This window comes from Acanthopagrus latus, chromosome 3, assembly GCF_904848185.1.
Source record: "Acanthopagrus latus isolate v.2019 chromosome 3, fAcaLat1.1, whole genome shotgun sequence".
NCBI lineage: Eukaryota > Metazoa > Chordata > Actinopteri > Spariformes > Sparidae > Acanthopagrus > Acanthopagrus latus.
The window spans coordinates 21102776-21174864 of NC_051041.1; the positions used below are offsets into that span (position 1 = coordinate 21102776).

The 72089-nt window shown below is 43.4% G+C and overlaps 2 protein-coding genes and 2 long non-coding RNA genes across 5 annotated transcripts; 2 read left to right on the plus strand and 2 right to left on the minus strand.

Moving 5' to 3' along the window:
• Positions 1-918: 918 nt before the first annotated feature.
• ube2ql1 (ubiquitin-conjugating enzyme E2Q family-like 1) lies at positions 919-15645 on the minus strand. Of its 2 annotated transcripts, none has more exons than XM_037093562.1 (3): positions 15406-15645; positions 13828-14752; positions 919-4557 (listed from the first exon to the last, which is right to left on the minus strand). In XM_037093562.1, the coding sequence occupies exons 2-3, from the start codon at positions 14533-14535 to the stop codon at positions 4426-4428; spliced, it is 840 nt and encodes a 279-aa protein (XP_036949457.1). In that variant the 5' UTR covers positions 14536-14752; positions 15406-15645; the 3' UTR covers positions 919-4425. The 2 variants fall into 2 exon arrangements, with proteins under 2 accessions (XP_036949457.1, XP_036949458.1); XM_037093563.1 differs by having other exon boundaries at positions 15330-15639.
• Positions 15646-17211: 1566 nt separating this feature from the next.
• On the plus strand, positions 17212-19482 carry med10 (mediator complex subunit 10). Its single transcript, XM_037093564.1, has 4 exons — positions 17212-17452; positions 17541-17624; positions 18147-18249; positions 18675-19482. Exons 1-4 carry the CDS (start codon positions 17331-17333, stop codon positions 18768-18770), a joined length of 405 nt encoding a protein of 134 aa, XP_036949459.1. The 5' UTR covers positions 17212-17330; the 3' UTR covers positions 18771-19482.
• Positions 19483-38917: 19435 nt separating this feature from the next.
• On the minus strand, positions 38918-42330 carry LOC119016908. Its single transcript, XR_005074283.1, has 3 exons — positions 42048-42330; positions 40694-40795; positions 38918-39142 (listed from the first exon to the last, which is right to left on the minus strand). It is a non-coding gene; the product is annotated as an uncharacterized LOC119016908 (long non-coding RNA).
• An 11903-nt stretch (positions 42331-54233) lies between these two features.
• On the plus strand, positions 54234-58660 carry LOC119016909. Its single transcript, XR_005074284.1, has 2 exons — positions 54234-54611; positions 57322-58660. It is a non-coding gene; the product is annotated as an uncharacterized LOC119016909 (long non-coding RNA).
• The last annotated feature ends 13429 nt before the right edge of the window (positions 58661-72089 follow it).

Here is a 72089-nt window from a genome sequence, read left to right on the forward strand (position 1 = left end):
GTCGGGGTGAGTTACAAGTTTTTCTGGAATCCGGCGTTATGTTGAGCAGAATAAAATGCCACTTGAAGTCTGCTTGCAAATTCGGGACACATTCATCTATTCCGACATCTAGAGGGAGCGGCGGTCTGACGTCATGTCAACAATGGCAGCACCCATAGGGCAAGTGAATGGAAAAATGTAGATATGTTTCCAAGTATATGTGCTGTAACTTTGCCGTTAAATGAAATGAATAATGGTGTCTGTCTCCTTATGTGTCTTTTCTTTGTATATGCAGGGAGGCTGCACTGCTGAGGGTTTGATTGTGTACAGTCGCCACAGAGACACCTTTTTGTAATGGTCAGAAAAGAACTTTGTTAATTTTTGGTGTTGTTCACCTGGACCGCTTTGAGGTCTTAAGTTGGAAATTCTGAGTCATCTGAGTTTGACTCAAACGCAGCATTCTGTGGGCCGTTTCAGCATCTTTGCTGCCGGCTGGGGACGTGACTTTGCTTGTCAAAGTTCACCAGAGTCCACAAGAAACACAGATGTACTTTTGGTTTGCCACCTTTGTTCACCCCTTTGCTTACATAAAATGAGAGTGCATGGGAGGTGAATATTCACCAAAGTTAGTTTCACACTAGTGACTGGGCTCTGATGAAAGTGGAAATGGTCCCGCCTGCGTCCACTCCACACCCAAAGAGGGAACACTGTGTTACCATCAAGCCAGAGGCAGCCTGATGAAAAAGCCAAAGAGTGGGGGACAGTAGAAACAGTGTCTTATTGACTGCGGTAACTGAAAGTAGGACAATGCAGGGGCCATGCAGAGGACACAGCAGCCTGAAGTGGGTCATTAAAATGTAAGTGTGATGGCAAACGAAGCTCCCAGGTGTGACATTAGCTCATAATGCAGATATGAAACAAAACCACAGTCCAATCAGCAGAGTTTGAATAAGCTGTAACTTTTATTGCACATTCCTGTTTGGTCTTGCAATGACCTTTCACCTTTTAGACTTTTAAGACCTCGGTCTGGACCAAACACTCAAGTCGGGAGTTGGGTTGAAGTTACCCAGAGTAACTGATCACAGGTCAGATGTGCACATTCCCTTTACGCGTGAGATTTGAAGAACAGGGAGGTCATACTGATCCCAGATCTGTGACTGGGGGGAACCTCCAGTCCAGATCTTTGTGTTGACTGCGTTGCCCATAAGCCAAATCTAGAGCAGGACCAATGGGGAAGGGACAGTAGTGACATCATGGAGGGGACTAGGAAGTATTCAAGGGAGCGTAGGAATTTTCTTGATTCCTCTTTGATGCACTCCCAATGAAGGAAATACTCCCTATATAATCTTGAGGCTTTGCAACCTTCTTGTCCTTCTTTACTCCCTGAAATCCCCCCAAATAAACACACCTTCCCCCATCACACAAATACATAGGCTATCATTCTTAGTAAGTTTTTTTTTTTTTCTTCTCGTTTTCTTGTGACAATACCTGCAACATGCTTCAAATCTTCATTTTGGCAAACCACAAATAAATTAAAACACAAACATTCATATAACACAATGTGACAGTTTTAGGACGCTTAGAAAGAAAAGAAAAAAAAAAGAAATATACATACAATACAGAACCCAAAAAAGAGAAAACAAAAAGAACAAGTAAAGAGAAGCATTTGCATTTTTGTTTTTCCCCCAGGTTTTTTTTTTCTTGCTTTTCTTGAAAAAAGATATACAGTAGCTAGCTACCAATCACATATCACATGCAGATATAATACAACATAATCAGTTCACCCAGTTAGTGTCTGCAAACTACCAATCTAAACTATATCACAAAATTATTCTCTTGAAACCAGCAAACACTCAGCTTTTGAGCTATTTTGTCTTAATAATAATTCAGGTTACAGTTCTCTCCGCTGAAGAGATCAGTATACGATCGACCCTGAACTGACTAGCCAAATTCAAAGAGGACTAACACGCTCTCGTACATGATCACATACCAGATGGTGTGTTTTTTTTTCCACTCTTTTGCCTATTTTTTTTTTTTTTTTTTTTTTTTTTAATAATGGGAGTGTAACACACATAATGGCTCACACATGCACTCGCGCACGGACGGACATGTTATCGACCACAAACGCAACGCGGCGGGGCTTTGGAACGCAGCCCGGTCCCGTCTCGGCATGCTGGCAGCGTGGCTTCATCTCAGAGGTTTATGCCCTGCCCCGGGATTACGCCCGAGCCCGCTGAGAGCTGACTGGCGTCGAGGTGCTCCCACACCCCTGGCCTCTCCTCACCTAACCCACTTTCCGCCTCCCGCCTCCCCGCGAAAACAACAGGCCAGGAGCGGAAAATGACAAAATGTCAGCGCGGAGCGGGAGGTTTGACGTCCTCCATCCTTCTGCTCTCAGCTGCTCCTCTCTAATGAAGCTCGGCTGAAATGTCAGACCAATTAGCAGCTTCTCCTCTGACATTTAACTGGCAGATAGCAAAACAAACACATGAGGAGCGCGCTGGACTGCTCGGACAGATAGTCTGTAGCTAGCCGGTGCCCGATTGATTGAGACTGACGAAGAGTTAATATAAGATATTTATAAAGTCTTTTTAAAGGTTGGAACCGTGTGTCTCTTAGGTAATCACGACAGGTAGAGCAAATAATATCTGTCTTCGTCTATTTCGCGATCCACCTGACATTTCCAGGGAGCAGCCGCTACTGATCAAAGCTCCCACAATCCCCTCCTCTCCCGATCTCATTCAGCAGACATCACTCTCCGAGACGCAGGCTCATTTAAAGCACCTCTCCGTATACGGCGGTGCCCGGGCCCCTGTCGGTCTTCATTCCTGGCTTCTATCGCCGACGTCAAGGCCGCAGGTGTACGCACGAGTGTGTGTGCCGCGTGGACGAGCTCTTGTGTATGTGTGTGTGTGTGTGTGTGTGGAGCACAGCTTAACGTCCGAAGCGTAAATTCTACTGACTTTTCTTTTCACGGGTCGAAGAGAGACAGACGAGGCTATGTGCACGTAGATATTCAGTCACAACCACACACGTGTTTACAGTAGTAACAATCAGGAGCTGACACAGAAAGTGGAACAAGACGAGTCATTTAACGAAAAAAAAAAAAATAGCACTCCCTTTAGGCCTTAGTGTCATTCACAGTAAATCATATTCTCTGTTTAAAGGGTCGTCTCCCTTGCTCACACACACAAATACACACACACACACACACACACACACACACACACACGTGCTGAGGCCTGGCCTTCAGCTGTACCATCTGGTATCTAAATCATGGGAATTACAGTCTTCTTTTTCTCCTACACACACACACACACACACACACACACACACACACACACACGCGATAACATGAGAGTAGAGAAAGAGAAAGAAAGAAAGAGAGGTGACTGACTGTCATTCTATTTATCATACATAGTCTCTGCATAAAGCAACATGTGACTTCTTATCTCTCCATTAGAAATTGATATCCATCTACGCAACGGTGAGCTCTAAATTTAGCCACAAGAGACGCAGAGAAACAAAGAGAAACAAAGTGAGCGAGCGTGCGAGCGAGCTAAAGAAGGAGATGGATAGATAAAGAGAAACCGAGAGAAAGAGAGAGAGAGAGCACAGCTCCATGTAAATTACAATCTTCATGTTGCATTGAACTGTGAGCAACGGCACAGTCGAAAAAAAAAAAGAACGAAAGGGGAAATGAAGGAGTGAGCGAGCGAGTAGAAACGCCAGTGCGCTGCCCGTCTATTAAACATTAACAGCTTCATTTATATGTAAATGACCCGACAGCTACAGAGAGAGACGGTGGGAAGTGACGCCAGTCCGGTGCTGAGGAGAGGGAGGGAGCGAGGGGGCTGGAGATAGAAGAGAGGGGGGGTGGCGATGACAGGAGAGAGGGATGAGTCTCCTTCATTCAGTAGTCTTTCACGTGGGTGGAAAAGTCCACACTGTCCGATTTATCTCACTGCACGTGCATGGGTGTGCGTCAGGAAAAGAAAAGAAAAAAATCCACCGACAGTAACGCACACTCCGATGCACCCGCACACACTCCCAGGCGATGTCCGATGGAGTGACAAATATACACACACGTAGTAATACACACACACACACACACACACCTCCCTCTCAGGTCTTTCCGAAATAGGGGAAAGAACCTCCCTGGGCGAGAGGGAGGGGATCGAAAGACGCTTCTTGTCGGAGGAGTGACGATGAAGCCGGCGTGTCTGCTCTCTGAGAGTTTCGGTGGTGATGAGGAAAAAAATGAATTACACGGACACACAAAACCAACAAAAAAACAAACAAAAAAACAAAAAAAACCCTCAAGTGAATCAGCAAAAGGTGAAGGTGAGAGATTGTTGAGTTAGCGTGGTGTGTCGTTTTGCGTGTCAGTGCTAGCTGGGTTTTTGTCCGGCTAGCGCAGGGGTCGGAGGGTCGGCGGCTGGGCGCTCAGCCGTCGGACACGGGCGGAGACACCCAGCCGTACTTCTCGTGAGTCTTCACCAGGGACTTGAAGGTGGCCTCGGCCTCCTTGCGGCTGAAAGCTTTCTTGGACTTCCCTGATTTCCTACATATACGCCCCTGTGAGGAAAAGACAGAGAGAGGAAGGGAGATGAGGTTAGGATTGTGTTGAAAATACAGAAGCCATCAAACTGGAACCATCACGCACTGAGTCATTCCTTCATTTCTTCATTTCATTTCTTTCTTCCTTCCAAGTCATATGGCTGTGTTTGCATGGCCGGAAAATCATTATCACTTTAAATTGAAATGTTTTATTTATTTCTAGACAGTTTGGCTGCAGTAAGCAATGATACTCATTATTGATCAAGATGCCGATTTTCCCGATAGATCAATCAGTCGTTTGGCCTGGAAAGTGTCAGAAACGTGAATCCATCACAGTAACACAGTGAAGTCATAACCAGTTTACAATTACATAAAAAGACACAAGTAGCTTTTGCTAGATGTTGCCAGTTGAGTTGACTTGATTCATCGACCAAACATTTCAGCTCTACATCTTTCAAAAAAATTCTAAAAGCACATTTTGTCTTTGTGGGAAAATGATGCAGTCTTTGTGCTTCTTTCAGCTCGAGACGCAGCGACTATTCAGTTGGTCGTTTGAAAGAAAATTAATTACCATTCTGTTTATAAATTCTGATAATGAATTCATTGTTGTAGTCATGTTTTCAAAACACAAATGTCAGCTATTTGCTGGTTCCGGCTTTTTAAATGTGAGTCACGAGGTGCAGTGTGAGGATTTTCTTTGTACTTCATGACAGTAATGATAAAAGTCTGTGTGTTTTGGGCTGTTGGTTGGGCAAAAGAAGCCATATAAACGCCTCACTTTGGGCTCTGGGAAATCAAATCAGTCATGGAAATAATCATTATTTGCAGCCCTACTTTCAGCCCGTGCCACCCCAGTGTGAATAGATGCCATTCCTGATACTACAACTGAATGATGGCTAAGTAAGATGTCATGAAATCAGACACACGAGAAGGAAAGAAATTCTTGATTTTTCCCGCGGTGACAGTCTACTCAAAAGAAAAATACCATACGTCAAAACATTATTTCTCTGATCTGTATGTGCATCATCAGATCAAAAGAAAAGATGGTTCTCTTGTTCGCTGTATTGTAAGTATTCTTGTCATCTCCATCTGGAAAAACTGTTTCAAGTTTCTCAGGTAAAATACAGAGAGACAGGCACAGAGCACACGGTGCACATGGATGAACTGGACGGTGAATACATCGCTGCAGGGGAGATGTTGAGAGGACAAGTGGTCTGAATGCAGTTTGACCAACATTAGATCAATGTTTAAAGGCAGGGAAAGGGCTTTTAAGGTGTCACATTCAATCAGAGGTGAAAATATACCCTCCGCTACATGAGGCAATGGGGAGATAAGTGAAGACCAGGAGTGGTCGCTACACTAAATGATGAAAAGGTTGTAAATATGACAGAGCGTAAGTACACAAACATGTCGGCCTCCTGCGCGTGAAAAGCATCTCACTCAGAGCTCTGTGACATCTGACGGAGACATTTTCATCAGCGCACCACCTTTTTGTAGCTTTCCCTGCTTCACACACTGGAGCTAATAATAAGCGTGGGCCTTAAAAAGAGGGAAAAAAAATTGAGAAAAAAGGTGTGGGCGTCGCCTGCGCTGACAAAGCTGCTTATTCTGTCTTCCCTGAAGAGGAGTGCGTAGGCACATGAATAGAAAAAGAAACAACTGTCTTCACACTGAATCCTCTGATGGATACAAAGCTGTAACAAAGGTGTGATTCACATGAATGTCAGTAGCATTTGCAGTGCATCATTTTATAAAAAAAAATAAAAAATCAGCTCCGAAACACAGAAACACCACAAATCGCGACAGCACAGCACATCTGTGTCCACTGGTCATCCTGCAGCTATACCGAACTTCTGCTGCAGTTGACTCACTATACATGAACATCTTTGTAATAATCAGTCATGTACTTTACTGTACTTGTTTGTACAAAGTCTGTAACACTGCACCACTTCCCTCCACTCAGGATGGTTCCTGGCAGGGAGAAAACGGCACTGAGGCCACTCCGCCAACCAACACTAATGAAATTCTTCTCGGAGGTGAGCTTCTCTGCATGCTGCACTGCAGTACAGAAAATACATCCCTGTATTGTTTGGAATCCATGTTCTGCAGCTACGAGCTCCTATCCAGTTTTTCAGAAAGGAAAACACTGTATAAATAGAGCTAGCTAAAGCTACTGTTTTGTAGCAACAACGTCTGATACTCACAGCAGCATTAATCAACACTGCATGTTTCAGCAGGTGGTTAATGGCATAGCACATGCCGAGAGTTAAATGAGTTAAATACAAAGCTAAAGCCAGCAGCTGGTTACCTTAGTTTAGCTTGGCACAAAGACCGGAAACAGGGCAGGGGAACAGCCGAACTGACTTTGCATGAAGCTAACAAAATCTAGTAGTATCAAATAATAAACAGACCCGACATGTCAGACACGGATATCTAAAAGCCTGGGGGTGATTTCACTGGTTAAAGTTGCAATATGTAAGAACTGGTCACCTGTTGAATTTGCACTCAAAGCAAATATCACCAGAGTAACTGCTAACTGTTGCCAACTGTAGCTGCTGTTAGCAAGTTAGCTCGGTCAGCCATGCAGCTAGCAGTACAGACTGGGAGTTCAGCGCACCGTGGGACTGTTGGTGTTTACCGTAAGTGGGAGCTAGATGGTTAGCATGCTAACTTCAGTAAATATTTTAAAACACAATATATATAGATTTCATAGAGTCAAAACCGTTTTAGTATTACTTCAGTTTTTCAAGAAAAAATCCCACATGTTGCAGGAATATCTCTGATATAATCCTTTAAAGCAATTATCTTAAAGCAAGAAAACTACAAAATGGCTGCTTGGAGTAACATGCTAGTTTGCTTATTGAGCTTTTTGTTTTTATAACCCCATGATTTTACTACAGGTAAGCCAAGTGAATCCCAACATTGTCAAGTGGATCTAGTGACAGCCAGAGTTTTATCTGAGTCCTGTTTAAATTTTCATTAGTTTATTACAATACAATTAGCCAGTAGCTTGTCTAGGGATTGGAAGTATTTCTGTTTTTTCTTTCCCTTGGTTCTTTTTAGTTCCCCTCTGGTTAACAGTGGCTATCGTATCACTCGGCCCGACCATTACATGTATTCCTGGCTAGCGCGGCTTACATTTGAGTTTTAACGTTTTGTACACGTGAGCTTATGTCTACCAGTAGTTTGCATTTGAATTGAGTGTTTAGTTCTTGTGGCCGACTGGGTGTTGTTTCAGTTGCGTTTAAGGAACGCGCAATAAAAGTAGCTGACTTTTTTTGTGTCACTGTAATTCATTGACTCACCACTGCGTCCAAACCATTACAGCTCAAGGTATTTTTAACAACCTCTGTCTCAATGACTGGAAAGAAGAGCCCAAATACAAGATAAAGACGAGCGTTTGAGATTTAGAAAGATAACAGTTTATCTTATATTATCTTAGGGGAAGGATCTGTGCTGCAGCTTTTAAAGTCCTCTGTTCCTCTACCAAAAAGTGGATTTTAGGACCACAGTTCTGAACTGAATGCCTCTTTGTGCAATGAGATACATCAGACAGTCCAAACTTAATTCCCTGCTCCCATGACATCTGATGGATGATCAGTATGTCCTATCGTGTACTTGCTGGGCTATTTTGGGTCAAAAGTGATGCAGGGGATTAAAGGGAGATGAGGTGATAACATTGAACGATCTGGAGATTAGGGTTACAGTTTCCATTCCTGTAGCAACACTGGCCTAATTTCACAGCGGGGCTTAGCCGCTCCCTCCCAATTTGTCCCTCTGTCTCTGCCGAGCGCGCACACACTTTGAACAGCTTGTCCAATTATTTCAACTTTCGATTTCAATCAATATTGAAATCAATCCCGGCTATAAATATCCAGCACGACAACTCACTTGCTGTCAGTTTTGTACTGATGCGTGGCGCACAACTGAAACAAGGCAGAACGTGGCTGATGCACTGATGACGTTGGTCTGAGCTGGAAACCTTAAAACTTTCCTGTTTCGTTGGCAGGGTTTTCCACTTGTTATGAGAAACTCACTGCATGACTCAATCTTCTTGGGGACTTTCTGTTCCTCTCCTTTGCTAAACCACATGAAAAGACAACCTCCTCTTTATAACAGCTGATCCAAAATAGCAAACAAACCAACTGGGTGACACCTAAGCAGCGCTGCATGCAACGTGCTCTGCCAGAGGCCTGTAATGCAGATTACCCCGGCTGACAAACAGGTAATGCTCCGGTTGGCTTCTGTCAGAGAGCGTCGGAGGAGAGCTCTGATATGTTGTTCTCTCATAACCAATCACATCCTCACATAGCACCATATGGTTGCTGTCACCACCTCAAAATGGCGGCTGCTGCCTTGGATGGATATCGTTATGGCAATTGGCCATTGTTAAAGAGGTGTGATTACCATGGTGATCAATGGTGCGGGGGGTGGGGGGGTACCCTAGGCTGAACATATCGTCATTAAAGCAGTCATGTACTCGTTTGTATACACAATAACTGGCAATTTCTCATTTGTTTGCTCCCTATAAGGAGAAAATCACACGGCAATGTGTGTGGGCACACTTGATGGACTGTTTGCGTATGCCTACGCTGAAAGAAGCGGTCCTGTGTGTGTGCTTGACCGAGAGATAGGAGAAAGAAAGGCAGACATACCTAACATAAGAGCGGAAGAGAGTGTGTAAGAAGTGGCTCGTGAATGTGTGTATCGATGCGCAAGCCGGCACAAAAGTCTATGAGTTCAGCATGAAAAGGGGAAATTGAGCATTAATTGGTGCCATTGTGCTGGCAGTCATCCACAAGAATGGCTCAGTATGATGCATCCAAAGATGGCCGGAGAGAGGAAGTAAAAATATCTGCTCATGAGAGAAAGAATGGGCAAACAAAAGAGTGTGTGCATATGTGTGTGCGTGTGTGTGTGTGTGTGTGTGTGTTGCGCTTCAGATGAGCAGGCGCCCCGGGCCTATACAGTGCCATGTCAGTGTTTATCTATTCCAGCTAAGCGCCTGCTCGTTGAGAGGTACACACTCGTGTAAAGTGGCTGCTGGGTAATCGTGTGAATGGAGATCAGTCAATGGGCAAAGCAGGGAAGGCCCCAGTGCATGTTGGGAAGCAGCTCCGTGGGGAGGGGGGGGGGATTGCATAACAGAGATGTGATTAAAGGGGTCAGGATAAACAAACATGGATCAATGTCATCATCATCCTCATCAGATCATTAAGGAGAGCCCCGTGGGACTGATGGCAGGGTCGTTAAAGGGTAAAACCGCTGTGTGCTTTTTTAAAGCTGATGTGCGATTGGTCAGGATTCTTCTGCCTGCACTCTGTCTGGGGGGGGATTTTGAAGTCAATCAAATAAAACAGGAAACTGTAAAGGGAAATTCCACCGATTTCAAATATTCAGTTCAGTTTACTATCATGTACTCAACAGTACTACTCAGTCAGGGAAAACAGTGATCCAGATAAACAGTACACTGTCCTCTGTGGCTCTGGAGGAACTTTCCATAGTTTGAAAAAATAACCCAGATGATGTCATCAGGGGTTATCTGGCCCGGGCACGTTTTTAACACAAAGTCAACACTGGAAGAGAACTGGGAGAAATTTGGCATTTAAAGGTGAACTGTGTAGTTTTTGGGGAGGAAAGTGTAATCAGAAGAGAATTTTTTTATACATAAACAAACTCTTGTCGTTTTCATGACTGAATAAACAAACCGACCTTAAAGGACAACACGTGTGTTACAATGCTGTTTTACTAATAGTTTACATCTGGTGGAAAAAAAAAAAAAAAAGTTTCTGAGTTTGTATCATTACCTCACTAATATTGTAAATATCAACGTTAAAATATTAAAAGTTTTAATTTCTCCGTCGAAACCTACATAGTGCCCCTCTATGCGTCTAATTAAAGACTGCCCAGCTGCATTATGGAAAATGCTCATTACATCTTCTCAAGATCAATAGAATACTATTCAATATACTAACCCAAGGCCATTCCATTGCCAGTTATATAAAAGCAGGAGGCTGAACCTGGGAGTGTGTTTTTGCTTACAGATATGATATGTGACATTTAATCATTAAAAGGTCTAAAAAACACTGAGACTTTTGGTAAATCTTTTGTTGACTTGTGTACTAAGATCATCCTGAATGTTTCCAACAATGTTCAAACCCAGAGAAATCCTACCATACAGTAGCATGATTACATTTTAACACATTACTTTCACATAGGTGGATTGTCATCAGCAATGGTTGTTGTTTAACAACGAAGACAAAAAATACCCATGATCCCACACTACCAGTGTCCTTTGTTTGTTTTGATTGAGAGTCCCTGAGTGGTAGAAATGATATACTATATGTTTAATCAAGAACACAGACATATGACATAGAGTAATCAATTATTAAATCCATTGTCATCTTGCAAAACATAACTTTGGGTGTCATTTGTAACACTTCATTTCAATCCACCTTTAAAGATGCAATATGTAGTTTGGCAAAAGAAGTTCAGACTCATGGAGTTAATATTTATAATATTATTAAGACAATAATACAAACTTGGAAATACTGTTTGTTACTTCACATATTTCCGTAACTGAATAAACGAGCCGTCCTTGAGGGAGATAAGGTCTCATGAACACTGTTTGGTGCTGGAGATGGAGCTATTTAAAAGTAAATTGGTATGAAATTGTTTTGTCCTTTGAGGACAGTTTGTTTATTCAGTCTTGAAATTCCATCGGTGAAGGTTTTTCTCTTTACATAAAACACGTCTTCCTCAAAATTACTTAGTGCACCTTTAACAAGTCTGCATTTCGAAATGACTAATGATCATTTAACAACTCAGATGAAGCTGAATTCTTGCATGATGAAGGTCTGACGACTGAAAAAGTTGAGTGACAACGTGTGGGATCAACAGAATCAATTACTGAAGAATTGTTTGCAAGGAAGCCTAATTGGAGGATCCTGCAGTGCAAGCAGACAAGAAGACAATATGCTACGGCCAGTGGTGGATGGACTATAAATCTAAATGACACGAGTGCACTTTCTAACCACTGGCCTGCAGACAACAACACAACGGTACAGATCAATAACCGACAACTGTCTCACACTGCAAAGACACCTGTATTGAACGTGATGCTGACTTTCCCTACAACTGATTTCTCCCACCTGCACAGCACTGTGGGGCTTAACTCACTGTCATACACGCCAGACTACACTGAGACAGAGATTGTCTTCAAATTGGAAGTTAAGTGCATGAAAGCCAGACTGGTGAACTGATGATTGCCTTTAGTTCAGTCAAACCTCTTAAAATGTCACCTCATCTCAGCTTGTGTGATTCCGAGTGTGTGTGTGTGTGTGTGTGTGTGTGTGTGTGTGTGTGTGTGTGTGTGATTGAGCGCGTTTCCTCTTGTCTGCAGGTGAAGACACGTGTGTCTCTGTTGACTCTTCCCTCACCACTTTGTTGCCGCCTGCATCCTCTCGCACTAAAAATAAGGAGGGACCTCCTAAATAAGCCACATCACTATTGTCGTAGTGAACCGCCGCCCAAGGACGAATAAATATACCGAGTGTGTTTAGGTTTATATATAGCCCCGCGTCGCTCTGCTCGGCGTGATGGTGAGAGGCTGAGCGCATCTCCCAGAAAATTAGGACATGAAACACATGTGAGGGCCTGTGTGGGCACACATCCGCAAGAGATTGGAAACAAAGAGATAAAGGGATGCGCGCGGGCACACACACACACACACACACACACACACACACACACACACACACACACACACACACACACACACACACACACACAGGAATAATTAATCAATATTGTTTCCATTAGTAAACTGGAGAAGGAAGACACTGCACCATAATTAGGGAGCACTGCAGAGCTGCTAGCTCATCTCCTCCAGCAGCAAATCAAGATCAACACACACACACACACACACACACACACACACACATCTCTCTCTCTCTCTCTCTCTCTCTGCTGTGGGTACAGTTTTTTTTTTTTTTTACATGACCTCTCTTGGTAACAGATGCTTAATGACTTCAGATGACTAGGGAATAAGGTTCTGTTATATCATCAAAAACAAAAAAAGCACTTAGGGTCAGGAGGGGGGCTGGGCAGGAGAATCTGGTGACAGTTTACATAAGGTCTCCTGCCACAGCGCTGTCATGCTGGTGACGTCAAAACGGCGAGAGTCGGCGGGCAGAGAGAGGCAGACTCCACAGATGAGACGACAGCAGCCTGACACAGAAGTGACAGTTTCTGGTCACCAGAAATCTGTGATTCGGCACTAGGTGGAAAACAACAAATCTATTCAGGGGCTGAATGATTACAGCCTGGAGTGCACTGGGAGATGCAGCCATTTCCATCGGAATTGCAGAGCTGCTGCTGCTGCTGCTGCTGCTGCTGCAGTGCACAGAGGATGTGAAAAACAGATTTGACAGGATTACATAATCCAGCCAGTCTAAGTCACTGAGGACGGCTGGTAGGTAGGTGACCTGCTATATCTTTTTATCCATCTGCCCTTCTATCCATCACCACATGTGTCCTCGTCCTCCTTCAGAATAACCTGACACATACAGTGAGGCTGCATCCGAGCCTGTATGGGGGTCTTGTTCGATTGCATGGCAGCCGGTCTTTGTTGTCAAAGGATGCTGATTTATGGAGGCAATAAAAAAGCGGAGAACAAACCGAGACTGTACCAAGGAGCCGGAATCAAGGAGATACAGAGGGCTGCATGAAATGGCCGCCGTAAAGTCACATAAAGATTCATAATATTCACAATTATGGGTTTGCTCATAGCAGAGAGATGGAGATGAGGACACGAGAGGCCTGCCATATCACAGCCCACCTACAGCTCACACTGCTAATAATAAGCAAGACATACAGCAAAAACATCGGATGGGTGAATTATTTAGTCTTGTATTGATAATTCTTTTAAAAACAAAGAGTAAACCATCTCCTGTTGGGCATTTATCATTATTTGGATACACCGGCTTCATGGATTTTCCTATAAACATGATGTCCTCAGAGATCATTCCACTGGTGTCCAAAAATGACACAAACAACTGGTTTAAACATCCACAAAAGACGAAAAACCTCTCCATTATGGACGTGTTGTATATGCGTAAAAACTATTTTACGCGTTAATTACGCATGACGCACGAATGCCTAATGGAATTGCTGACATCCAGTGCGTGCCACGTCTGTACCTAAATGTGCTAGGGATGATTAACATGCCGTGTGATTCATGATGTCCCATGCAAAGCACCCTCACCCACCAGCCCCCTCTCCTCTCACCTGTCCTTTCACGAGGCTGGCCGCAAACTGCCTCATGACCGCCTCCACCGTGTAGGCGCTGGACCATCCGCGGGGGGTCAACAGCTCCATGCATATGGCCCCGCCGTCCAGCACGTAGCCGTTCTCCAACCGGGGCGTCAGGACGCGCATGAACGGCGGCGAGAAGGGGAAATTGTCGGGAAAGGTGACGTTGAGCAGTATGAACTCGGTACTCGTCTCCTTCATGTCCTGCCACAGCGCCGAGTCCTTGTCCACCTGGTGCAGCTTGACGTTCCAGTCATACAGGTTGTCCTCCACCAGCTCCACCGTGATGAAGTTGTCCCCTAACCTCCTGATCTCCTGTAGCTCCTTCATCAGCCGCCGCGTCCGGACCTGGGTGCAGTGTTGCCGGTGAGGCGCCAGCGGTGGTATGGAGGAGGCACTGGTCGCTTTACTCCCGCCTCCTCCTCCCGTCTGCTGCTTCTCCTTCGCATCCTTGCCCTGCTTATCCTTGCCGGACGGCTTGTCCTTGCCCAACTGGTCCAGCTTCCTCGCCTTAATCTCCGGGGTGCTCAGGATGTTGGTTTCGTTGGCGGTCTGACAGTGTTTGTTGGTGTTGTTCTTCTGGTTCCCTTTGGTGCCCTTTAACGAGCCCTGGTGGTGCTTTGGGTCCTCGGTGTCTCGGTCGTGCAGGCGGATGAGACCGATCTTCCGCAGTAAGGTGGCCATAATTTTTCACTCTATTTCTCCGCCGATCCCCCCGCACAGGGGCAAGGTTCACCCTTTTTCCGAGTCGGCACCCGCTCACAGAGAAGACCTTCAGTGATGCCGATTATTAACCTTGCTGTAGCGCAATCCCCCCTCCGTTCACTGCAGCCTCAGGATGAACACAACCGGGGGAGCCTGAGCTGTTTTCTCCTCAGTGCAGCATCTCCACACGGCTCGACTGGGGACGAAACAGCGAAAAAAACAGCACATGAATGCGAGTTTAGACGAACGATGAGAGCAAAATGAAACACATCACACGTCGAAAGAAAAAAAAAAAAACATCAATAGAATTCAGTAGCTTTCTCTTTTTTTCCCTCCCAACAAGTGAACCGACATCATGACTGCGGTTGCTCGATGATAGGACGGTGCGTTACGCAGAAGCACTGAGGTGATAATACATTTTTATCAGAAGGCTGCGTACCGAAATAACACAGGCTACAGGATTATACTGCAGTAATATCATGGCAGGAACACAGGCTGCCAGAGGGGACACCTGAACGCATCACAAATGATTAGACACATTACAGGAAAAAGGTATTGAGATATAATATAGAAACACAAGCTGTAAAAGATTAAAACACGTGAATGTGAATATCGCTGAGGTCACTGTTAACTGGCTTTATGGGTATGTGAACGACAAGACTAAAAAATATATCATTACACAGGATTAAATTACAATTAAAGCCCGATGAAGTCACTACAACATCTCTACGCGTCCATAACACACAACAGTCCTCATCGTGACACCACCATACATTTTCCTTTATATGTCCTCCTCCGGCCGACAGACACAGTACCAGAGCAGCAGTCCGCCAGCAGCCCGTTCCTTACCGTGGACGGCTGGAATGATGTCCGCTCTATGTCCCGCTATGTAGCCCCGGACACCGATCCCGCTGTGCGTAAAACGAAGAAATGGCTCCACCATCCAGAGGACCTGCCGTCGGTGGGAGCTGCAGTGAGGAGGAGGCGGTGGTGGAGGAGGAGGAGGAGGTGGAGGTGGAGGAGGAGGAGAGCCTTTGATGTGTGTGCAGCTGCAGCAGCTCCAGCTTTAATGCAGCCGAGGACGAGCCAGCCCCCGGTAATCCTGCTCAGCCCGTCTGCTCACCGGCGAGGCGCTGCGACGGCGACGGCGTTTCAAAATAAAAGCCCCCACATAACATTTACAGAGGAAACTGTTGTAAGTGAAACTACAGAAATGACATATACCTGTTGGCAGTTACAGTAAGAATCATAACAACATAGCCCTTTACAATATAACACTATTATACTCATATATGAAATGCTACACACACTTAATGACCACAGCACTGGTTGTGTAATGATGGAAATGAAAAGGAACAGGCAACACAATACAAATTGATGTCAGACTCAGACAAAATGATGAAAGGTTTCAGACTGTGCACACAGCAAACTGAATGATTCTAATACATCAAGACTGAATTTCACATAAAAAAAAAACAATAGACGTGTGAAACAATTTAAGTTTCAGCATTAAGAGCAGTTCCACAGCACTTGATTGAATAGACTGAATACTTACTACTGCCGTGTTGCTATAACATTACTTTTATTTTGTAGGGCCATGCCGTATTTCCTGGTGCACTGTGTGCAGCTTGGTGTTGCTGTTTTTACCTGAAAGAAGAAGGATGTCAGAGGACTTCTCAACGTCACTGCACTTCAGTTTCACTTCTACTTTTCTTTTTTTTTTTTTTGTATCCCAATGCCGTCAGCACATGCATATTTTTACAGTGGGTGGAAGTTTCCCTTCACTGTCAGCAGAGCTCGTCATCATTTTAGAGCTTAATTGGAAAACACAAGATATGTGGAACCCTTTTCATTCATGACTTATTGTGCTGGAGGATTTAAATAGCAGGGTTAACACAAATCTTCAACTCCTAATGTAAAAATAATAATCATATTTTACATTATTGTGGATTTTTAGAGGGGTAAACTTCATTTCATAGAACATATAAGAGCATAAACTGAATATAGCTCGTCCCTCACTACCCTGCAATATGATTTAATCAGCAGACCATGTGATGAGAATTAATATGAATATCAGTAACATAAGTAACAAAATCACATAATTTCTGTCGCTGAAATTGTGACTTTAATATATTATTTGTATTTTCATGTACACTGAGCTGTGAAGACTGAAAACACAATTCAAACACTAACACTATCTGAGAATATCTACAGAAAAATGACAAATATAGGCAATATTTACCATATTTTTGAATTGTCTTTGGAATTGATTTCTAACATAGAACCTATATATATCATCAGTATGTTAATACAGTCTATCTATGCATATTTAGGCTATTTACAAGTGTGACAACACAAAAGCTAGCTTTAAAACAACAGTTGAGCGCCATTTTTATTTTTGTATTTTTGTGATAGACCACTATAGTTTTATATGGCACACAATGAACATATATCCTCCGTATTTATTTGGAAATTTAGTAATACTATTTTAGACGCAGTCAGTCACCCTTCACTTTCTGGTACTCACAAAGAATTTCCTCCCAGATTGACAGCACGACACTTCGCGCCAGTTGACGACACACCGTCATTGGCTGTTACCTAGGTAGCAGAACAGAACCCGTAGCCATTGGCTATTTTATTGCCGGAAAGCACTTTCTTGCTGTGGATGTCGTAGAGTCGGCGGCTGACAGTAAACAGGGATTGTTTGACAAAAGGAGTCTTCTAAGTGGAGTCGTTTCTATTTATTTTTCGTAGTTTACTGACAGTTAGGCAAAATGGCCGAAAAATTCGATAACCTGGAGGAGCATCTGGAGAAATTTATCGAGAATATTCGACAGTTGGGAATCATCGTCAGCGACTTCCAGCCCAGCAGCCAAACAGGACTCAACCAGAAACTGTGAGTCATGTTTTACCGAGAGCGTTTTTAACGACACAAATCTGCAAATAATAATATCTAATACCTGTTTTGTCGGTTCTCTTGTCAGAAATTTCATGATATCTGGGCTACAAGACATCGAGAAGTGCCGTCAGCAGCTTCACGAAATCAACGTACCGCTGGAGGTCTTTGAGTGAGTCCAGTGGCTGTTATATTGTTGTTTCTGTCATGCTTCACTACAAAACGTTATTACATTGTCTTTTCTTTACGCCTCTGCTGCTGTGTTGCTTTGCCACATGTAAAAACACGTGTTTGCTTTGTTAGGAGAATACATATTCCTTCACGCCGAACCCCATTCGAAAATATGATAATTTTACAAGTGTCACTCTTTGACTCGAATCTGGTAAAGTCATATGATTAATTTACTGATAATCTGTATAATTGGCTGCCATTTTACAATTCGGCACAATGGCCTCATTCCTTTTTGTTTCCACTATTCACAGGGTTCTGTATTTAGGTGAGGGATTTCTGGGATATTGAAAATGAGCAATCAAAAAATGATCTGGAATCTTTGGGGACTAATTGATAATAAACTTTGCATATTATCAATTAAGATTGTCAAGTTTGAACATGGAGTATATAATTCCTTTATTTGGACTTAATAACTTCACCCACAATCCCCTCGTCTTGATATTATTATGCCTTGTGTTCGTAGATACATTGACCAAGGTCGCAATCCTCAGCTGTATACCAAGGAATGTCTGGAGAGAGCCTTGGCGAGGAACGAGCAGGTCAAAGGGAAGATCGACACCATGACGGTGAGAGATAACTACAGGGGCACTGAGATTCCCCTCCAACAACTGCAGGGAGAACTGGAGCCAACAAACTATTTCACTGATTAAATGCTTACACGAATATTTTGGAATTCTTCAAAGATAAAAGTGTCCTTTTTCAAGGATCATCTTCTTTGTGCAAAGTGACATGTTCTTGAGATAGCCCTGTCTGTTTATGTAGCCGTGTGTGTGTGTGTGTGCACAAACTATTCATAACATATTTGGTTGTTCATAACATTTATTTGTAATTGAGATTGAACATTACCACAAGGCAGATTGTACTGATCAAGTCTTGAGTTATATGTGTCCTTGGCATAAACATGCATAAGTTTAGTCTTTTACGTGAAATGAGAAGTAGTCATAAATCAACAATAATCTGACCTCTACTGTCTGTTTTTTATTTATTCCAGAAATTCAAAAGCCTTCTAATCTCCGAGCTCAGCAAAGTCTTCCCAGAGGAGATGTCCAAGTATAAGGCCATACATGGAGAAGATGCCCCCTCCTAGTGACTGCTGCACCGTGACCCCCGACCTACCGCCTGTGAGCCTTGAAGTAAAATCCTGAATGGAGTTTAACCAAACAGGATCCTCTTCGGTTGCCAGCAGAATATGATAATAACCTGTTATTATTTTTCCCAAATATTGTGATGCTGTTGCTGACTCGTACCTTGAGGGAGGAGGTTTAATTTCTGCGCAGTACCCTGACTCAGCCAAGTCCTCTCCTTTATCAACATTCAAACTTAATTTTAAGAAGTACTATTACAGCAGCAGGGGAGAAGCAGAGGAGAGAAGAAACAAATAATTTTATGTTGCCGGGAGATATATTTGTTTTTAATGTCCCTGCTGATGCATGGACACAGAGAAAGCAGCGGAAGTGACTCCTATTACTACTATCTGTACAGAAGATGTTCAAGAGCTACACGGCACCTGTTTGATTCTGCATTGCGGAACTGACTCCATCAGTTGTACATACAGTATATTTATACTCTTACACTTTACCTTTTGTAATGCTTCCTAGTCATTGTGCAACATACATTTGTAATACACACAGCGTTCATAACACTTTGTATCAAGCTCAGGTTTCTAACGGCCACGATTATCGAATGCAAATGTTATTTGATGGTAATTCTGTGCCTGATCAACTGGTCAGAAAAGAGTCCACTTTTTATTTGTAACTTGTTTGTATTATAATTTTTGTTATTAAATGATCCTCACCGGACTGAGGCTGTGTTTTGTCAGTTCATTACAATGATGGAGAGGCACATTTTTGGCAACACATTCAATCAATGAAGTCACTTGGTAGCCATCTTTGAAAATCATATACGATAACCTCATGTAAATGTGAAACGTTAATGTGAAAGTGTTTTCAGTTGTAGACTAGGTTGGGCTCATGTTCACTAGGATGCAACATTTTTGAAGGCTAACACTTTGTGCTAACATGAAAGTTCATTATAGACTATTTCAGTAAATATGTAGCATTCATGCACTCAAGTATACATGTGTCCCCAAAAATATTATTTTCAGGGATGAAAAACACACACAAAAAAACAACAACTCAAACACTGTATAATAAAACCACTGACAATTAGTTCAACTAGATCTATGTGTATTTGCTGTTGATACTTCAAAGAATATACAAAAATATTCTATAATTATATGGAATGCTTTAAAAAACCTATTAATCAAGATGATTTTCAATACGGTGAACATAAACAGTCTCAACATGGGTTAATGTGTCAGTGTGTCACCTGCAGACATGACCTGCATGGACATAGTGATATGCAGGGTCAGTCAGCTCAAGTGTCGCCTCCGAACCACTGTAACTAAACACTGTGAAAGTGTGTGTTTCCCTGTCTATAAGATGGGGGTAGTTGCTGTGGAAACAGACAAGGCTGCGTCATCAGGCGGGTTACGGCCCAATACGCCTCCTCCTGCTGGGGCTTTAACCTCGGCTACACGCCCCTCTGACCCTGGAGGCTGATCCGCTGGGACAGAAGGAGGGAAATGAGCCCCGTTATTGGTTTGTGATCTATGCGGTGAAGTCAGACAGACGTCTTCCCTCGTTGTCAGTCTTCCCCTGAGGATTTCCGAACACACGTCTCATTTTGTCATTTGCGGTTTAGTAAGAGCTCAGTTTACTGCAGTAGGAGGACAGTCACAGATGCCATATTTACATCCAGAGAATTCTGTTGCTGATTTGTTTCTCAACCCGCTTTTTAGATGTTGCCTGTACTAGAGAATTATAGCATGGTTAATATAGCGTGTATAGATTAATTCTTCTCTTATAAAACACATGGTTAACAGTATTAGCATTAATAGTATAGTAGTTTACACTGTAAGTGTACTTACAGTGTGAACATTACTGTGGATTTTTTTGTTTATGGTTTTGAAAGGAATAGTGGGACATTTTATAATGTTTATTCTCTATCTTTGAGAGTGTTAGATGAGAGGATTGATAGCACTTTCATGTCTGTACATTAAACATAAGAACATTTGTTTGTCTTTATACAGACTGAAGTGTAACATCGACATGGTGTTTTTTACGCCTCTAAGATGTCATAGTCTCTGCCCAAAGATTATATGGTCTTTATAAACTTTGGAACAATGTTTTTGAAAGACGGGTGCTGGTATAGGCACCTTTTTTAATCTTAAGCCAGGAGCCAGGCTAGCTGTTTCCCTCTGCTTCCAGTCTTTGTGCTAAGCTAGGCTAAGCTTACTGGCTTCGGCTTGTAGCTTCATATCTGCTACACAAACATGAGTTGTCTCAATCTTCTCATGTAACTCTCTTCAAGAAGTGAATAATAATATCTCACAAAAGACGCTCAGAGCTAAAGACACGTTTTAAAGAAAAATATGCAATTAGCACCGACTATTAATGTTGATTTTATAACTGCTTTTGGCAAGGACATGTGTGTCCACAGATCCCCTTAGAGAGCTAGGTGATGGATACAAAATATGAGAATATAAAAAAAAGCTTCAGATGGTAATAAAACTTTGGGGAGCTCGGACGCCAACCTTTCTTTTCTCTACATCATTTTATTCTCATGCTCAAAGGGTGCCAATATTAATTGTAATTAATTGCTGTAAAAAACTTAATGTAACCTTCTGAAGGAAAATTACAGCATGAGAAAATGTCAGATCGTGGGTTCGTGTGGGTGAAGGGATGTGACGCTGCCTTCCAACAGGAGTCAACAGCGTTTACTGCACAGGAAATAGGAATCGACTTATCCACAAATGTATCCATGGAAGTCTCTGTGTTGGGGGTAAAACAGTCGGGCCAGCACCTTGCACGGTGGCTTGTTGCGACTGGTACTTGGGATTGTGTGCGCGATGAGTGAATGAGTCCACAAAAGAGCCGATCCAAATGGAATCCAAGGACAGCTACTGCCAGAGAGCGACAACACTAACAGCAGCATGATGCACCACCGGTTAACTGGCACAGGGTACCATAGTACAGTACCATACACTTCACACTCTCCACGTCCTGTCAAAAATCAAATTGTGATGCTTGAATATGACGGTATGAGTCAAACTGATAGATCTGTCAGTTTACCCCCAACCTATCAAAACATAATGAACAAAATACAGTTTGCCCCCAGCTGATTCTGGTCTCAGGTCAGTCCTTGGTTATCCAGCAACTGGAATCATCAACCATGGTGTAATCTGAGTATCACACAGAGATGTTTAGAAATGTTTCTCGAATCTTTGCGTCACACCGTTAAACCCAGAGGAACCAAAGAAACAGGAAGCCCATGACAGCATCAGCGGAATAAGAATAGTCGTCACCTCACACTACGCGTCCTTCAGGAGGGATGCAAAGATTCTTTTTTTAAAAAATTATTTTTCAACGCAGAGCACCTTGAGCATTATTTATCGAATGCCGTCAGCTGCCTCTATTTCTCTGCTCTCCCTCTGACCCGCTTCTCTGTCTGCGGCTGACGATCGTCCTCACTGCAGCGAGTCACAGCCGTGTTGGTCAAGGGCACCCTTTCAATCCAATAACAAGCCAATTCAGAGGGACGAGGAATCCAATTAAATGCTGTTTCTATCCGTTTTGTGTTTGTGTCTGTGCGCCGTGACACTCTGTTCACGGGGGGGGGGACACTGACTGCGTGCGTCGTGATGCTTGACTAAACAGAACAGGGGAGAAGGCTCGGGGCAGGGTATTGTGCTGTAAATATGTCTCTGTATGAAGGGCTGAGGTGTGGTGGATGACTCATTCAAGGTGACTGAGTCTTTATCTCTCTTTTTCTTCGCCCCACCCACCTACTCTTCTTGTGCGCCCACAAACAAAGTCTCCCTTTTAGTTGAGTTTCCTTTTAATGACCAACGCATCCCCCCGAGGAGTGGTGGTGTGTGGTGGAAGTGTGTCAGCGTGTGTTGACTGAAATGATTCATGTGGAGGTGGACTCTCCTCAGCTTTGTTATTTGTTGCTCTCACAGGCCTGAAGGGTACTTTAGCGCGGGAGGACTGGGTTCATATAACTCGCCGGGTGGAGTAAATACCGTAATTGCCAGATCCTGCCATATTTCATTTTTTCTGATGGAAGAGCTCTGCAGTTTCTCAAATTTCATGGTGTAACTGGCACACTCAACAAATTGCTTTTTTCAAAAACAAAAGCTCGAGTGCCGCGCGCCTCTGACCTGACCTCACTGGTGTCACACTGAGAAGGTGTGGTGTCAGGTGAAGTGTTGCCTTTGCAGTCTCTAAATAGTTAATCAAATCACCTGAAAACGTGGATTTAGATCAAAAGGGATTAAACCAGGGAGTCTGTATTCACCACAAAGCCAACAACCTCCAGTTTGGATTTTATTTTATTTTATTTGCTTATTTGAGAGATTGTGTCCTCTTAAAATACACATTAGATATTACATGGTTGCTTTTATTGTGCGGTTTGCTTCATGAGTTTAGGATAGTAGTAGGATGGTGGTAGTAGTCGTCTGACAAAACATGTCGATGAAGGTTCTCGGTCATCCCGCTCATGGTTATTCTGAGTGCTGAAATGACAATCCCTGTCCTGACAAATGAGGCAAACCCCAACATACTAATGGACAAGGTTATTAGATATTACTGCAAGTAAATCAGCTTTTAAATGACTTGTAGAGCCCAGTGGAACAGAAGGTTCAGATTGGTTTCACTTTGACTCCATCCCGTATCGTGCACTGAGTTTAGTGTCTTGCTCTGCTGCCTTGAAACCTTCATCTCAGTGCCTGTGGACTGTGGACCTTTAGAAACTTGGCCGTGCTCCACCGTTTGTGTAACGCATCACATTTTCTCCTATTCTTTCATTTTATCTTCATGCAAATGCTTTGGGAGTTTAGGCCTGGAACGGCAGTTGAAATGTAAAATCCTCCCGTGCCCTTGGGTTGGCGCAGGAAACACAAAAGCAGGGGCTGCTGCCTTTGATGCTATTAGCATAATGTCTTTCTGATGCTAATGCTAAGTGCCTCAGACTGACCAGCGGAGCTCACACGGCCCACAGCCACGACAGGATAACATGGCTGCCGACCGCTCTCTCCCTCGCTCTTGTGTGCAGCATTGTGACTACTGGCTGCCTCAGCTTAGTGACAGTCATTCACCTTCTCAATGAAGGTCGGGAGGCGGACCCCCTCTTCCTTCTGTCGCCCTGGTCTCCATGGAAACACCCCTCCCATTCGCCGTCACCCACCCTTTCTCTCTCCTCTCTGGACAATGGCCTTTGCTTTGTGTGTGTGTGTGTGTCAAAGTGCCTTTTGGTAAATGTTAAAAGTGTGTGTGTGTGTGTGTGTGTGTGTGTGTGTGTGTGTGTGTGTGTGTGTGTGTGTATGTTAGGCTAAAAGGCCACATCTCATCTCAGCTGATTTGTGTTGGTGATCCTACAGTGCTCCTGTGCTCAGATATGAATTGCAAAACACATCACAGCAGGAGTTAAACTCCTACGTACTGCGTTTGGCCATCTATTAACTCCACACACACCCACACACACACACACACACACACACACACACACACACACACACACACACACACACACACACACACACACACACACACACACACACACACACAGGCACGCACAGGCACACAGAGTGAGTCAAGTCAAAGAGCCCTGCTGTGGAGGTGAGCAGGGCCTGAGCGTGTTGCAAACAGTAATGAGACACACAACACAAAGGCTGGTGAGGAGCACGACTGTTCAAGCTTTTGGACGATCTCAGTATCTCTTTGAGTGTGTGTGTGTGTGTGTGTGTGTGCGTTTAATGGCCAATAACGGGATGATAAAGACACTAAATGAAAACGATAAATTAGCCGGCTAACGTTCTGCCGCGCGATGCTCCTCGCACCTGCCACAGCAGAGCGCCCGTCAACACCAGATATTGAATTATCGCGCGGGAAAAATACAAAACCCGGCCACAGATGGAAGTTAATAGATGGAAAATATTACTTTCATCTCTGCTTCGTGGCCCAACTGGCGGTGTGTGTGCTTTCCCTCCTCTTCTCACTTCTATCTCCTTTTTTGGGATTGCCATTTTTACATCTGCAGCCAGGCTGATTTGCTGACGAGCAGTAAGAGTGGGAGTGAGCAAGACAGAAAGAGAGACAGAGAGAGAAGAGACGGGGAGGAGGAGGGGAGGGAGAGTTGTTATAATTTCCCCCTGGTTTAATTATCTGAGCCTGTAGACGGCCCTACTCCTTCTCTCTTGTCGTTAAATGTTAGAGGTGAAAATGTGAGCCATCTGTGTATGCGTCTGTATTTCGTGTATGAGATATTCCTCATCCCGTGTGTTATAGCCGTGCACAGCCGAGCACAAGGCAGCGCTGAGCAGAGAATAGCCTTATCCCGCCGCGATGTTTAAACCTTGCTCATTACACAATGAAAAGAGGAAATCGATCATTTTCAGCACCCGCTGTCACCGTGTGATTACAAGTCAATGAGCCATCATATTCATAGTTATGATTTACTGTACACTTGTGCAGCACTGCCTCCCCTGCACCGTGGTTTGATTGGAGCTTCTAAACGATTCTTCCTCCTCAGACAATGCCTGGGAAGACACTGGTTGGAGATTCTCACATCTTCATAAGCGCTATTATAATACTGGTGTTTGCCAGAGGCTGTTTTGGCCCGGGGCCGTGTGTTTTCAGGATATCAAGACAAGTGGCGGGGGAATTCGGCTTCATTGTGTATTTGTTGTTGTTGGTCTCTGTGTTTCTCACTGCTGTTTGTTTGTGTGGTGGCTGATTTGATTTGAAATCTGTCTGTTGTTACTAAACAGATACACATATTTCATGGAAAGCGCAGGTGTAACAGATAACAACAAGATGGCGCAGGCCAATCAAGGGATCATGATTGCAGCACACTGGAACTGGCTCACCGAAATGGAATGAAATTAATACTGATGTTATTAATTCCACCTGTGATTCATCTGCTTTGACTTGTCACAGTGTCTGCTGTAAAAAAGACCCTGGCGATCACTGCTGTGGTGCTGTGGTACAGTTACTTTTCTCTGTATACCTACAGTGGCTAATGTTGCTAATGCAAACCATCTTGACTCTGTATCATGGATTTCAAACTAACCTAAAGCAGTAGTGGCAACTCAAGAAGTTTACTTAGAAAAAGAAAGCCTTGTTTTTGTGGCTACAGAGGTGGACGCTGTCCCGAGGTCTCCTTAAAAATATTCATTGCTGTCAGACTCACCTGCCATCTCCCCTCCATCTCCCTATACGAATGTGAGGTCATTAACGTGTAATGTGTATGTATTATGACATGTTTGTGGAAATGTCAATGTGGTAGAATGCATGTGTGGTCTGCAGTAATGGCAGTATTTTATGCTGGCGAATGGGCTGCACCTTTCAGATGGAAATCTTGCACTGCGTTATTATCTGACTGCTGGAGTAGCTTTACGCGTACACATACACATTTTCTGTCCCTGTATCTGGATCTGCACAAAAGGTTAATGGGGTCTATTTTGGGTAGCCTCCATCCAAGTTTCTGGGAAATCTATTTGCCAGTTCTTGTGTAATTTAGTGACAAACCAACAAACCAACAAACAGACGTGGGTGAAAACCTAACTGCCTCTGTAACAAAGCACCCATTCCACCAGCTACAGCAGTACTGTGCTGTTTACATGTTAATGCATCAGTGAAATGAATCCAATAATAACACACGCTTAATGTACTCTATGCTTAATAAGTAGGCTACAGTTTTCTGTTTATACCTCTACGTATAGCGCTGACACGATTATTTGACTGGTTAAAGGTCTCAATGAGGTGAATGAATGAGACTCAAAAATCAGCTTTATCATAAATTGGACTAATTCCTCATATGAGTACATTTTGAAGCAAAAATGGCAGTTTGGGTTTGGCAAATGTGAGGATTTACTCCCTAATCGTGTAGGACAGGACAGTGATCATCTTTGGGTTTCAAACCACCAGTCTGATCAAAAATTTTTCAATCAATTTTTTTTTTATCACAAATCCCCAAAAATGTGCTGGTGATTTCTCATCATTTTCTGACATTTTATGGTCCAGGCAATTTATTGATCAATTTAGAAAATAAAGTAAAATTTTAAATGCCAGGTTTTAATGAACCAGGCTGAATCATAGATGAGTTTCAACCGCCTGCATTAGATGAACAGAATGTATTTGAAGGCGACTGCTGCACATCATTTTATGATAGCGATGTGACATTAACAGGCGGAGACCCAAGTGGTCGAGCGCAATGTTAATTTGTTTCTTGAATAATTTCCCCCATAGTCAGCTGCTACACACCTCTATTGTCCTCAGGGTGTCTCTTTTATCCCTATGGACACACACACACACACACACACACACACACGCCAGGCTCCATAAAACTCACAGCCACGCCTTGCCTTTGTTTCGCCATTTGGCTTCAACTTCTGTCTTCTGATGTGACCCCCGCTGAGGTCATCACATAAATGCCAAGCTGGTTGAACCCCCTCCCCAACAAACGCGCAGCACACACCCCACCACACACACAAGGTGACCTGGCCACATGCGCATCACACAAACCTTCGCCCACGCGCATCTGACCGCACGCCAGGCCTTTACATCAAGAAGGCTGCAGGAAAGCAAGAAAGAGGGAGGGAGAAGACATGAAGAGGCAAGAAAACTGATTGTATCTCCAGAGGATTGGGACAGAAATGCAGGATTAGTTTTTATTTTTTCTCATAAATTGCAACTGTTTTTATTTTGATGAGCCAAAATAAGCCGGGGAACAGGACAAAATATGTATATACATTTTTAATCTGTCTTTTAATGTTTTTTTCTGAGGTTTTTTCTGATTTTGTCTCTGGTTCTTATTAAAACACATCATTGCTGCTCTTGCAAAAATAGCAACATGAAAAGAGACAAAAATCCTGGTTTCAAGTCTATGTTTTAGTTTGCGGTGTGGTAGAGCTGACTCTCTGCAGGTTACACTCAGAGGGGGGTCTTTATAGAAACCCTGAATGAAGCATTCTGGGAGTCCTTACGGATGCAGGTCGCCTGGTCTTGGGGGGGATGATGGATACAAAATGTATAATGGGCATATGTGTGTGTTTGCAGGGGGTCATGTGTCTGTGTATGTGTGTGTGTGTAGGAGGGGGTTGGTATGGGACAAAATGAGGTTGCCACCTGCATAATGAGGGCACAAGTGTGTGTGTGTGCATGCGTGTGTGTGATTTAACACGACCGGCCACTGTATAATGGGCCAAGAAGACCATATTGTTTCCGGCTCGTGCTGAAGCCCCCGTGGCAGCAGATGTGGTGCTACACAGCGACAACAAAAGCTCATTAATCACTGTCTTTAGTGTGTGTATTTTTGTGTGTGGGGCTGCGTTTTGCATGTTTGCATTTTTTCTGTCTGCCTCCTCAGTGTGTGTGTGTGTGTGTGTGTGTGTGTGTGTGTGTGTGTGAGTGTGAGCATATTTGCAAGCGCAGCCACTGGCGCGTTCAGTTAGATCTCATCGCGCGCTGAAGAATGTAAATGTGAAGCAGTGTGTGAACTCCCTGGAGTGTGTGTGTGTGTGTGTGTGTGTGTGTGTGCGGGTGTGTGTGTGTGTGTGTTGGGACAGCTGGGGGGGGGGCTATTATGTGACACCAACAACATATGACACCAGTAGCTGCTACTGCAACTCTCTGATTCTGCACACGCGCACACACACACACACACATTCATATCTCTGCTTGAGGTGTCATTCTGCTCCAGAGATTCAGGAACAGTGTTGATTCACACCATCGAGGTAACACAATTTAGCGTGATGCTCCTTTAAACGCGTGACATAAGCAGACACGCAGGGTGCAGAGGGACCTGCAGTAATCTGACCAACACAATTCACTTTGCTCCGCTTCTCCTGATCCTCCCTGCAATTACGTGCGCTGTTCGATCAGGTAGGCGACAGTTTGTGTTGCCCACACACACACACACACACACACAGAAACACACACACAGAAACACACACACCACCTCATGGGTGACGCAAGCCCACACTGCTCGAAACCCACCTGATGCCTACACTCGACTTATTCTGAAGTAGTGAATGGACAAAATAACTATTTAATCATACCTCATCTCTTTCTCTCTCTCTCTCTCTCTCTCTCTCTCTGTCTCTCTCTGTCTGTCTCTCCCACTCTCTTGTTTCTACCTCCTCTAACTTCACCAGCTCATACTTTCTATCTTCAGCCGAGGTGGGAGGACCAGGCCGATGTTTGCCCACGGCTTTCTTAATGACTTTTGATCAAGATGTTCCAGCAGAATTCATTAAAGTCCTAATGATTCTGGAGGAGGTCCAGATGTTGGCTTACGGGCTCAGCTTCACGGCGAAATGGACGAGTTTCATTTCCACTTAATGCTGTTTATTCTGGAGAGTAAACACTGCTCGGGTCCATGATGTGTCAGGCTTTCTGAACTGTGAACTCGGGGAAATTCAGGCATGAGTAATGACGAGGTTCCCTCACTGAAGAAATGATAGCGTGGGCCGCGTGTGTTCACGTGGCTCATAATGACCCACGTGTGCCGTGGTACAAATGCCAGAAGAGACACTGGGAGGTGGGACACGGAGACACAGGAACAGACTCAGTAAACAGAGGAAGTGACATAGAGAGCAGGGAGCACACAGACTGTACACACAAGGGAGGTGGAGATAATTGGACACAGGTGAAACACTTCAGGGAGGGGCAGACAATCACAAAGGTGGGAGAAAAGTAAAGGGTGAGACATGTCACTGGAGGATAAAACGGAAATAAGGAAACCACAAACTCAAACTAACAGATGCTACACAACGATGCAGGGGGGGTCATACCCAGCCAACTGCCCCTTTAATTCAATACATGATTAAAGTTGCACCACTAGGAACCTTGATACAAGTCCTCCTTTGGTTGAACACCTTGATTGTTGCGGTGTCGACTGTGGACCACAGTGGAAACAGCGCATCAGAAGGCACTGGAGTGTTTTTGGTAGGACACAACCAAGGAGAGCTTAGTCTGGAAGCACACCAAGCCTGTCACAAACGTAGCAGCTTAGGCAGGAAACGCTGCTGGTATCAGCGTGTCACATAATAGTTTCACTGGCTGAGTCCAGCAGACCTCAGTGCCAAACACCTAAATCCTGCTGCGTGTTACCTTCACGGCTGCTGCGCTTCACCCTTCACACCTGCTGTTCACCAAACACACACCGCACACTTTCACACTGCGGCTGAAGCCAGAAGCAGCTTGTTCCCAGAGTAAAACATAGAGTCAGCGGTCATCCCTCTGCTTTCAGACAGTCAGTGTATCGCCGCCTGGCTAAGCCTAAGCTGTCAAATTTAGACCCAGTTAACTTGTGTTCGCAGGGTGAGCAGCTTAATGGCTTGTCCTGACTGGCGGAGTGGCAACGCTGGCTGAGAGTTACATAACACCACGTCATGGAACTGGAGGTGGCCTTTCTCTCACAGCTGCGAGACTGATGTTCTTGGAGCCATGACATTTTAAGGCATAATTCAAATGTTATGCCAATGTTCAGCCGCTGGACAAGTTAATTTGAAAGTAAGATTTGTGCTGTCCTCAAAGAACCTCTGCGAGCATTGTGGTGAATCACCGCTGGACTCATTAGACCCGAGAAAAACCTGCCAAGACAGGGTCATCAAATATTTACTCTTTTTTTTCATGCTAGTTGGACTGTTTTCACCTCAAAGCCCAAACTAAACATTCTTTTTTTTAGAGAGAATGCACTCAGTCGGCCCCATGAATAAGTTAGTGCAGGGTTGAGTACTGGAAGCGGTTAAAAGGGCATAACTATGTTCCCTGGTTCTCAATGTATAGCTGTTGTTGTGAAAGGGTTTCCTGAAGGTGAAAGCCATGACTGTGAATAAACTAAGCAGCAGAGAAAAACAACAACACCTGCTTACAGCGATGATGCATGCCCGAAACAATCCTTCCTGACAAGGCTGAGAGCAGGCCTCGGTGCTGCCTCACATGACTGCTGCACCACGGAGCATTAAAATCAATGAATATGTGCATGTGTGTGCTCCTGCCTCTGTGGAAAGTGCTCATACGACCGCCACATCTACCTGTGTGACGTTTAGAAATTACACAACAGAAAATATATAATTGCCTTGTTGCTTGGACTTGAGTCTCTAGAGTGGTAAGGCAGGAAGAGGAGGGTGGATGTGGAGGCGATGGCGGTGGTGGACGTGGTGGGTTAGTTTGTGCGCAGTCATGAGCTGCTGACATTCTTACAGTGTCAGCAACACTTACGGAAGCCCTGAGGGACAAGTGAGGATTTTATTCCTCTTGGTCCAAATTATTTACCCTGCTTCATTAAAAACTTCTCGTTATAAAGTTTAGAAAAATTGGCCACACAAAAAACATTCTTCTGTCAAATTAAAATTTATTTAAAATAAAAGGAACTTTTTGACACCAGTTCTCAAGTCATAAACACAGTAGAGAAAACAATTTTGCTCAGACTTGATGGACCGCCAGATAAGATTTTCCCTCACTTGCCCCTCAGGGCTTCCGTAGTTACTCCACTGATTTAACACATTAAGTTTATTGGTCATGAGGAGTACTACTCAGCCTGAGGAAATACTTTTGAAGCATCCTCTGTGGGTCTGGAGGTCTTTTGTCGGGGTTATCTTGGATTGGGCTTGGAAACAACTTTGTAACAGAAAGCCTTCATTACAAACTGAGGACATAAAGCTGAGAGCTTGCAACATGGAGAGTCCAACAAAACAAATGAATTGTTTTACCATTATAGGACATGTAGGATACAGCATCTGATCTATTCTTGGGACTAAACGATGTTGGTTGGTAAATTGATGTTTTGATTTGCCGTCAAACTCAGGTGACCAGAGCCGGTCCACACTGGGTGGAGGCCAGGGTGGTTGTTGGTGTCAAATGCAGAACTTTCACTCAGGAAGCTGTAAAACCAAAAGTTAATGTTGACCTCTTCTTAATTAAAACCATGATCCTTTCCAAAACTCAACATGAACCACAAAACTACTGCAGGGATTAGCATGAAATTTTACAGACATTCGTGTTCCCCTGAGGATGAACTGTAACAACATCTCTCAGTCCTGCAGTTTATCATGAATAGATCATCAGATGCAGCCAAACTTTGTGCTCAGTGCTGATTAAACAGTCAGCAGGCTCATGGCCTCATCTGAGCCTGCAAATGTGGGTCCATCAAGTTCCAGAAAGTGTAATTCTACTTCAAATCTCTGGAATGCCCCTTTAAGAGTTCAGCAGAGGGGCAATATTTGAAACATACACATCCATATTACAAAGAGTAAAACCTTGAATTTGATCAAACATAAAGGAGAAATCATATCCCAGGAAACACTGTCATGATCCCTTTAAAGGTTTATTTGACACATCAGAGCACTGATAAGGTCACTGTCGGACACGTCAGATCAGCAGTCACTCTCCTTACCCACAGTCACAGTCGGAGACCTTTTGTACATCAATCTGTTCATCCCCTAAAATAATTCTTGTGCGATATAGCTTGGACTTAAACTGCGTGTCAGATCATTTGTGAGTGCGCAGGGAGTTTGGACTAATCCTTTCCCAAAGACCTGGCAGCTTTGCATTTAATTTTTCAGCCCTTGTGCCTTCATCTTTCTTTCCCCTCAGCCCACTTTCTCCCTCCTCGCGCCTCCACACAATGAGAAACAAGAGCAGTGCTGTGCTAAGGATGTCTTTGGCTTTTCTTATCCATGTCCATAAGCTTACTTAAGACAATTAATCTGTCTGGATTTACAGGTTTTAATTTCCCTGGTTGGATACGTAGCGCGGTGACTGTATTGCAGTAAATGCAGGTGATTCAGGGGGTGTTCCTTTTGTTTGCTGTATGTCTTTTACGTATCCGTCTCGTCCTGCTCTAGAGTCAGGACAACGGTAATCCCGTCTCAAATCACACCAGCATTCACACCCTCATACACATACACAGAGTCACAGAGGGGCAATGCACACACTCGGCACAAATACGTCTTATCCATATTCATCGCTCACAACAGAAAAAAAAAAACCCAAACATTTTTATTCAAAGCCAGAGCCCTTTATTAGAAGTCATCCTTTCATGTGAACCTGCTGCTGCTTTCACATCTCTGATCTGTTGGCTCCCATTTCTCATCAAAGAATCCCTCAAATAAAATATCACAAGAGTCCTCACACTGTGTTTCTCTCTGAGTGATGCGCAGACCTGGAAATAGCTTTGACATAACTCACAGATCCACAGAAACAAACAACATGTGCCACCGTGACGTCTGTGTGAAAACCAGCCAAAGGTTCTGCATCTTTATTTAGACGCAAAGGTCATCCTCGCTCCTTTCACTCGTCAGGAATAGGACGGGATGAGGATGGATTAGAGGGTGACGTCATGCATTCACGCTCAAGGGATGGAAGTATGTCACATAGGTTCCTGGAATAAATTAAGCTGAAGGGAAAGCACTCCAGCTGCATGGGGGTGCGTCTGAGCCTTGGCTTTCCTTCTGGTCCGCGGTAAAAGTAGGCTAATCTTTATTAATTAAAGCAAACCCTCTTTAACTCATTTTAGCATCGGTCTCACTTTGTGGGCACTTGTGTTAAAGGGGGAGTTGTGCTAATTATAACAGGCAGAACTCCATCTTGATGTTTTGGAGATCTCCAAGGCTAAGACAGACAACTCTCCAGAGTCTGAGAGGAATAATCAGCATGCACACTGCTCTCCAACACACTACTTCACAGCTCACATCAGCTGCTCTGTAGTAGACCTATTACAGCCATCTGCTTCTTCCGCAGATGGAGGTTTGGCCTTTCACACAAGGGCACCTTGATGGTAGGGAATGCATTGCTCACCTGGGGAGTTGCACCACTGACTTTTACCTTCAGGCTCCAGCTGATGTAACTCACCATGCATCTGACACCGACATGCCTGCAGGATGATCAGACTGTGATGTGATGGAGAAAAATGCACCAGAAGCAAGTACGCAAGGCAGTCATGGTTCAGATTGCCTCCTGAGGGTGATCAGAGATATATTTGCCCAGATTTCTGACAAAGTGTACCACAATTCCCAAACCAAATAACACACATTTAAAGATCTAATGATGAAATAGCTGAAATAAGGTTGACAGCCAGTCAGTCTAGCAGCTTAACAGGCACAGTGGTTCTTTGAGCTAAATGCCAATGTCAACAGGCTATCTTGCTAACAATGGCGTGGATTTTTAGCAGATGCCACACTGCTGTTCAGATGGCCCATTTTTATGAAAACCAGAAGTCTGAAAAATGTCCCACTGGACAGGCTATGTGTGCGACAGCCCATTGTTCCAAATCAAATGGCCATAACTCTGAGGGCCTGTTATTATAAAAATATCTTAATGAAAACACTTATTTTAAGTAAGTTAAGTGTGATCTTTCCCTTCACTTAACCAAGATTTTTTGAATGGGTTTTAGGTTAAATGCCTAAAATAAGGTCTGATGTTAACACAAGCCTGAGAGATTTCCACGTCTTGTTCTACAGCATAAATGATGTCAGTAAATACCCTGCCTGTAAATATTGAAGCTTTGATAAGGGGTGGCTGGGGCTCAGGGGTAGAACCAGCGTCTTGTTATCGGCAAGATACTGAACCCCAAACTGCACCTGATGTGCTGGTTGGCACCTTGCATGGCAGCTGCCGCCATTACTGTATGAATGAATTACTGTAAGTCACTTTGGACAAAAGCCCTAAATGTAAATGTAAATGATGTGTCTTAAAAAATTTGATTCCTAATGCCTTGATTTAAACATCATTACTCTGAACACGTCACTTTAAGTTACAAACTATTCTAACTTTCACTTTCCAACTTAGCTCAATCAGTTCACGTGTGTATGGTAGGAAGGCATTTAGTGAGGAAAATAGTGAAGTAATACACTGTGATGTTGTTTGTTCATAGCCTTTAAAATTAGCTAATCTTAGCTAGCTTTTTACTTCTGCCGATTGCATTCATGATTCAAAAATCATAAAAGTGGTGTTCATCTGTGAGGATTATTTTGCTGAACAAAACATGCACGTATCATAAACTTGTGTTTGCCACAGAGCTCCACAATCCAGTTCAAGAGGGGAGCCAGTGGTGTTGGCGACAAAACACATTATACCTTCAGAGTTTTTCTTTTCTGAACATTAGGCTGTGGTAGCAGTGGGCTTTTGTTTTCAGAATAACAGGCTTTCGGTTCAGTGGGACATTTTTCAGACTAATGGGCTGCCGGAACAATGGCCAGTTCCTGTTTAACAGGCAATATTGGCCATGTTCATCATCACAGTTTAGCTTGTTAGCATGCCAACATTTACCCACTGGCAGTAAGAATGAAGTACAGCTGAGGCTGATACAAATGTTAACATTTAACTGTATTTGGTCAAAGATCAAAGTATTGGACAAAGTGAAATGCTGACCTAACTCTTGGCAGGAAAATTAATAAGCAGATTTTTTAAAAATGTCTTGAGCTAAATTGCATGCAGTTGATAATATTTCAAATACGGATGCTGACGCTGGGAGAAAACAGAAGTAGTCTGATTGCCACAAACAGAGCAAAAAACCAGAACAAACGGACCACATACTGCCATCTGGTTGCATCTGATGTGGCAACATTAAAGTGGGACATGTGAGGGTCCACACGGATCGACTGCAGCCTCTGCTGTGAACCTCGCACTCCCTTGGTGCTTTTGAACTCAGCCACCTAAAAAATAATGGACCACCAGCTGTTTTTCAGTTTGGGGAGCCAGTGACTGGACAGTGGGAGTTTGTGGACCCGTTTCGCTGTATGTGTGTGCTGTGCCCATCTGTTTGTGTGCACGCCCAAATCATATTTACAATGAGTCGCTTTTTACGAGAAAGCACCGCCGGGGTTTTGTTCCGTAATGGAGGTTAACAGAGTTAGGTCTTGGAGATGCTGCTGGGGTCGAGATTAGGCATGATAAACACGCCAATACATCACACACACACACACACACACACATACACACAACTCACAAACACGGCAAAAAAATAATCATGCAGAAATAATAGTTGTAAACCTTGCTGTAGAGTGAGTGCAATTATGAACATAGGAGTGGAAATCTCTCCCTGTGTGTGTGTGTGTGTGTGTGTGTGTGTGTGTGTGTGTGTGTGTGAACATGGGTGCCATATCACCCTTGCCAGTGTGTTGTCGACATAATTTGCATGCTGACTGATGGGCTTGTGTGCACATGCCTGCTATATGTGTTAATTAATCCGTGTTTGTCGGTCACACTCCATCTGCAGAGCAGGCCTATATATACGCACGTATACACCCCTCACCAATAATTTCTACCTAATGAGCATGTGCTTACGTGTGTGATGATGAGTGTGTGTGTGTGACAGAGAGAGAGAGAGTGAGAGAGAGACAGGGAGTCACAGATTGAGCACAGCGAAGGCAGAGTGTGTGGAGTGTCTAAATGACGCAGATCGCCTCAAAATGTGAGTGTCATCTGGCCTTCTGCTCTGTTTGAATGTCAGTGTGTGAGGTCAGCCTCAGTCACACACATATAGACACACAAAGTTTTGGTCAATCAGGGTGCGTTCATCCTCCAGCTTATGTAAGCTCCTGTGTGCCACAGTCGGCACAGACAGGAATAGCCCCTAATAAGGGGCTTAAACGCAGCCACACACACACACACACACACACACACACACACACACACACACACACACACACAGACACACGCTTTCAGATCATTGAATGGGGCTAAGCTTAATATTCCCATGAGAGCGTCATCAATGAGGTGCTCGAATTCAGATCTTGAGTGTTCTGTAATTTGTATTAACGTTTGATTCAATCGTACAGTACGTATAACTCCATTAAACAGCCGCTTGTTGCCAGCCAGTGACTGTTGGAGTGGCAGTGCTGCCCACAGCAGCCTTTATGTAATCGACTTCTTGCAGCCTCATGAGTGATTCTCCCCTTATTTGGCAAACGGCTGAGAATGACACAGCAAAAAGACCGTCGCCATGCCATGTCACTGCCTGGCTATTTTAAGATTACGTCCTCACTTGGCTCCTCATGAGGCGTCTGAGTGTTTTTCATAGTCCTTTTGCTCATTTGTTTATATCTTGTTAATCTGTGTTTGTCTGCGGGCCCAGAAGAGTGGCAGCGCTGAACCAGAGTCTAATAAATGACGTGGATAAGGTGGCTGGATGCTGTTCGGAGTGCATGTGAGTTCATGTGGAGATGTAAACAGATGATGCAGAACTGCGTCCAGACAGTCTGATGGATTCACATTAATCGCAAGGAGTTGGTCTTTGGTTTTCATTGTGTTTCACCAGCTGCAGTTGTTTTTAGGCTAGCCAATGGGAGTTCAGGAGTTGGTGCCACACCTTAGACACACCCCACCCTCTGCAGAGGGAATCAGGTACACTGTAATGATATTTATGACCCACAGCAGGAATTTCAGTAGGTTGACATGGCCGGACTGTAAAATGAAAAGAGATACATCCTGTATTTAATGCAATCAAGCTCGTCACGACAGTCACGTCAAACACATATCAGATGCTTAGATTTGCCTGAAAATCAAATGTGGCATCAATGGCCAAGGTTGGTGTGTTTTAATCATGCCAAACTGCGCCAAACCGTGAACATGTGACAGTTGCATCAATCCAGGTGAGTATCGGGGCCGACTACAACCAACTTGAGTCAGTTTTCTCCCTCAAACAAGCTGTTTGATATTTCTCTCTGTGTTCAGAATGTTTTCTTTTCTAACTAATCTTTAGTTTAAATGTATTCCTATGTGCCTATTTATAACTTTACATATTCGAGATACTGCGCATGCAAACAAGTACTTCCTGCTGCTGCTGTTTCAAAATAAAAGTTGTAAAGCTGGTACAGGAAATGCAATACATTGTATAGATAACAGATTGACAAAATATTCATTAGTGGAGCAATTCGAAGTGTATATTTATAATTATTCTTTCCAGGGATTAGTTTTGACAAGTTTTGTGAGGAATTGTACAATCTAAGTCAGCTGATGAAGAGCTACAAGCTACTTGTTCTTACTGAAGTTGCTGCAGGAAGCTAACCTGGTGTCATCAATCTCAAAATACAGATAACTCTTCAGTCGCGAGTCCAATTTAGCGTGCAGGTGATATGCAGGTTCTTCTAATTAACTTACAGAATAGAACAGATCAGGTGACCTCCTTGTCATGGCAACACAAATAAACAGAAAACAGCTGCAGGTGGGTTAGGTTTTGGGTAACAAACCTGTCCAACGACTCCAGTCGCCATCCTGATTCAAACGAATAGGTTGTTATCAGGCCTCAGCAGAGCTCAATGACAAGCTGATCATTTGCATCAGGTATGCTGGAGCTGCCTCATATCTTATCACCTGGACACATCTGTCTTCCTCAGAACTCAATGGGAAAGATTGATGAATCACCTGCAGGCAAAATTGGACATTAGTCTACATGCGCACAATTTGAAGGCTGAGGTCTTCTTATTTCCAGCAGATTGAAGTGACTGGGTTAGAACCAGCACCATGTCACGCTGCCTTAAAGAAACCATTCCCACTTTGCCAGCACAGCATATCAAAAAGCAACAATATTTCTGTAAGATGGGAGCAAAATGGGCAAGAAATTGATCACAACCAGCATTTTGCAGGTCTCAGGGAAGCAAAAGGATGTCTGGAGAATGAATGCAGTCATAGTTGGAGCTGATGGTAATTCAACCCAATTAAAGCGCACAGCTCATTAAGATTAATCATAAAAAAACAACCAAAGCAGCAAAAAGACAAATGTTTTCCTGTCTCTCCTGCTCTGTGTGGCTGTGGATCGCTACATATGAATGTAATCACAGTATCTAACACCAGCCTCTGTCGGTCAGAATGAAGCAGCTCCAAAAATCAACAAAGTAGCTCAGTGTGAATACTGGGCTGCATGAAAAGTCCACATGGAAAAGGAATAAATCTTCCATTTGCATTTTTCATTTCACATCCCCGCTCTTTCCGGGAGATGATAAGTTAATTGCCTTTGTTTTTATGTGCAATCCAGAGTGTACAATAGTCCTGACATCTTGACAGTGCTGAGGTATGCAGAAAAAGGAAAGGTTAAGATGCTGGATTTGGGGGGTGGGGTTGGACTGGGGGTGGGAGGTGGCCCCGCCGAATAAGAAATGCTATCACATTACCATGCCTCACATGTCCCGAATTAGCATATATCAGATCAAACAGCCTGAGACTCCTCAGTGATTATGCATCCAGGCGGATGTTCAGTTTCAACCCTATTTTATTCCCAATTATCATATCATTATCATAGCATTGCTCCGCGGCTGCTGTGTAGTCAATTTAGTCTACAGTGCACTCAGGGGAGTGGTAGACATGGTGTTGGCAGACAGACTGTCTGCATATCCGTCCGTCCGTCTGTCCGTCCACCCATCCATCCAGAAAGACAAACAGAAAGAGAAAGAGCCTGAAAAAAAGAAAGAGAAAGTGATACAGACGATAGAAACAAAAACTCCTGCTGATGACTGTGGGCTTTGACTTCGCTGTCTCGGTGCTGTAAAGTCTGAATCATCTCCCTCATTCAGGCAGCCCAGAGGACTAAATCATTTCATTGCAAGTAAAACACATGCTTCAAGGTGATATATTACATTTTTGAAGGTGCACTTGGTTTTGGGGAAGTTCTAATCAGAAGAGAAAAATCTTCATTGACTGCTTGTTTTATGTCTAAACAAACTAAATAAACACTCTTTGTTTTCATGACTGAATAACCAAACTGACCTTGAAGAACAAAACTATTTCATACTGTTTTACTTTGTTTATATGTGGCAGACCCTGCCACCCCTTCTAGCTTCAAACAGTGTTCTGGGGACTTTATTTTCCTCTGAGAACAGCTTGTTGATTCAGTTATGGAAAAAAATGTATCTGACTTTGTACTATTACCTCATTAATATCAAAACTCTGAGTTTGAATTTATTCTCTGCTTTCTCCTCACTCACAGCCATTCATAAATGTGATCTGCTGTCTGGACCCTCTGTATCTTTCATAGGAGAGGTCTTCTGGTACGTTCAATCATGCCATACTTCTTTGATGTGCATATAATCTCTGTGAAGCTCTGAGCAAAAAGACAGCCTCGCATGCAGACAAAACTCATTCATCCCCCCACATCAGTGAATCTCAGGCCATAAGTCGGGGGTATGACGATGGGGAGGGGTGGAACGGATGTGGCACTCGGTGTATTGTTTGTGCTTGTGTTACGTACTTATGTCTTGTGTCTGTTTATGTGCGTACTGGTCGCAGCCTTTTGTCCAAGACAAATCTCCCACGGGAGATCAAATCTTGAAATCAGTTAAAGTTTAAATGAGCATGTCGCAGATAAAGCTTTAATAAACTGGCAGAGTTGTGACTGAATGGCCACAATACTGCACCTTAGTATGAAATGCTGCCTTCAAGGACCACGTATAGATCTGCTGCCGTGAGGAAGTTGCGAATAATTTCTGAGTTAAAGTGGCGCAACAAGATGCTCTCGCCATCCTTGACTGTCAAAAACCACTCAACCTGTCAGGAGGGCCGCGGCGTCTGCACCGACTGTGATGCACGGCGTTAATATAAGCGAATAAAGAGAGTCTGAAAGTGCATCCTTGGAGGAGAAGAAAAGAATGGTTTAATAAAAGGACCAAAGGAGAGAGAGTGAGTGAGAGAGAGAGAGAGAGAGAGAGAGAGAGAGAGAGAGAGAGAGAGAGAGAGAGAGAGAGAGAGAGAGAGAGAGAGAGAGAGAGGAAATGGCGGGGAGAAGCGGCGTTCCTTAGAGACAGCGATTAACATTTGATTGGCTGTCATACAGTGAACTCCTGCCATGCTGTCAGGGTCCTTGGAGGAATTATTGTGTTCAATTGTTCAGGGAGGAACGAGGGGGGCGAAGCAAAAAACAAAAGAGAAAGGCGGAGTAACAAAGAAGGGGGGAGAATAGGGGGGAGGGGGGAGTGCGTTAATTAGAAGAGAGAACACTCCTGGCAAATACCTGTCAGGTCGTTTGGCTCTTACGTGGCCATATGGAGCATCACTATCCCCTCACCAGCAGTCCCCATCCTGGATGATGCAAGATGGAGAGTTGGAGAGGGCGCTAAATAGAAGTAGACAGGACAGGAAAGGACGGGATGTGAAACTAGGTGAGGCACGACAAAACAGCAGAGGACAGGAGCAGTTATATAACCTGCCGGGCACCCAAGGGGATTCATGAGGCAGTGCAAGGTGTCAGAATATCCCACAGCACGCCTCTCCTGAGTCAGGATTTTTTCTTGTACTGTTCCAGGTAAAGACAGTAGGGTATCTGAGGGAGGATGAGGAGGGATGCCAGGCCCCTTGTGAGCAAAATGACTGAAATGCATCCCGCTTGTTAACCTGCCGTCCCACCTGTCCGTCTCATGGTTGCAGACAGTAGTGTCTGAAGTTATTTATCTCACTGTAAATACCCAGCTGGGTTAGTTTGTCGGCAGGATTACACAAAAAATACTTAACGGATTTTCACAAAACTTGGATGGAGAATGGGTCTCGGCCCAGAACAGACCCAAATAACTTTCAGTGAGGATCCAGACAAACAGATGGATCTAGGAACTTTTTCTCACTTTCTTTAACACTGAGAGATAGAGCTTTTTTTCTTGTTAAGAATATATATATATATATATATATATATATATATATATATATATATATATATATATATATATATATATATATCTATAGGCATATTTCGGTGGGTGGTCTCCATGAGTGAGGACAATTTTTTTTGCCCCCTGCACCTCAAAGATCCTAGGTCCACTGCTGCTTGTCCTGCAGTTTTGAGATGCTCCCCTGCTCCAACACACCTGATTCAAATGATCAACTCGTCATCAAGCTCTCCTGAAGCCTGATAACCACCCCTTCATCTGAATCAGGTGTGGTGAGGTGGGGAAACATGTAAAAGATGTGCGGATGTTGGGTCGTAGATGAGCTACATTGTAATATTCACTCAACTTTTATATAACTTAATAATTATTTCAGCTACAGCAAATAACTCTAAATGCTGTGCGTATATGCAGCGATGACAGAGAAGCCAACCAGAGGTGGGACTCACAGCTGGAGCGAATTCAGAACACTTCATCTATGAAATTGGGACCGAAACAAAAACAGCAATCCAAAATGGACTGAATCTGGAAAGTGAATTGATTTAAACTGCTGAATGTTTCACAAAGTTTCACCAACACCTAAACTTTACTGTGGCCTCCATCACATTGGACTTTCAAGCCAGCGTATTGTACACATGCATATAAAACCTCAAGGTTTTTTTTTTAGGTTTTACAAAGTTGAAAAAAGTATTTTGTAGTGCAGTTGCTTACCCCTGAGTTTCATGACCATCAGAAGTTAGGAAATGTTCCAAATGCTGCTGTGTAGTCCACTCATGACTACAGTTTTCTGTGGTATTAGACAGTATAAGCCTTGTGATGTGCCCACTGTAACAAATCCATAATTGTGATCCTGCTCGTCACCGTGTCTGCTGTAATGCTTTGTGTCAGGTGAAGCCAAGGTTTCAACTGTGAGCCTCCCGATTAGCACTCTCTCTAAATCGATGGCACCTGTACGGATCCCCCTGTGAGGAGGACGGATGAGTGAAAGAATGAAGGGAGAGGGGAACGCAGCTCGCTGTGGTGGCTGACAGATGGGAGAGAGAGAGAGAGAAGTTTTGTCGGGAGTGGTGTTTCATGTGTTCACTGTCTGGGGAATCCATTTATAGCGCAGTCAATCAAAAATATAAAGCAGCCAAAATCCATTAAAATCAACACATTCGTATTGATTTCCAAGAGCAGCGGGTGAAAAGCTGAGTGGGCTTTGGTTTGGAAACAGTGAGCTTTCATCTGAAACATGTCAAGAACACACGCAGACATGTCAGAATATGTCATCATCATTCTTGAAAGATTGCTCCGTGTCTTAAAAAACTTCTTCCATCGGTCCCGAACAACACTGTTTGTTACATAACGCCCGTGTCAGCATGTTATCAGCTGCATTTCATTCCTTGTCCTGTTGTGACAATGGATGGAGAGGGACACAAAGCACTGCAACAGCGCTTGAGTAAAAGTGAGTAATACTGGATATATTATTCATTCTACATGAGGTGAATATTTCATGACCTGCGAGTAGAAACTGCCCAGAGATTCGTTCAGAGTCTGGGTCAAAACTCAGTGGAAATCAGCCTCGTCTGAACCAGAAAATCGCATCTGCTGGCGTGTTTTCTGTCTTTCCTGTAAATCTCACCCGGACGCGCTCTCCTCTCTCATCTCCTCATGGCAAAAGAAGCTCCAATCCCAGTGATAAGCTGGATTCGCCCGAATAGAATGAACAGCTTATTGGCAATTTATGATGTTTTGGTTATTATGTTGCTGGAACATCCAAAGCCCTTCGGTTGCTTTTCTCACCCCGGCCTTGGTTATAAACATCAGCTCTCCACGGCACATCGGTAATACAGGCATCACTGGAGAAAGATGCAATGCACCCACTTTGCTGTACTCACTGAAACAGAGCGATTCATTGTCTGTGCTTGCCCACTCCAAAGGCCTCCAAGTTTTATGGAACAGGCTGTGCTTCTTTTAAACAGAGTGGTAGCGCTGCCTCGACTCACTCAAACACCATGGCAGCTAGAACGGCACGATCCCATTCAAGCACATAATTCATTCCCATTTTCACATTCCTGCTGAAAGGACAAATGGAGCGGCGCGTGTGTGTTGAATATTCTTGGAGGTTCCGATGAAATGTAAGGTTAATGAATGATTTGTATCTTCTGGGGCTATTGACATCCCCGATGACCTCAGGGATAAGCTGGTCGTGATTTGGCAAATCCGGAATGAAAGTGAAAATGTTCGATTTAGCAGTTAAGTGCATCGGCTGTGGATGCCGGTGCGGAGCTGTTTTGTTTTTCTGGCTGAGTCAAAACAATATGACAGGAGTGGAGATGATAAAGTATTTATTTTCCTCTCAAGGCCCGACTACTCCGTCTACCTCTCCTCGAGGTTGAAAGCGAAAAAACAAACCAAAAAAATCACCTCTTTTAGTCATGACTTAAATTCAACATGAAGCTCTTCTTACAGTAAAAGCGTGACTGCTGTACAATATGATGTCAAAGTATCTGCTGCACTGCAACATGGTGCAATTACATCTCAGCTTGTTTCACCTGTAGCCTCTGTATGTACGCCTCTCTCCACCGGCTTCCATGGCAACTGGTCTGCTTCAGGAGAAGCTAATGAGCATTTAATTCAGCAGTGACGAAGAATAAGCGATGTAAATGTTAACCTTCAGTTTCCCTGTGAAGAGGAAACACAGTATTTGTGTGGAGAGGTGGATGAGGTGTGGAGGGTTTGGTAACAAACAGAGGTGAAGGAACCAACAAAATTGTGTCTACTTAAAAAAAACTGTTAGTCAGAGAGGAGGAGCTGGTACGTTTCTGGGCTGTTAGATGAGTGGAGTCATTCTTCCATTCCCAGATTTATATGGCACATGATGGGAACGTGACAAAGGGTATGTTCCTCAGTTCTACGTGTGTGCTCTCCCACAGGATTCTGGGAACACAAGCCTCCTGCAAATGGAACTCGTGAGCTTGTGGTTGAGACACGGGAAGTCGTGTACATGGTACACCTGCCGTTCAAGTGATTAAGTCCCGAGAAAACCGCTGCTAGGCAACAGTGTCTAAGGGCTACTGAGGCTAACAATTTAGCACGCTAGCAAGAACTTAATGCAAGAAAGGCAAAGGCATAAAATAAGATGAGACTATTGGGAATATAAAGATTTTCCCTCTATATTCCCTTTATACTACTAACAAGAGTTAACTTACAATATATTTCTGAAACCATTAACTAACTGCATCTGTACAGATATCATGAAGGGAGGATCCAAACACAAGACACACTGAGGCAGGCAGGTGACAGTGACAGCACAAAAAGGGAGCATTATGATGAGGCAGATGTCCAACAACCAGAAAATCCCAAATCCAAAAATGCAAATACAAAAGGCAGTCAACAAAAAGCTGGCAACAAAAGACAGCAAAAGCAGAGCGAGAGGCAGATCTGAGAGTGACAGAAGTCCAAAAATTACAAAAACTAAATAAAGTACAAAACCTGGGAACACATGCAGGAAGACAAGGAACAAAGGACTGATGCAGGGAGACAGAATAGACTGAGAAAGAGTAAGAGAAAAACAGGATGAAAAGGCAGGGACCAATTAATAAATGGGGTACAGGAAAAAAAGGTGGTACAATCACAAAGGGTTGAGATGAAAAGCAAAACGTGACACAAACACATTGCGAGGGTGTGAAAACCACCAGACGGGCAGGTTCAGATGGACTCTGGTGAACTTGGTAAATAAAACCACATTTGAAGGCAGCAATGCACTCCCAAGTGAGTTGGCTAGGTGTTTGTAGGCTAAACATGGTACCAGCAGTAGGTTAGATTAGCTTAGCTTAGTTTAGCGTAAAGACCGGGAGCCTCCTAATACTTTCCTCAAGGGTAAATGTTTTTATACAGATTTAAAAATGTGAATCCTGCTAATAACTTTGGTCCCTCCTTACGTTAATGATGGAACATTCTTTAAATGATGCGATCAGAGGAGAGGAAAACAAAAGGTTTACAAAAATGTACTACGTTTCTATGTGTACAATATATTTACGTAACTGAATGTATATGTTTTATTGTTTGTGTAGCGTAAAGGACTTTACAAACTCTCATTTCGTTTGCAAGGTTTAATGTATTGGACTGTTTCTGTTTCTGTTCAGGCTTTATGCTAAGCTAAGACAGAGTTGCTCATCTAATTCTGGGCAAAGAAGCAAGTTTCCCTAAACTGTTGGCCCCTTATTGTTTAAAGAGAGAGCATCACATCTGACAATGACTGCGGATACATTTTCTATCAACATGTTGCCTTAGAGTCTGAAGGTTCTGGGTGAATTTTCCGTGCCTTGTTTTTTATTAGAGGCAATACATTTTACGGTAACCATGGAAATTTACATCAAAAAGTTGATGTTCCCCAGGGGAAAGGAATTGCATCAGATTCAAAGTATCCACCAGGCTCGACTTTTCAAGCTACTGTGTTTCTCTGAAATCCATTATTTATGGGGCCAGATCACACTGAGAGTCTAGCCATGCTTATTCTCAACATATAAAGTGCTATGCTTCTTATAAATGGAGCAAAACCATTTTAAATAAACCCACATCTCAGATTGTCTTTGAGGTCTGACTTTGTTTTTTGTATAGTGAATCCCAATCTGGCTGTTTGATTGCTGCCTCGTTTTGTTTACTTTGATTATCTGTTTTTTTTATGGATTCTTTTGTGCTCATGTTCCTCCTGAGACAAGAATCTCAATTTGAATGAAAGCACCTGATGAAATAATGAAAAATGAAAGAAAGCAAACACTAGGATGAGGAGGCGGAGGAGGAGGAGGAGGAGGAGGAGGAGGAGGAGGGAGGGCTGGAAGATGGAAAGATATTGCAAAAAGAGTGACACAGTCACTCTCATCATGCCAGCTGAGGTTCAGTCTGTCTAACTGATTTGGCTCATTCAATAGAGGCTTGACTGGTACATTGCAGCTTGATGGACAGCTCGTTGGTGCTATCAGCTGATTTTGTCCACAGGCCAAACTATTCTGGGTGGGCGGGTCTTATCTCTACAACGGGGAAATAGAGTGCAGTCGATAGCCCTTACAGGAACAGATATCCATTTTGTCTGACTCGCATCTAGATCCACGACAGACTGAGTGTGTGCTTTGTGTATGTGCGTGACGGGTGTTTACTGACTTGTAAATGAACATTGATTCCTTAAACTGTCTACCCCAACAATCACTTACCAGTTTGCACAATAAAAGGACTGTCAAGCGGCGAGAGAGGGAGCGAGACAGAGAGATAAAAGACGGAGCATATTAAAGCTCCAAATTAAAAGTCTGACCCTGTGAGCTCGCCTTCACTTTATCTGCGATCGACCATCTTAAAGTGTTTCTGTTTCTAAATCACACAACTGCTCACTACTGAAGGGAGAGGACATGGTCCGGTGCCAGCCACTTAAGGATTTGATGTACAAGGAGTGTCAGAGTCATCAGTTGTTAATGTTGCGTCGAGGTCGAGGACGTATGGGCTTCAGTCTGCGACGTCTAATGAGATTACATCACATTATGAGAAAGCGATCAAACTATATTTCAAGTGGTAGACTCTGTTGTTGGTGGATTAGTTCTGTTATGCTTGATCTGTAAATTATTTGATTATTTTACCTAAATATTCTGATTGTTTTCTTGATTCATCTAATAATCATGTCAGAAGTGTCTAAATAATATAATATATAGGTAACATTCACATCCATGCTGCTTCATCTGTCCTACCACCTGCCCAAAACACAAAGCATATTCATGTTACTGTCATATGTAACAAAGGATAAATATAAAAGCTCACACTTTACATAATGCAACCATTCACCGTGACACAGATGTGATGGATCTGCTTGATAAAGAACTGAAATGAAAGCATAATTGATTATTTACATAATCATTTAAGCTGTGCGAGTGAGGCCAGTGGTGAGATCACAGATCACACAGGTTTCAAACATGTTAGAGAAAATTAACTTGAACTGTGAACTTCTCATTGAAACTGTCTGTTGGACACATCAGTCCAGTTAACAGACCGACTTCCTGATTCAATGATGACCTGACGACCTGGACTTGTATCTTAATTCATTAAAGTGCAGCACACTCAGCTCACTTTCAGGTTTACTTCCAAACACACTACAATTTGTAACTTGTAATTGGGAAAACATAATAATGTCTAGTTTACAACCTGCCTGCATGTCTGACCACACGTGGAGCTATTAAACACACCTGATAATGCATGTTGGTTAGACGTGGAGTTAAAGGTCATATTGTGACATTTAGTGACGTTAGCATTAGCAACATTAGCATTAGAGAGCCAGCGTTACAACAAACCGGCTACCACTTGAGGGGACAGATAATTTGTGCAATAGTGGCATTGTGGCTTGAATGCAGTAGAAGGGGGGAGATGCTGAATGTGATCAGTAACACCAGGTTCACCTTTGAGAGTTGCAATTTGGTCTGTCACTAGTTATTAAAGTTCCCCGAGGTCTGTCTTTCATAACACAGCTGAGCACTGCCATTGAACCCAGTGTGGGAGTGGCGATGTGGAGCCAGGTTGAGTAATCCATGTTGACTCATTCATTCCAATGGCGGGCGTATGGTCGTCTTGAGTCCTTGTATGAGGAGTATTAGTATGTATTGGGGAGTCCAGCTGGTTATGGAAGAAGCATGCTGACAGCTAATTAGGAGACTCACTGGTATTGTGTTCCACTCTGAACTTAGCTCTAATCTGTCCTTTTGTGTGAGTGCAAAAGTCCTCCAGTCAGTGACTTAGTGGATGCCCTTAATTGGTTTCATTAATACAAGTCTATCACATCTCAATTGCTGATGACAGAACCATCTGATTTAATAACGGGTTTTTATTTCATTGGATAAAAATAATGTCCTACTGCACTGCTGATGGGGAAAAAGCCTCCAGGAATTAAATCGAATGTAGATTTTGGTCTGTTTTTTGAAAACATCTGAATCCATCAGTATGATACCAGTGAACATGAAAATGGGTTGTGATGAAATTACTTTTCACCTTTCCAAATCTGTTTTCCCTCTGGCCAGGATTTAAGCCATGAATATACATTTTTTAGATGGTTGGGCATTACCCTCTGCCCCTCCGCCTCATCCTCATTATTTGGGAAACCTCCATCATTGTGGGGGTGTATGAACATGAAACAACATGAGAGGAACTCTCCTCTCATCTCTGCCCACAACCTCCCCATGCAGCGGACACCATATGCCACACAAACACACACACACACACACACACACACACACACACACACACACACACACACACACACACAAGCAAATGTGCTCAGGCTACGCCCTGGGGTTCGGTGCTTAGGTGCAATTTTCTCAGCATCAAGATAAGCTTTCTGTCTTGTCGTTGCCATAACAACTCGACGTGGTGACCGGGCAGCGGGGGGAAGAGTAATGAGGTGTCACGATACCACTGCGGGTTACTGGTGACCCCTGACCCCCGGGGCCAGTGAGAACACGGGGACGAAGGAAAACAAGGGCTGGCAGTAATCATCCCTCTGAACCTAATCTCACGCCTGGCTGTTTAAACCTCTCTAACTGTATTTGGGAACACACAGGAGCCAGCAGGGTGGAAGACAGGCCAGACACAGAGGAAGAGGAAGTAGATTTAGGGAGGAAAAGGTTGCCACTCACCTCAGTGTTTTGGTATCTGTTCGTGTTTGAGGTGATGGATTCTCCACAGGGTCTGCGGCGCTGACAACTGCAGCAACAGGGAGATATGTTCTTGCAGCAAAAGTTTGATATTTTGGGAAACAGAATACTTTCATGTCAAATTTAGTGGCATCTAGCAGTGAAGTGAACAACTGAACAACACCTCGCTCGCCCTCCCCAACGGTGCTTGCCAAAACAACGTTGTTTGGTTTGTCCACTCTGGGCTACTGTAGAAACATGGCGGCCCTGTTGAGCAGAAAGGCTAACTCTAATGTATCAAGAACACAACAATTCTTAGTGTCTGGTGATTATACACTAATGAAACATACGTATAATTATCATATACCCTTCTGCCAATAGATCCTCCTAAGTCCTCTAAAATCTTACACAATGGAAAGTTTAACATTAGGCTACATCCAGCAGCTGGTCAGCTAGCTTAGCATGATGGCTGGATCTCTCTAATGCTCACTCTTTAATGCTTTATGTAGAATAATGCCTGACGAGGTGTCAGTTATCAGGAATGAATGGACGACTGTTTACTGCTCCATCAAACAGGACAAACCTTTTAACTGCCTCGTCAGTGGGAAATGAACTAGTTCCCTCAGACTAAGCTAACGTTATGCTACCAAGATTAAAACTCAATAACAATGCGTACAGTTCACAAACAGTAAATCTAATTGGATGGTATGTTCAACAACACCGCTAGTGGGTTGCAACCACATAACCCCCTCTTGAATTCTAGGTTTGGTGGACATTGAAACCTTAGCAACTAAGCTAGCAAGGTTGCTAACAGACAGTTTTTTCCCCCCTCAGTTTCTCAGGATTAAATTAAGTGATGTACAAACGGGATAACAACATGCCAGTGGGGAGTCCATGTCATGGAGACAAAGAGAAAAGAAAAAGAGAAGCTTTTTGACTGAGTAGTGCTAGCGTGTCCCCAGCTCGCCAACCACATGTTTTGCAAAGACATCTGAGCGTTCCTTTGTTTTAATCCCCACCGCTCAAATCTGCTTGTTCCCCTGCTGCAAAGAAGCTCCAAGCAGTCTTATTACTAGAACTTCAAAGCCAGTTTGGTATAAAAAGGTGACACACTTAAACATACGCTCATTCTGCAGCGTGACAAATTCACCACAGGGAAGCGGCCTCGGTAAAAGAGGACAAGTGTTGATGCAGCTGGTGATGAAATGAAACTCAGACATCCTGATTATGTACACAACCCAGAGTGATTCCTGTTCTTTTTCTTGTGGATGCATGCTTCCCCACCCCCTCTCACTCCTTTAGCTACTGTATCTGGGTCAGTGTGATAGACAGACAGAGAAAGAGCAGGGTGACTCACGAGTGTTTTTGGTGTTTAAACACTTGTGTGTGTGTGTATGTATGTATGTGTCTATGGTAATGGGCCGCTCCTGGCCTGGCATGTTGGACAGAGCTCACTGCCTCTGTGACACACTTCTTGTAAAAAACGAGCTTTTTCACAGTCCCCGTCTTCTCAGAATGTGTTGCACGTCAGCCAAAATCCAACGGACAGCAAACCGTGTGTCTGAATCCTGTGCATGTGGATTTGTGTGTGTATAGATTCACATCACATTTGAGAAACCCTTTGGCTGAAAGAAAACATCCCAGACCTGTGAACGCAACCAGGTTTTCGCACTTTGGCTAGCTGCCTAAAGTCGAAAGTTTCATTCTCAGGTGATGTTTGGTGTGTCGGGTCTGTTTGAGTGACATACCTGGGAGTGTTCAAGCCAGTTCACCTGCTTGTGTCTTGACATCATCATCGGATCATCTACAAAGATAGGCATCACTTGAATCTGTTGTAGTCATGTATGAATCCCTCGGCTGCTGTTTTCAGTCAACAAGAAAACACTTTAAAGCCTCCTGTCAAACCTTTAGGGTGAGTATTACTCAGCAGACAATTGACAGACGGGGTCTGTGACTTACCGGATGTAGACTGTGGGTATGACCCTGCAATTTGATGCCTATTTCATGCAACACTCTCCTCCTTTCCACTATCAGCTAGTTAGTGATTTATAAAATCCCTGTATCTACTGGAAATATCCAAAAGCTTGGAGCTAGCAACCAACACACTGAAAATGTTAAGTTGCTCTAACCTTAATCTCATCACTGCCAGAACGAACGTAGGTAAGCTAGTAAGCTCTTAACCTTACTTGAGTGGGGACTTTTAATTGTAATGCCAGGGAACACCCCCCCAACACTGTTTTATAGAGTAACCTTTTGTGCTGTCCAAGATGATTGTGGTGGGTTTAGAGAAAACTCCACCAGGATGTAGGGATTGTGAAAGTGGCAATCTTCAGGGCTGTAAAAAATAAAACCGACGTGGAAGTACACAATACTGCCCTTCCTCGAAAGGCCTCTTGAGATTTGGCTCCCAAAGCAATCCCTATAAGACCAGTTGTTAAAAGCCCAGCTTTACAGCAGAAATGAGCATGTTTACAGCCTGGTACAAACAATGGTTTTGGTCCCTATGGCTCATTTCCCCACTTATGACATCTGTTCAGGGGTGAGTGTTTATTCAAGCCACTATTTTAAGTGACTTAAATGTACACATAATGCCAAGTTTTTATTTCAGCTAATGTGAGTCACTGATCTCGACCTCTCTGCCATGTTTTTGATGTTGGTGCCTTTCGGATATTTATTAATGCAGATATTGCTGTGCGGTTAAGGGGATTTACAAGCGACCCTGTTATCGTTAATCGACAGACAGCTGCTGCAGCCAGTGACCTCTGGAGACAGAAGCCCTGGGCAGAGCCCGGAGCAACTGGAGGAACAAACACCCATGGTTGAGGAGAATGCTTAATGTTTAACAAATCTGGCGGGGGATACTTTGGTCAGACACAAAGCGGAACAAAAACACAGACGCGCAAACCTTGCAGCTAATATTTATTAAAGGTATTCTGGGGATTTGGGGACGAACAAACCCGTGGTCAAACTCAAACTGGTAACTTGAATAAACCAATCAAACCATCAATCTCAGGTGCCTGGTAGCTTCCAGACAGCTGGGCTTGTTTAACTAACCTTTCGCACTTTGGCTCCACTCACCAAACACCTCTTTGCCCATTTTTGACCAGCTGGTACTGCTAAGATGGCAACAGCCAGGACACACATCTTCAGCCACATTTTGGCTTCTCAGAAACCTATAAGTAACATCACTACTATTTCAGACAGTCAAGTAATTTCACCAGCGCTTTGTAGACAGGCCTGTCTCGGCAGCACTCACCCACCATAGCAAAACATGTTCATACTGCGAATCTGATATTCAAAGTGCTCTGACAGGCTGAAGATGCAGTACCGCCGTGGGAAAGGAGCAGAGCTATATGCTGGGTGCAGATCATTGTGCCTTTTAACTAGACGACAGCAGAGGAAAGTATTAAATGTCCAAATGAAAGAAGTAATGTTCCAGCAGCACTTGAAGGTTGTGTTCCATATGAGTCCCTATGTGGGAATATCAAATAGTCTAACGTGTGATAATGTGTACCCAGATAAAAACATTACACAGAAACACAAACCCCCCCCAAAAAAAGTTCAAATCGTGCAGCATGTGGGTTGGCCTGCGGATCCAGAGTTCACACAGTGATAATAGAGTCATTAATATTCAGCTTATCGTGGACTAATTGAATGCTAATTATGTTGATACCATCTTTGTGTCTCTGTGATTCTTTGTCACACTACTTTCTCTGCTTCCTGTGCGCTCATCTTCCCACCTTTGATCGCTGCTCTGTTCCTGTCCTCGTTCTCTTTATCCTCTCCTCTCTTTTGTTCCAGCGTATCCTTGTGAGTCATCTGAATCAGAGATGATGCTCTCTTTCTCTCCCTCTCTCACTGCATTATTGATCAGAGCAATCTAAGCAGACTCAACCTCGTGACGGTAGTGCGTGCACACACACACACACACACACACACACACACACACACACACACACACACACACACACACACACACACACACACACACACACACAGAGTGGTTTGAATAGCCTCTCCTCCTCCCAGTCCAGATTTCTGTTAGATAAGACCATTAACTGAGCCAAGAAATGGAAGAAAATGTAAACTTAAAAGGTTCTCCGTGTACTGTACAGTGTAACAACATCCCCCCATGTCATTCGTATGCAGGTGTTCGTGTGCAGCCTTGAAAAGAAACCACACCTGGCTGATGTCTATAATTCAACATTTGATTACATCCCGGTCTGCTTCGAGTGTGTTCTGTAGGGGAGAAAATCAATTTCATTGTCCGCGGCTGTAATGAAAAGCTTGAAAGTGTTTTTTTTTTGTCAGGGCACCGCAGAGAAGCATTTTACTGTGACGCTGTTATATATGGACATTTCGCTGTTTTGAAGCATTTCTTTACATTGGATGGTGGGGAACAATATTACTATGTTTTGACTCCAATGTAAACAGCAAAGCCTGTAATTTTGTTTGTAAAGGGCTTTGAAATGCAGGATGAGCCTGCAGCAGGGGGTGAAAAAATGTTGACACCCTGTTGTGATACACACTCCCAACGCATCAAACACAGCAGCAGAAGCTGTACATACCACTCCTGTGCCACTTCTTAAATCACCTCTTTAGTGCAGTAGTAAAAAGAGCAAGAAAAGTCAGAGTCGGGTGGTTGGGGCAAAGATGTGTCGTTAAAACCTGGATACAGTGTTGGAGGCGAAGCCTCATTAATTTACATGAAAAGTGTTCAGTGGTGCATGAAGCCAAAAAAAGCTTGACATCCCAGGTAAGACAATTACCAGATCTTCCGCTTTGTGGGGCCCATAGACTGAGTGCACGAGAGACTTCGACTGGCTGACTTCTGGTTTAGTGCCGTCTAACTCCAAAAAGATAAAATGATTGAATCGAGCAGCTCTTCTAGACTTTCCAAATATTATTTTGCCTAATTGCTTAAATTATGATAGACAAAACAAAACAATTGCTAACTTGGCCATTTCATTTTCTTGCCTAGAAAATCTGAAAGCTCTGAATGTTCATTTTATGCATTCCATGTGTTTTCTGTGTTTTTGTGGTGCTTTTTGCTCTGTTTCCATTCAGCGTCCTCGTGCTCCTCCCCAGTCTGCTTTCCCTCCACACCTGCACTGCGTCACCTTCGTCAGCCCAGCCCTGCTCTTAGTGTTTTTCCGCTCATTACCCTCACCTGTGTTTCTCTGCCTCACCCCTCCTGCACTTCACCCCCTCGCAAGTTTAGTTTGTATTAAAGTCCAGTCTCCTGCATCTGGGTCCACCATATCTGCTCCAGCGTCACAGAGTATTTTTACATGTGTGTATTGTCGCTAAAGTAAAGGACCTGAATACTTCGCCCCGCTTTGTAAGCAGCCAGTAGCAACTTTACGAGGAAAAAAAAAAAAACGTCTGGCAGTATTGGCTGAGATAACAGGGAAGCTTCCGTGATACAACTTGTAAAGATTTATTTGACAAAAAGCTCAGATAAAAAAACTGTTTTGTGGAATATTTTTTTTATCGCTTTGACAACAGAACTGACAGCCCTCTCACCTCCTCATTGTGCTAAGATGGAGGCAGAAGTCTCAGAGGTGAATATCTCAAACGGGAGGAAATACATCACAACTGGCTGCATGACTGGATACGACTCGAGGTGGAGACAGTGAAAAAAAAAGTTATTTTCTATGACAAAAAATGTTTTCAATGCAAAGACGGTTCAACTGTAGTTACATGACCATGTGTATGGAATTTTTATCGATCTGCACACAGAAGATTTAGAGTGAGTGGACCTCATCCTGGAATCATTTTTCTGTCACACTGCATTTTTCAAGGAAAGCAATGAACACACAAATTTAACCTCTTTTGTAATTTGAATGAGGTTCCCTTTAAACCTTGATAAACAGATTAACATAATGCTATGATATGATGATAAATAACAGATCATTTCTACCAGAGGGAGGGGTTCTACAGCTGCAAAGTTGCAATAATAGCCTTTCAGACTGTCCATAATTGATCAGAATAGAGCCATGGATGAACCAAGCTGCTCTAAGTTTGCACAAAGCATTGTGTGTGTGTGTGTGTGTGTGTGTGTGTGTGTGTGTGTGTTTAATTGCTGTAATGCTTCCTCATTTCAAGCTACAGTGGAGGGATTTCTGCCAGTGCGGTGGGAGGCTGTTGGCTTCAGGAACAATATCGCAGATCACAGATGCCGTGCTCAAGGCGCGGGGATCAGATCTGTGTCTGGAATGACATTTCAATGAAACGCTTCACGCTGGATTTTAACGCGTTTCAGAGCATCATACTGGCTTAAATGTGACGCAGTTCCACCACCACCAAACATCCCGTTAGCCTCATCAGCGCCAACATACACTATATTACCAAAAGTATTCGCTCACCCATTCAAATGATCAGAATCAGGTGTTCTAATCACTTGGCCTGGCCCCAGGTGTATAAATTCAAGCACTCAGGCATGCAGACTGTGAAACAAGACATTTGTGAAAGAATGGGCCGCTCTCAGGAGCTCAGTGAATTCCAGCGTGGAACTGTCATAGGATGCCACTTGTGCAACAAATCCAGTCGTGAAATTTCCTCGCTCCTAAATATTCCACAGTCAACTGTCAGCTCTATTATAACAAAATGGAAGCGTTTGGGAACAACAGCAACTCAGCCACGAAGTGGTAGGCCACGTAAAGTGACGGAGAGGGGTCAGCGGATGCTGAAGCGCATAGTGCAAAGAGGTCGCCGACTTTCTGCACAGTCAATTGCTAGAGAGCTACAAACTTCATGTGACCTTCAGATTAGCCCAAGTACAGTACGCAGAGAGCTTCATGGAATGGGTTTCCATGGCCGAGCAGCTGCAGCCAAGCCACACATCACCAAGTGCAATGCAAGGCGTCGGATGCAATGGTGTAAAGCACGCCGTCACTGGCCTCTAGAGCAGTGGAGACGCGTTCTCTGGAGTGATGAATCACGCTTTTCCATCTGGCAATCTGATGGACGAGTCTGGGTTTGGAGGTTGCCAGGAGAACGGTACATTTCAGATTGCATTGTGCCAACTGTGAAATTTGGTGGAGGAGGAATTATGGTATGGGGTTGTTTTTCAGGAGCTGGGCTTGGCCCCTTAGTTCCAGTGAAAGGAACATTGAATGCTTCAGGATACCAAAACATTTTGGACAATTCCATGCTCCCAACCTTGTGGGAACAGTTTGGAGCGGGCCCCTTCCTCTTCCAACATGACTGTGCACCAGTGCACAAAGCAAGGTCCATAAAGACGTGGATGACAGAGTCTGGTGTGGATGAACTTGACTGGCCTGCACAGAGTCCTGACCTGAACCCGATAGAACACCTTTGGGATGAATTAGAGCGGAGACTGAGAGCCAGGCCTTCTCGACCAACATCAGTGTGTGACCTCACCAATGCGCTTTTGGAAGAATGGTCAAAAATTCCTATAAACACTCTCCTCAACCTTGTGGACAGTCTTCCCAGAAGAGTTGAAGCTGTAATAGCTGCAAAAGGTGGACCGACATCATATTGAATTCTATGAGTTAGGAATGGGATGGCACTTCAGTTCATAGAATGAGTAAAGGCAGGTGAGCGAATACTTTTGGTAATATAGTGTATGTGTCGTCATATTGCTATAAGGCAGCAAAGACATCAAAAACAAAGGTCTTGGCAGTGGCCGCAGAGTGGAGCGGAGGCAGCAGGCTGCTAATGTGGCTGTGATATTACATCTAAGAATCAACACTGACATGTGGGTGATAAAACACACATAGACGCACAGAAGGTCGGAGCAGCGGCACAAAACACACACACAGAGCAGGAGAAATGACATTTGGCCACAAAGGCTATCTGGACCTACAGGGGTGTGTGATATCAACATAAGGTCACTGTCGCTCAGTGGCTTTTTTTTTAGGTCACAGATGAGGATGTGTAGACATTTACCTCTAAAGAGACAGCTCACAGTCAGAAATACATAATTTCGTCTTACCTGGAGTGCTATTTTATCCTACTGTACTGTTTTAGTGTGAGTCGCTGAGATTTCTAGATACAAGCTAAATGGATGTCTACAAAAAAAAAAAATCTGGATTAAATACCCTAAAATGTAAACGGAAACTTAAAATGGCCAAAAAATGTGTTAGAAAAACTAAACAGCAATGTCTCTTTCTGGAAATCATCATCTCAGCTCAAGATCAGACTCAAGATAAAGTGTAAGACATGTGAAGACTTGTTGGAACTATTTTCTGCTACACCTGCGAACCTTCTCACTGGACAGCAGGCGTCTCGTTACCGTGCAGAATGTAAACATGAATCTCGTCCACCACAGAAACTGACACATCATTTCCGTTCTTGCTTTGTCATAACAGGTGGTGGGAGTGCACCTCAAGGCTTGTTGCCACATGCCTTAAAACAAAAAAAGAAGAAGAAGAAGATGCGTGCGTGCGTCCGAGTGGTTCTGACACTGTACTGATGGCAGATGTTACACCTATGTCTTTTGTTCATTAATTCATCTGGTTGCTTCTTCTTACTGTCACACAGACTCTCTCTTCGCCTCCTTATACTTGTGTTACACGTGTATTGTTTCAACAAAAAAAGAGACAAAAGCTGACATTTCCCTGACAGCGTACATATACAATATATTTCAGATAATTTAGAGATTTTCCGATATTGTTACTCCTCTAACTCGCACCAAAACCATCTAGATAGATAAATTGCACTGCAGTTAAGAAGTAAAATATGCATTTATATTTGGGGCAAACAGTCAATTTAAAAGGCAAAAATAGCTCAAACAAAATAACTTATAGGCCTATATTGTTGTTGAAAAAGGCCACCATCCTGCCTTATAATTTAAATCTTTGACGATTCACACTGTCTCTAAGGTGGTGAAACACTGACTGTGTGCATGCTGACTGCAGTGAGGGCGTCTGGCTGCTGTTCATAATTCAAGAAGGACTTTTTAGTGATGATGCTCTAAGTCAGACAGCAGCACCGACGAGGGGGAGTCATCTTCTGCACAGCCCTCCCTTTAACTAAACCCCCCTCGCCCAGCCATCCGCACCATAACACCTCCCTCTCACTCTCCCTCCCCCCCACCATCTCTCTTACTCCCTTTTCCCCACAGCACAGCTTCTCTTTCATCTTACTTTCATGTTTCTCTCTCTTTCCCTCACCCCCTGCCTTAATTCTGTTGTCATCTCCATCCCCATTTCCACCTCAGACCCTGCTTCATCACTGCTTTCATCCCCTCTTCATCATCGCTTCAGGATCATCCGTCTCTCTCCCCTGCTCTTCTCTCTTCAGTGCTCCTTCAGCCCCTCACCCTCCTCCACTTTCTTCCTCCTTCTTTCTCTATAGGGGGCTTCAGGCTGCCAGTGTGCCTTGCTGCTAAGTGCACATACACACAAACATGCCCAAACATGAACACAGGCGCACACCTCCCCAGGGTGCCTTGGACTTGGCTCCGTCCTGCTGTGGTACCGATCTGCTCACCAAGGTGAGGGGGCGTCTGTCCATGTTTCATCACTCTGCCCACTCAGCTGAGATGGTGAAGTTCTGGTTTGGGTGTGGTTATTGCCATAGATGTAAATTACTGGATCGATTATAGTGCAAAAATGTCTGAACAATGATTTTTAATAACAGGTCATAATCTTTACCTATCTTGATATTTTATTTTTATTTAAATAAACGAGAACTTCCAAATCTTAACCCTGGAATAATCTTCTTCCTTTTTTTTCCACTTAGATCCTCACAAATATGCAATTTAATAATATTTAATCCCTACACAATCCATTTACTTAATCCATATACACAATATCTCTAAGCCGAGGCTGAATAAAATACGTGTCACTTCGATGGTGGAATTAGAGAAGGAGGTTTTCACAGTGGAATGTAAAAGTCAGAATATCTTCGGGCCACACTGCATGCAGGGTTTTCCCTTCCAAACTGCCTTTGTGTTACTGACCACCTCCTTTGCTGATTTCAACAGAAACGCAAATACTTTTTTTTTTTTTTCAAATACCCAATGTGCCTTTTTTTGGCAAAGCTTTGATGCGCTTCCACCAGGCCATGTGTGTGATACCTGTATGTGGAGGCAAGGTGGGCATGACACATACATTTCCTCAGGCTCGAGGTAATGATGATTCGCCCCCCAAATAACAATCTATGCCTTATGATTAGTGCCGGTATTTAACAAGTGATTTGAGAGAACAGAAATTCACCATGTTGAAGTTAGAGTTACAGATTTAAGTGACGTTTTTGTTTTCTCCAAAAGCTAAAAAAAAAAAAAAAAAAAGAACCACATACCAAGAATGCACATTCTGCATTTTTTTGGCTGTTTATTTCTGGGACAAAATAAACATATGGTCACCCAGAGTCTTTTTCTTTTTCTTGGTATAAAATTTGACGTTTCTGTTCACACTTTCTCTGTCAAGTTGCAGCACTAAACAAAAGGTACTGTTAAGGGTTGATGGGGAAGCATCACTTAAGTGGGCTGTATGAAAGGTCAGGGGATCACCACAGGTGTTACAATTCCTCCTCATGGGATCCTGAATATGTGAAACAAATATTATGGCAGCACATTTAATAGCCGACATTCCATTTTAATCCACGAAATCCAACCTGACTGTTGGGATGCAGGTGTACCTGACTTCATGGCAATTCATCCAGTAGTTGTTGAGCCATTTCAGTCTGGTGGACCAACATCGACATCCTGCTAGCCTGGCCAAAATAGGCCATGACATCTCAATGGGCCATAGTGCATTTCTTCAAAAACAAAAAGCCAGTTGTTAGAGGGGGTCCAGATAAAGTCGGTCTGAACTGGCAGCTGAGGAAAATCTGCTCTTTCAGAGGGTCACTAACTTCAGCTCGTCGGTTCCTGTCTGCCGTCCAAGTTGAACAAATTGCCAGGTTTTGATATCAAATCGAGAGGTAAACATGACAGTCATGTGAATTATTAGTCAAACTTTTTCCCGCACTGCTCAACAAATCTGGTGAAAACCTGTGAACCACTTTTGAATGTGACAGTCAGACGTAAACCTGTGATTACAGCCTCGAGCCCATCTGCATCATTAGAAGTTGTAGCAATTAACAGTCACTATATCAAAATAATGCATTCGTCTTCATTCGCACCCCGAGTTAATCAGATGAAATGACATTTATCCTGAAAGACTTCCCTCAAACAACATGCACGTCTTGTGTTTCAACATGACTTATGTCTCATTAGCTTAAAACGCCCTCCTCATCACACTGCATGACGTGCAGCCGCCCTCCTCCCATCTGAGAGGTGTGAGCGTAGCTGGGAGGCCGGTGTTGAAGCGCGTGTGTGAGTATTTCTTATAAATGGCTGACAGGTTTTGGCTTCACGCTGTAAAAGCTGTGCACAAAGCGACCCTGGCTCTGCTGAAATCTCCCCGCCCGATGAAAAGACATTGAAGTCTTCGCAAAGCTGCTCTCGCCTTTGTTCAGTAAAGTGCTCCCAATCACTCACTCATTAGGGATGACTGATTGCCTCCTATTTATTGTCTCCAGGATAATAACTCTCAAATTATCAAGGATCCTAAATTGCACTTAAATTCAATACTTAATTTATCCAATCTTTCACCACGAACAATGCAAAATCACTGCTCGCGTGTTTTTTTCCCTTCATCCCCCGTCCCTCACCAAAGTCGACAGTGTTTTTCCAGCCTTTACTTTCATTATTGTCTTTTTGTTCAGGCACCACTTAGGACGCCGCTCGCTGATTGTGGCCTCTCAGTTTCCATAGTGATGCTGAAATTAATTATGGTCATAAATGGCACAAAAGAGGGAAGAATGTAAGTATGACACTCCAGCCCCACTCTGCCCTCTCCTTCTAAATGCTCTCTTCAGCCTCATCAGGGCCGCCCTCCGCCTCCCTCCGCTGAGTTAGCCCGCTAAACATTTTCCTATACGTACAGACAACAAGGTCCGCTTCACGAGCGTCAACCAATATCATTATTCATCTACTACTAATTATGAGCATAAATGAGGGAGACATGCTACAGAGACAATTCATCAGATCAAGTATCTAGAGCACATTTTGTAAAATGAGAGTATTCATGCTTTTCAAATCAATAGGACCGTGTTGGAACTCATCATTTTTGTTGCGATGATGTAATAAGATGCAACGAGGGCCCATCAGAGTCATTCCACCGCGAGCTCTCCGATGATAGCAGCAACCGTGATAATTTCATCTTTTATCTCAACTTATTCATCTGATGTCGGGACGCTCTCTATAAAACACTGTAGCTTTCAATTTAGCCTCCTCTGCAGTTTATCTCAAGACATTTGCCTGCGACAGGGATGTCTGAGGACAACTTCCTTTGAAGATTTCTGGCTTTCTGAATAATTCTTCACAGACATTAATGCAATCAAGTTGAACATTTGGAGTAAGGTACTGTAAAAAAACACCAGCAAGCATTGTATTGAAGATACAGTCACACACAATGTAGGTGAGTGACCGTCGCCTGGCAGTGCTGAATGTGGGAAATGCAGGATGTGACACACTTTGAAATCTTCGCTTTTGGATGTGGCTGAATCCTGTTAATTTAGGGCATCTCTCGCTCCACTTTTTGATCGCTGGCAGTTTTTTGGTGACACATAAAAGCTGCATTTTGAGAGTGAAGGCGAAAATGGTGGTCAAGGCTGTATGCACACATGGAGATGAGGAGCATACTGATACATACAAATTGATCTCACTCCTCATAGATTCCTGCAACCGAAAAAAACACCAGATTTCTCCCATCCGGAGATCCGTGCATTATTCCATTAGAAATAAGCGAAAATGTTGAATAACGCCCTGTGTCGTAATATTAAGGGGGCGGAGAAGAAATTCTAATCCAGAATTTTAATATTTACAAGACTAATGAGGTAAAAATACAAATTCAGATATTTTTTCAATATTGAATAAACAAGCTGTTCTCAGAGGAAAATAAGAACACTGTTTGAAGCAAGAAAGGTGGCAGGGTCCGCCACATATAAACAAAGTAAAATGGTATGTAAGTGTCCTTTGAGGTCATTTTGTTTACTTGATTCATTCAGCCATGAAAACTGAGACAGTTTGTTTGGTGCATGTGTTTATCCATACCAAAAAAATCAGCCACTAAAGATCTTTCTCTTCTTGTTAAGATTTCTTCACCTAGACGTTTAACCTTTAAATAAAGTGAGAAAAACAATCCTGGAATTGCTCCTTAATCAGATCAGCACTAAAGGTTATTTGGGTCTATGCGGGGCCAAGTTTTGTGAAAATGTGTTCATTAGTTTTTGTGTAATCCTGCTGACAAACCATCTAACCAAGAGACAAACGAATAAAAACCCACCTTGGTGGTGGAATTGGAAACGTAACACTTGCAAAGACTTCATGGACATGCATCAGCCTCCCGATGATTTCTTAAGAAAATAACCAAAACATCTCCATGGAAATAATGAGATGGTTGAACAACACAAATGTCATTACTATTAGAAACGTGATTTGTGGCTGTAAGCACAGTCTCTCTGACCTTGGCCCCCAAACCACTCTCATATGACATTTGGTTTTAAATCTTATCATTACTCATAGCTCCTTCATCACCCTTTAACCTTAACACTTTTACTTAATTTGAGCAGAGTCAGGCAACCGCCTTTCTGGGAAAATGGGCGGTTGAGTCATAGGCCGACTTCTGCTTTGGGTGTCAGTGTCGCACACAGTCGGCTGCTCAGGTTACTTATGCGGTGAGTGTCAGTCTGCACGGAGATGATGTCACTGTGTCAGCGAACAGTTGATGGGAGAGAAAAAAGTGGCGCGGGACAGTTTGGCGAATGAGAGACGAGGGCGGATTTTGGTTGTGACGGCGGTGGCGCGTGAGGGAGGGAAAGGTTTGGGCGAGTGATGGAGATCTGGGCTTGGGGCGGCTGGGTGTGACATATGGTGGTGGGGTGACTTCCTCTGCTGGAGGTATTTGACCACCAGCTCTCCTACTGAGAGGAAACCCAGTGTGAGTGTCTGTGTGTGTGTGTTTGGTTTGTGCGCTCATGCACTGTGAAAAATGCCTCCATCTGCAATCCACACTTCTATTGAAGGGGCAAACAAAGGTCACACCAGGACTGTTAGCTCTTTATATGTGTGTGTATTTTTCCTTTGTCCTCATTTTGACGGAGCAGGAAGAAGAGTGGAATCTCTCACTTGCTCATCATTTCTGCCCCCCTGTACTGCGAGACCTTCAAAAGTAGCCCTCAGCGAGCGTAAAAAGCTAAACGGCGACAGCGCAGTGTCTATTTCTTTCTATTTTTCAGTATGGTGGAGTGGAATTGACCAGGAAAAAGCTCAGGTGTCAATTCTCTCTGCTCTGAGCGTGGCCAAAGCGCCTGAGAGCGTCGAAACAGGAGAGGTCAGCAGTAAAAAGAAACAATAGAACGAGGACCAACAAAACAAAGACATAGAGAAAATGGGAAAAAAAACCTAGAGAGCGTTTGTGCACCTGGTGTGTGGAACGAACTGAGAGAGAGATTCAAAAACGAATCTCGTTCATGCCAAGACACACTTCTCCTGCTCCCTCACCTTGATCTCCGCTAGCCTCGTTCCTTTTGTCTTCACCCGTTCCACTGCAGTTTGTCTCTCTGTGTCCATTTCGTCCTCCTCTGGTTATCGTGACACTCAGCAGTATGCGGCCCAGATGGACGAGCATCGCTCATCTCTCCTGTGTGTGTTTTTGTACATCTGTTATTGCATGTGTGGGCAGAGGAGCATGTGTGCTCCTCCGTATCTGTGTGCGTACGTGTGAGCGCTCTCTCTGTGTAAATGCATGTTTGTGATAGATTGGGATCAAATTTAATAACACGGATGCACGTGTTTCTAATAATTCCTCGCATAGTAGACGATCTGTTACCTCAGCAGCATGCATCACATGTATTTGTTATGTAGCACTGTATCTCAGACACATTTACATTCACATTTTTTTCAAGCTTGTTTAAATTTGAGGTTAAAAGAAATATTTTTCCATGCATCACATTTGCAAGACTACATAATAAATTGTAGTGGCTGTAAAAACAGTAAACTCTTAATCATTACAGGGGTGTTTATATCTATTGGAGGCCTTTATTTGGAAAGTCCTTTATTTCAGATTTTTATGTTTTAAATTAAAATTTGATGTTATATATGTGACAGGGATCTGTAACTGCTGATCTGTCCCATTTTTCTGTTTTCCACACTTCCTCTTGCTTTCAAATTAAAAGCCCGTTGCATTACACCTTACATTGAGGACAGATGAGGAGGAAGGACACGCTACTTTATGGCATCAAATCACATTCTGTGGGATGCTGTCAGGTCTATATTTTTTTTATTTCGTGTAATGACGCAGTTCATCATTTAAGTGTGCATTTGAGTGCTTGAAAGTTACTGAACTGAAATTGGAAAGTGAATTAATATGATAAAAGTAGGCTGCTGTTTGATTCCAGCCTGTGGTTCTCTGCTTCATGCTTACTCAGTACTCTTTCTATTTTCTGACACTTTTTGCCTGTCCTGTCAAATAATAATATAATATAATATAATATAATATAATATAATATAATATAATATAATATAATATAATATAATATAATATAATATAATGGCACAACTTTACTGCCATGCATGTGTCTCAGTGTTTTCGTCATTTCTCCTTGATTTTTGTGCGTTTCTATGTCATTTGAGGAGGTAACTGTGTAAAATTAAGCGATCACAGGTTCATAGACTAACATGGATAAAGACATCTGATCTATGGGACATTGCATTTACACCTGCGACCAAAAAGTCTTCTGGTGATCTAGATTCCACCTGCATTGTGATCCGGTCTCATTATGCAAATTGGTTAGACTATTCAACGAACATGCTGCATCCTTGATCTTCAGGTGATCTTTGCTAAGAACAGTATTTCCATATGAATACGTGGTCTGGCTGATTCACTCATAATTCTTAAAGCAGATGTAAAAAACTAACATTTACGCGCTTGATTTTTTCTCTTTTTTGCAAGCACCTTTTGAGACCTGAAGTCAACTGGTGAATGGCTTATTTGAAAAAAGTTACAGCTCACAACAGCGCTCAAACGTTCTCAGTAACCTTTATTTTCATTACTTGACTCGCGTATAAAATAGTACTTTGTGAAGCAAGTTCTAAAACCTGGTGCAGTTGTTACGTCACTGTTGCTATCAAAGCATTTCGTCTTTCAGCCGTGTAGGCTGAGCCGCCACACTGCCAAAAGACTCTACAACCATGAGTGACTCTGTTGTCCACTGGATGATTGATTCTATTCATGGCCAATATTACGTGTCAGTCAGTGAATGTTTGACCCAGTTCCAGTTTCACAGGACAGAAACCTAACCCTAACCCAGCGTTATTGAACATGACGTGGCTAATTTTATTTGGAACATCAAAGAAATCTCAGAAGTTAGGCTCTCTTCACTTGAGCTTTGGTTGATATTTGACTTGTGGTCACTGGATTATATTTCAGGTGGAACACAGTCTCTTAATGACCTCCATGTTATACACTGATGACACACATACCTCCCGCATGTTAGCTCTAATTACGAAAATCGATAAAATTCTCGCTGGGCGATGCCGAAACAAAGAAGTCCTCATCATGCCTGATTTGGAGGAGTTCGAACAAGTGCAAGGAAAAGATCACAGGGTGAGAAAATGAAACATGGAAAGTGAGGACCAGCTCTTTGATTTAGCTCTTTCTCCTCCTCCTCCTCCTCTTTCTCTCGCTAGCTCTCCGTCTCTCTCCTGTACTTCGCCGGTTCAAAGCGAATCCTGAGAACTCTGCCTCACCCTGCCTCACCCGTGCCTGTCTGGGTTTGTTTGATCTTGGTTATATTCACACACACACACACACACACACACACACACACACACACACACACACACACACACACACACACACACACACACCCAAATATCCACCAACTCAAGGAGACACCGTCCCGAAGTACACACCCTCGCTCACGAAACACCAACTTACAGACACACACTGTGCATTATTCATAGCAAACTGTAAACACAGACATTACGTTATTCATATTTGATGTATCATTATGTAAGACTCAGATCTGCTGTCTTGCTCTCTTCTTGTCTTATGTCTCCATGTGTCGTGCCCATGTGACCTGACCGAACCTCCGCCTCACGCCAGCTTCCTGTTTCATATAAAACCTTCATCGCAATGCATCGTGGATGCAGCGTACCGCGTGTTGATGTGCCGAGCACGTGGACTCCGGTCGTGATTTTGTCCGCTCGCTCTCTCGTAACGGCGCCCGTGTGTTTGTGTGTCTGCGAATTCATTAAACAGGAAGTTGGCCTCATAATTAATTTCCTGTCTTAACGTCAGGAAGACGGATGAGGATGATTAGGTTTAACAGAGACAAATGCAGCAAAGCAGATAGCAGAGGATTTGGCTTTTCTTTGCCGAAATTGCCTCCAGGAGATGGATCACTGTGGGGACTTTTTCAACTGATAAAAAAAAGTCATTTTCTATATAAAACACATCAGTGAGAATCAGAGATAATCAGAAAGCAACGATGCAAATGTTACAATTCTTTCGTGTGATGGCTATGATTTGTCATTTGAGAATAACTGCATGACATGTGACACATAGAGTACGAGCACATGAGAGACGTGACACCATGTGCTCGTACGCACCCACGACCCTGCCAGTGTGCATCATTCTGCCTAAAACCTCATCTCTCCACGTGTGTGCATTGAATGTGATCGTCAGTTCGCTTTGAGATTGTTGTCATGTTAACCCGAGGGAGCTTAATCACAGTTTAGCCTTTTCTACCCAAATATTGTTGATCCTTACATAACAACATAAACGAGTCCTTATGGTACAGAAAAAAACATACACACACTTTATTCCTCATGTTATCCTGTGTAATTAGGATTTCTTTTTGTGTTTTTTCAGGATCTGAAATAATCTGATCTGCATGTGTTAGCTGCCAGTCCTCTTTTTTATTTCTCTCATTAATCTGATTTGGATTTAATACTTATGCAGACTGATGACAACCAGAACTGACTCCCGAAGACGTCAAGAAAATGCATGAAAAGTCGTTACCAAATATGTTGTTTAGAGCAATATGCAAATATGGCAAAATGAATACAAACATCTAGCAGCTGCGACAACAACTGCTGGTGATGTATTCAGTTGGGTGAATCTGTGTGTGTGTGTGTGTGTGTGTATCATCATGACAAAATGTGTTATGTGCGTTTCAGTATTTTTCTCTGTGTTTATGGTATGTCTTGTCCGTGGACAGATTTTTCCATGCGATAACATCCAAACTATGCAAGATATCTGTCATGACACTAAAACTCAGTCATCAGGGGGCAGAATGGCAACATGTTGACGGGTGTCGGGGTCGATGTGATTTTCTCCTTTTTAGTGTAGAAACTGTCCAACATAACAACAATAATTAATTCTAGGTCTCTTGGTGGACACAAACTGGAAACACAGCACCGACATATTATATCCCCCACTGAAATTACAACCAGCTTAACTAATCCGAAGCAATCTTTGCCAAAAAGCCAAACCCCTAAAAAGCCAAACCTCAGCTCCACTCAGATACACAACTACACATGCACACACTTGACTTGACACGCGCATTTTATTAAATTGTGTGAACACAACAAATGCCGCTCATGTCGTCTCCTCTTGGGACTCCAGTCTATAAAAGTCTTTCCTCCTTGTTATGCACCAGCCTGCACATGTGACTTTGACAGACAATTTTAATAACAGAAAACAGCACACACACTTTATTTGATTAATTAAAATATACTGTTTATAATTTAATATATAACATATAAGAAATTCGATAAATGAAACGCTGATAATGATAGAACTACAGTAACTTACACACAGACACACACACACAGACAGATGTAGCCGTCATGTCCTCACATCCAGAGGACACAGGGGCTGCAAAAAACACTACCAGGCACAGCACCCCTCCTCTCCCTCTTCACCCTCCCTCCTCTGTCTTTCCCACCTCCTCTCGTTTCTCCTGGTTGTCCTGTTAAACACGCAGCCATGCAGAGCAGTGTGTTGTGTAGGCAGAACTGCAGAAACTCACATCTTCCCTTTCCGTTTTTAGTTCACTCCATCCATCTCCCCCCATGTCACTGCAGGCTGCAGCATTTGCTCAGGGCCTGCGCTTTGACTTTACTGGTGATTACCTGTTGTAATTACCTGCATGTATATATATGTGTGTGTATTCTTTGCCTCATCTCCACATCCCCCTCCCTGTCTTCCATCCTTTCTTTCTGTCTCTCTTGCTGTGACTTTGCAGATCTCCTGAAGGTTACAGGTACGTTGTGCACATGTAATTTCTCCCATCAGCACTCCTTCAGGATTGCTAGCAAGGATTATGTTTTTTTATCAAGTGTTTGTATGCATATGGTTGTGCATATGAAGTGATAGCGCTCTACACGCCTCCACCAATAGCTTAGCAACTGTAAATGGCGCCGCAGGTGTAGGACTTTGCCAGATGTTAACACTAAACCTAATTTCGGAAATGTATGGGTTCTTAGAATTGGTGGAAACCTTTTTTTTATTTTGTGAAGAAACAGCACATTCTGGGTCAGTGTTGTCGATGCACAGAAATAATATGTAGGGTTTCAGGTTTGAAAGTAACTGATGTAAGGAATGGGGGATGGAGGATTGTATGCGTGAGTGGGTGGTTGCATTGTATTTTAGTTTGTGACATGCCTGCCAGTGGTGTTGAGTAGTAACTTTGTAGAGGCTGACAGGGAGCTGTCACACAGATGTGGAGATTACAGTCCACAGTCCCCCTGAGCTATGAATAAACCAAGGTGCTCACACGTAGTCATGGCTGCTTCAGGCTCCTGTAACAGCTGCTCAGGGGCCCCGTGGCCCCGGGCAGTGGTTGTGTTTACACTTAAGTAAGGTAAGTAAAGGCAGTTTCACAATACCTAAAGGTGCTTTATGTAAGAATTGTCGTCATTTCAGTCAGTTATCAACAGAATGTGAATAAATAACTTTTTAAATTGATACCAAACATATATGTCTTGAGTTTTTGCTGCTAACCAGCTCGCACTTAGTCACATTGTACCTCAAGAGGTGATACTCTGATGGGACGACACCCACACCAACACCAACACCAGCACTACTCTGGTGCTCTGAGCTCCCAGTCTGGACAAACTCAGCTAATGCAACTGCCAACTGCAAGGTTTATTTAGCTTACTAGCTAACCGCAGCTCCAGTTAGCGGTCACCATGGTGATATGCTGCCCCCCATGTTTTTGGAGCATGTTTCTTAGATACTGTGCCTTTAATCGAATCTAATCAAAAGTGTGCATTAGTATTAAAAGGAAAATGATTATGATTATATATGGCCACTTTAAAAGACTTTATTTTAATATAAGTTAGCTGCATTATTACCATTTTTGTGTTTCTGATGTCATGATGTCATGACCTGTCCTCGTCTGCCTGTGACTGTCTTACACTGATTTTCTTACTCTAAGGCTGCCCAGTCTCACTCCCCATGCTTGAGACTAACCAAACCAACCAATGAAAGCACCAAAGCAGAGGCAGAGTCGGCCACGTGCTTCCAATTATGCCCAGTGGCAACTGAGGGTATGTTACGAAAAATTCCCCTGTGGCCCAACAAGAATTTTTCTCCACTGGTAACCATTTTATAAAGAAGAAGAAGTTAAAGTGCATCTTAAAGAGATTTTAAAACACATCAACAGAAAGTCTGAGGGATTTTGTATTCATGTATCATTGCTGCTCCTTGACTAGCCCTTTGGTACGCATCGCCATGGTCTGGGATTTTATTTTGGAATATTGCAGAAAATAAACACTGTGGAAAACAAAAGTTTAACACAAGCTTACACGTTTTATCACAAATGAATGAATGTATGCGTGAACGTTAAAATCTAATGTTAGGCGAGAAACATTACATTCGCATTACTCAGATTTCACCAATGCTAAGCATCTTACTACACTATACTATACACACCCAACTATTAATTGGTCAAACTTATGTAGTCTCATTCAGCCACCATTTTAAAGACACTTAAAAGCTTATAAATCAAATGTCAGGAATGTATTGGCATATCATAAGCTATACAGCAAAACATGAAAATGTAACTCAGTGACTTAGAAACAAGGGAACCTTAAGTGTAAAAATGCTTTTTCTGGATCTTAGGACTCATTCCCATTCAATACAATAACAATGCAGAGCACAGTAGCATTTTGCCTGTCATGTAGTTTTAGCCTTTTCAAGCTGTTATTGTCATTTTAACTCACTTCCTGTCTGTTAAGCAGCTAACAATCCCCTCCCTCAGCCTGCTGTTGGAATATAAAGCTATATAACACTTATTTTAATAAAATAAATATCTCTTACATTAGCCTTAACATAATACCATGTGTACAATCATCAAGTGGATGCTTAAGACTCTTGGACCTAGTGTTAGTTTAACTAACTAGCAAGCCACAGCTGATAGAATCTGACATTTGTAATTGCAGCTGGCAAAATCTGCAGCCACCTGCTTTTCTCTCCCATCAAAATAACAAAAAAAAAATCCATTGTTTAAAAAAATCACATAGTAATTTAATGTGGTAAATTTGCCATTATTATTGTGATCTGTAAATGCCTACGTGCTGATAGAGAACAGAAAGCTTGACAATAGCAACAGTAACTAAGGGGGTTTTGGAAATGCTCATCTGAATGTTCATTTGATAATATCTAGATTATATAAACTGTGACTCCAAAAAACTGTCAGTCCCTGTTTCATCTTTGCTTCCGCCTGTTTTCATTTTTGCCTCTGTGTTTTGTAATCGGACTTGTGATGCCCCTGTCTTTACCTTCTCTTTCACCGCAGGGCCATCTGTCTCTTTCAGCGTCCAGTCGTGGCCTCAACCATGTGAGTACAGCGGGGAGGTGCTGTGGCTGGCAGCGCTGCAGCCAGTCAGCGTCAGTCAGGAGATTCCAAGTCCTGTGGCCGGTCGATAATTGGGGCAAGCCCCGGCTGCACGACTGGGGTCATGTGCTGCTTTCGAGTCCGGAGAAAATCAGGCGGGGGAGAGAGGGACAGGGCGAAGACGGGGGGACATAATTGACTCATTAGTCCTTTACTGTAAGTGTCAGAACATGATGCGAGGCTGGTGAGAGAGACACAGAGAGGTAGATGGACATTTGTCCACGATGAGGCAGTGTTGCAAGCGAGAAATGGAAACAAATGTACTCTCTGACTCTAGATGCTTATGGTTACCACGGCAACACCCGGTCGACTTGTTTCTTGACTCTGTTTTTGACACGCCTAAACAATAAAGGGCTTGATGTTTCTTGGCTGTTTTCTTTCATCTGGACATCAGACAGGCTGTGTGTGTGTGTCTGCGTGTGTGTGCCTGCGGTGTTTTGCATTCATCATGGGAGAAGATGACAAAAAAAGGCAGAGATGGGGCCTGGATGGAGCCAGCGGGGTGAAACTGGAGCCCCCGGAGAGATGGGGGAGATGGATGGATGTGGCTTTATCTAAATGGACAGAGATGGAGAGATGTTTAGGGACTTGAGGAGAGAAGGGGGGGGTGACAAAGGAGCTAAGGAATGATAATCTTGACTTCCTTGAGCTCCACTGACAGCCAGGTCTGGGTAAAGTGCGCTGAAACGATCGGGTGAATGACGGAGGAGGAGAGGAGGGGAGGAGGCATAGACATGGGGGGAAGGTGGAGGAGGAGAAGAAAGAGGGAGGGTTCATGATCCATCTTCTAGCACCTGACACCGGATCAATACTCGCTGAACCACGGCAAAGCGCCCACATCTCTCTGCAACTCTCTCTCTCTCTTTCTCTCTCCTGCTCGCTCTCTATCTTGATCTCTCGGCCTCATTCATCTCTTGCCTCTACCTTCGTCTTTTCCCCAGAGCCGGCGCTTCTGACCTTGCTTACATCGTTCCTTCCAAACAGACAGACTGCTATCCCTCATCTTACGTGGGTTTTTGAAAGCTGTTTACTGGTGTCAACATTGCTGCGGCAAAACTGCAGGAATAGCTCTTTTTTGTTTTGTTATTTACACTCAAAATCATTTCAATGTCAAGTACTCTGTGATAAGCACATAACTGAGTAAGTGAAAACTGCTGATACTGCCGAGACCGTTGGG

Coding starts and splice junctions, on each gene's coding strand:
- ube2ql1 (XM_037093562.1), bottom strand. CDS start 14,535: ATGGCCACCTTACTGCGGAAGATCGGTCTCATCCGCCTGCACGACCGA. Junction 4,558..13,827: donor CCAGCCTCGTGAAAGGACAG/GTGAGAGGAGAG, acceptor TTTTCCTCACAG/GGGCGTATATGTAGGAAATC.
- med10 (XM_037093564.1), top strand. CDS start 17,331: ATGGCCGAAAAATTCGATAACCTGGAGGAGCATCTGGAGAAATTTATC. Junction 17,453..17,540: donor ACAGGACTCAACCAGAAACT/GTGAGTCATGTT, acceptor TTCTCTTGTCAG/AAATTTCATGATATCTGGGC. Junction 17,625..18,146: donor GTACCGCTGGAGGTCTTTGA/GTGAGTCCAGTG, acceptor TTGTGTTCGTAG/ATACATTGACCAAGGTCGCA.